At 45.4% G+C, this 68,350-nt stretch overlaps 16 protein-coding genes across 16 annotated transcripts; 13 read left to right on the forward strand and 3 right to left on the reverse strand.

Moving 5' to 3' along the window:
- Positions 1-1,384: 1,384 nt before the first annotated feature.
- On the reverse strand, positions 1,385-4,140 carry F5J12DRAFT_783002 (uncharacterized protein; the record flags this gene model as incomplete). The annotated part of the gene is made up of 9 exons (XM_051742796.1): positions 1,385-1,736; positions 1,790-1,973; positions 2,006-2,319; positions 2,493-2,800; positions 2,951-3,030; positions 3,054-3,117; positions 3,204-3,389; positions 3,442-3,655; positions 3,818-4,140. The coding sequence occupies 9 exons, from the start codon at positions 4,138-4,140 to the stop codon at positions 1,385-1,387; spliced, it is 2,025 nt and encodes a 674-aa protein (XP_051599704.1).
- Positions 4,141-4,464: 324 nt separating this feature from the next.
- Positions 4,465-5,999, forward strand: F5J12DRAFT_783003 (uncharacterized protein; the record flags this gene model as incomplete). The annotated part of the gene is made up of 6 exons (XM_051742797.1): positions 4,465-4,792; positions 5,024-5,239; positions 5,270-5,330; positions 5,387-5,505; positions 5,707-5,720; positions 5,823-5,999. 6 exons carry the CDS (start codon positions 4,465-4,467, stop codon positions 5,997-5,999), a joined length of 915 nt encoding a protein of 304 aa, XP_051599705.1.
- Positions 6,000-11,110: 5,111 nt separating this feature from the next.
- F5J12DRAFT_783004 (uncharacterized protein) lies at positions 11,111-15,069 on the reverse strand (the record flags this gene model as incomplete). The annotated part of the gene is made up of 15 exons (XM_051742798.1): positions 11,111-11,308; positions 11,361-11,420; positions 11,818-11,868; positions 11,926-11,992; positions 12,086-12,351; positions 12,520-12,571; positions 12,630-12,662; positions 12,775-12,812; positions 12,847-12,923; positions 13,030-13,193; positions 13,234-13,498; positions 13,768-14,207; positions 14,631-14,723; positions 14,780-14,860; positions 15,002-15,069. The coding sequence occupies 15 exons, from the start codon at positions 15,067-15,069 to the stop codon at positions 11,111-11,113; spliced, it is 1,953 nt and encodes a 650-aa protein (XP_051599706.1).
- A 6,310-nt stretch (positions 15,070-21,379) lies between these two features.
- Positions 21,380-21,889, forward strand: F5J12DRAFT_892963 (uncharacterized protein; the record flags this gene model as incomplete). The annotated part of the gene is made up of 2 exons (XM_051747616.1): positions 21,380-21,467; positions 21,516-21,889. The coding sequence occupies 2 exons, from the start codon at positions 21,380-21,382 to the stop codon at positions 21,887-21,889; spliced, it is 462 nt and encodes a 153-aa protein (XP_051599707.1).
- A 2,701-nt stretch (positions 21,890-24,590) lies between these two features.
- On the forward strand, positions 24,591-28,575 carry F5J12DRAFT_783006 (uncharacterized protein; the record flags this gene model as incomplete). The annotated part of the gene is made up of 20 exons (XM_051742799.1): positions 24,591-24,683; positions 24,727-24,744; positions 25,104-25,184; positions 25,253-25,324; positions 25,421-25,570; positions 25,833-26,084; positions 26,137-26,355; positions 26,416-26,610; positions 26,751-26,866; positions 27,011-27,059; positions 27,197-27,213; positions 27,314-27,374; positions 27,402-27,424; positions 27,489-27,585; positions 27,634-27,686; positions 27,730-27,811; positions 27,864-27,947; positions 27,972-28,073; positions 28,132-28,440; positions 28,498-28,575. The coding sequence occupies 20 exons, from the start codon at positions 24,591-24,593 to the stop codon at positions 28,573-28,575; spliced, it is 2,151 nt and encodes a 716-aa protein (XP_051599708.1).
- Positions 28,576-29,490: 915 nt separating this feature from the next.
- On the reverse strand, positions 29,491-29,941 carry F5J12DRAFT_892964 (uncharacterized protein; the record flags this gene model as incomplete). The annotated part of the gene is made up of 2 exons (XM_051747617.1): positions 29,491-29,779; positions 29,847-29,941. The coding sequence occupies 2 exons, from the start codon at positions 29,939-29,941 to the stop codon at positions 29,491-29,493; spliced, it is 384 nt and encodes a 127-aa protein (XP_051599709.1).
- Positions 29,942-30,620: 679 nt separating this feature from the next.
- On the forward strand, positions 30,621-32,692 carry F5J12DRAFT_939955 (uncharacterized protein; the record flags this gene model as incomplete). The annotated part of the gene is made up of 9 exons (XM_051749672.1): positions 30,621-30,706; positions 30,825-30,844; positions 31,253-31,442; positions 31,511-31,572; positions 31,627-31,821; positions 31,875-31,937; positions 32,015-32,155; positions 32,324-32,538; positions 32,684-32,692. 9 exons carry the CDS (start codon positions 30,621-30,623, stop codon positions 32,690-32,692), a joined length of 981 nt encoding a protein of 326 aa, XP_051599710.1.
- Positions 32,693-33,830: 1,138 nt separating this feature from the next.
- F5J12DRAFT_892965 (uncharacterized protein) lies at positions 33,831-34,496 on the forward strand (the record flags this gene model as incomplete). Its single annotated transcript, XM_051747618.1, has 4 exons — positions 33,831-33,878; positions 33,930-34,187; positions 34,243-34,371; positions 34,428-34,496. 4 exons carry the CDS (start codon positions 33,831-33,833, stop codon positions 34,494-34,496), a joined length of 504 nt encoding a protein of 167 aa, XP_051599711.1.
- A 5,558-nt stretch (positions 34,497-40,054) lies between these two features.
- Positions 40,055-42,264, forward strand: F5J12DRAFT_783010 (uncharacterized protein; the record flags this gene model as incomplete). The annotated part of the gene is made up of 13 exons (XM_051742800.1): positions 40,055-40,077; positions 40,145-40,331; positions 40,479-40,586; positions 40,641-40,753; positions 40,805-41,058; positions 41,107-41,225; positions 41,335-41,403; positions 41,463-41,500; positions 41,553-41,712; positions 41,742-41,767; positions 41,805-41,900; positions 41,959-41,977; positions 42,034-42,264. The coding sequence occupies 13 exons, from the start codon at positions 40,055-40,057 to the stop codon at positions 42,262-42,264; spliced, it is 1,443 nt and encodes a 480-aa protein (XP_051599712.1).
- A 2,258-nt stretch (positions 42,265-44,522) lies between these two features.
- On the forward strand, positions 44,523-45,676 carry F5J12DRAFT_905733 (uncharacterized protein; the record flags this gene model as incomplete). Its single annotated transcript, XM_051748700.1, has 4 exons — positions 44,523-44,646; positions 44,990-45,168; positions 45,203-45,417; positions 45,562-45,676. 4 exons carry the CDS (start codon positions 44,523-44,525, stop codon positions 45,674-45,676), a joined length of 633 nt encoding a protein of 210 aa, XP_051599713.1.
- A 1,587-nt stretch (positions 45,677-47,263) lies between these two features.
- Positions 47,264-47,467, forward strand: F5J12DRAFT_721224 (uncharacterized protein; the record flags this gene model as incomplete). Its single annotated transcript, XM_051741299.1, has 1 exon — positions 47,264-47,467. One exon carries the CDS (start codon positions 47,264-47,266, stop codon positions 47,465-47,467), a length of 204 nt encoding a protein of 67 aa, XP_051599714.1.
- A 1,643-nt stretch (positions 47,468-49,110) lies between these two features.
- On the forward strand, positions 49,111-49,689 carry F5J12DRAFT_112746 (uncharacterized protein). The gene is made up of 3 exons (XM_051737994.1): positions 49,111-49,226; positions 49,274-49,426; positions 49,483-49,689. Exons 1-3 carry the CDS (start codon positions 49,167-49,169, stop codon positions 49,603-49,605), a joined length of 336 nt encoding a protein of 111 aa, XP_051599715.1. The 5' UTR covers positions 49,111-49,166; the 3' UTR covers positions 49,606-49,689.
- Positions 49,690-50,048: 359 nt separating this feature from the next.
- Positions 50,049-50,410, forward strand: F5J12DRAFT_833165 (uncharacterized protein). The gene is made up of 2 exons (XM_051745802.1): positions 50,049-50,227; positions 50,279-50,410. The coding sequence occupies exons 1-2, from the start codon at positions 50,123-50,125 to the stop codon at positions 50,402-50,404; spliced, it is 231 nt and encodes a 76-aa protein (XP_051599716.1). The 5' UTR covers positions 50,049-50,122; the 3' UTR covers positions 50,405-50,410.
- A 688-nt stretch (positions 50,411-51,098) lies between these two features.
- On the forward strand, positions 51,099-52,183 carry F5J12DRAFT_112624 (uncharacterized protein). Its single transcript, XM_051737992.1, has 6 exons — positions 51,099-51,295; positions 51,354-51,535; positions 51,587-51,619; positions 51,670-51,842; positions 51,906-51,988; positions 52,045-52,183. The coding sequence occupies exons 1-6, from the start codon at positions 51,226-51,228 to the stop codon at positions 52,131-52,133; spliced, it is 630 nt and encodes a 209-aa protein (XP_051599717.1). The 5' UTR covers positions 51,099-51,225; the 3' UTR covers positions 52,134-52,183.
- Positions 52,184-53,664: 1,481 nt separating this feature from the next.
- On the forward strand, positions 53,665-54,313 carry F5J12DRAFT_112699 (uncharacterized protein). The gene is made up of 4 exons (XM_051737993.1): positions 53,665-53,737; positions 53,791-53,858; positions 53,911-54,031; positions 54,094-54,313. Exons 1-4 carry the CDS (start codon positions 53,735-53,737, stop codon positions 54,202-54,204), a joined length of 303 nt encoding a protein of 100 aa, XP_051599718.1. The 5' UTR covers positions 53,665-53,734; the 3' UTR covers positions 54,205-54,313.
- Positions 54,314-62,521: 8,208 nt separating this feature from the next.
- On the forward strand, positions 62,522-63,609 carry F5J12DRAFT_783014 (uncharacterized protein; the record flags this gene model as incomplete). Its single annotated transcript, XM_051742801.1, has 4 exons — positions 62,522-62,713; positions 62,767-63,009; positions 63,065-63,271; positions 63,355-63,609. The coding sequence occupies 4 exons, from the start codon at positions 62,522-62,524 to the stop codon at positions 63,607-63,609; spliced, it is 897 nt and encodes a 298-aa protein (XP_051599719.1).
- Between the last annotated feature and the right edge of the window lie 4,741 nt (positions 63,610-68,350).

A 68,350-nucleotide genomic window follows, 5' to 3' on the forward strand; every position in this document is an offset into this window, starting at 1 on the left:
CATAAATGAATGCTTTTCTGCCCATCCTAATGGGCCTAAATAATTGCTATGTCTGATTGGGGCAAAACCAGAAAAAGCAATCACTTTTTGATATATTGGTTATATCTATCTATTTATGGTGTTCACATTTTTGATATATTTAACATGGGCACTTGAAAAATGAACTAGCTTTGAGCATGGTTCTGTACCTACAACATATCAACAGCTCATTATGTGGGGCAGACACCTTGAGGTGTTGTGCCATGATCTCTTCCTGCTGGCATTCAGGGGTTTCATCATGTTCTAGGCTGTTTACTGCTATTCTGACTATCTAGGCAGCACTGTACTACTGATTGGCAGTCACCACAACATTCCCAAGCTCATCCCTTCAGGGGAGAGCACTGGGGAACTGAAACAATCCTCCAGAGAGTGTGAGAAAAGGTGCAAAAAATTGAGGAGACTTTCAAAACATATCAAAAACATGAAATTGCACACCCCACACAATGTATGGTATCCAATGGATTGTAGTACTGATATTTTGTTCATATGTTAGGACCTCCTTGGACTATATTAGACCCACTTGAGTGTAATACAACTCAGAACTTCAGACTTGGTGTCAGTCTCCTACACCTTGAGTAGTCACATGTATCCATTGAATGACAGGTCCTAGTGTATCAATTTTCGCATTTTTGGGTTTTAATGAGCAATGAATATAATATGTTACATGTATGTATATCCCATCACCAAGGGACACTCAGTACTACTAGCCATTGGATACCATACATTGTGTGGGGTGTGCAATTTCACACATAGTGTAGTCACATTTAGTCACAACACATGGGCAGCCTGTGTGCCAAAACACCAACACTTATATAAACCCTGAGACAGGCCTGCCTAAATAGATTAGCCAGTACATGAGCCCATGCACCTGGTTAGGCCATATGAGATGGTCAGCAGAGGCTGACAATTGGCTGTCAGTGACAGGCCAGTGGAGGTTGAGCCCATGTATGGCTTGTGCATGTGTGTTACATGAGAGCCATGAACCTATTGTCACCTTGTAGTATGGGAGAGCCCAACTGATGAGTGTCACCATGTAGTACAGCTGAGCCTGAGAGGAAATGTTGTCATGAGGAATGGTGCAGCTGTGGTTTGAATTGTCATTGTCAGTTACAAGCAGGCTGGGGAGTAAGTGTCATCATGGACTATGGGAGAGCCCAATAAATGCAGTGTCATCATAGCATACAGCTGAGCCCAAGAGTAGGAATCATTATGGAGAATGGCTGGGCAGAGGTTAGAATTGTCATCATGGGGTACAAGCCAGCTGTGGGATTAGGGTGTAGCCACTGCAATATGAGTAGTCCCAGGTAAGCCCAGAGTTGGGTGTCCCCAGAAGGTATGGATGGGCTCAGCCCCTGAGTTCACCCCTGGCAACACTGTCATGCAAGCCAGCCCAACACCAATGCCATGCTAGCCATCCTGGCAACACTGCCATGTGGGCCAGCCCACCACCAATGCCATGCAGGCCATCCTGGGATGAATGCCATGTGAGCTGGGCCAACACCAATGCAATATGAACAGGCCCAATACCAATGCCATGCAGGCAAGCACAACACCAATGCCATGCTGGCTGTCCTGGCATTGATTCCATGTGGGCAGACCCAATACCAATGCCATTCAAGGCATCCCAGCACCAATGCAATGTGAGCCAGGCCAACACCAACCCAGGACTAATGCCATGGAAGCTGTCCTGGCCAGCACTGATTTAATGTGAACCAGCACAATGCTAATGCCATGGAAGCCATGCTGGCACCAGTGCCACATGCTCTGGCACATCACCACTGCCATGGGGCCATCATGGAAAATGTCCTGGAACCAGCACCAGGCCCATGTGTTCCAGCACATCCCCAATGCCATGGGGCCATCATGCAGGCCATCCCAGCACCATTGGAATGTGTTCCAGCACAACACCAATGCCATGGAAGCTGTCATGGAACCTATGCCATGTATTCCAGCACATCCCCAATACCATGAGGCCTATTGTGCAGGCCATTCTGGCACCATTGTAATGTGTACCAGCACTGGACCAATGCCATGGAGGCTGGCCCAGCACCAGTTCCATGTATTCTGGCATATCCCCAATGCCACAGGTCCATCATGCAGGCCATCCCAGCACCTGTGTAATGAGTGCTGGCACATCCCCAATGCCATGAGGCCATCATGCAGGCCATTCCAGCACCATTGTAATGTGTTCTGGCACAACACCAATGCCATGGCAGCCATTCTGGCACCATTGTGATGTGTTCTGGCACAACACCAATGCTGTGGAAGCCATTCCAGCACCTATGCCATTGTAATGTGTTCTGGCACAACACCAATGCCATTGAAGCCACCCCAGCACCAGTTCCATGTATTCCAGCATATCCCCAATGCCATGAGTCCATCATGCAAGCCATCCCAGTACCATTGTAATGTGTTCCAGCACAACACCAATGCCATGGAAGCAGTCCCAGCACCTATGCCATATGTTCTGGCACATCCCCAATGCCATGAGGCCATCATGCAGGCTGTCACAGCACCATTGTAATGAGTTCCAGCACATCCCCAATGCCATGAGGCCATCAGTCAAGCTGTCCTGGCACCAATGCCATGAACACCATCCAATGCCAATGCCATGGAGGCCTGCCCAGAAATTATACCATGCCATGCCTGACCTGCCTGACCTCCTGGGAGCAGGTCCACAGTGCATGTATGTACTGGTACCAGGTACCATGCCAGAGATGCATGTATTACCACAATGGTGGCTCTGGTAATGACCAGAAGACTAGTCAACTACCCAGTACATTTAAACTGCGAATTCAATGCCTTACAGCCTCCAGCAAGCCAGAACAATACCATGAAAGTCACCATCATGCTTTACAGCAAAAACAATTGAGTTATGCTGGCCAGTCATCATTCAATCATCTAGGTGAACCATGACTCCATTGGCCCTTAGCACTTGTAACACCATGGCCTTGGTGCAGACATCACCATACCAGATTGGTTTTCCAGTATCTGAATCATACAGTAACAACTACCAGTAGCAGTAGCTACTTCTTCCATGGAGATCACATTGTTACAATATAGAATATATTGCTGCATCTAACAAAGTACAAGTACAAAGACAAAAAAACACAAATGGATTGTGAAATGACAAGTACATTGATGTTAGTCGACCTCCATCCTACCTTCCTGTCTGGGCACTGATCTGACTGCTGGTGGTGGTGGAGTAATAGAGATTGCCAGACCTCCAGCAGGTCCATGCACAGCTTCAACATTTGAAGGAGGTACTTCCGAGCTGGCACCTCCCTTGAATGAAGCCAGGGGGGGTTCAGTGGACTCCTGTCTTGAGCTGCTTCAGGATGATTGAACCTCTACAACACCAGTTGCAGTGCCAAGTTCCACCATGACTGGCATGTAAGGTACCAGTGTAGGGTTGGAAGTAGCATGAAATGGGACCAGAGGATGGTTAAGCACATCTGGGGCTGGGAATAGGTGATTACAGATAGCATCTACCACCCAATGGAGAGCAGCAAGCTCAGTACAGGTTACTTCTATCTCCTGCCTCATGTCAGCATTCTCCCACTTGAGGATGGTAACCTCTTCCCAATACTCATCACAATGGCATGGATCATTGGCACTGGTTGTAGTAGTTGGCACTGGAGTGATGGGTGGGTCTGTTGCAATGCTTCTTGCATGAGACTGTGACCAGGATAGCCATGACAGAGTAATAATTTCCACCACTCAATAGAAATATTAGTTCAACTGATTAGCAAAAAACATAGGACTGTGAATAACTTACTGGGGTGGCCAGTCCATGGGCCAGGAGATGAATGATGGCTTGTTACTTTGGATGGACCAGCAGATTGATTTTGGCTTGGTGCCCTTTGACATTTGGCTCATTGACTGGTCAATGGAGCTGGTGCAGCCAGTGTTGAAGTGGTGGGAAGGCTGGCCATGTCTTCTGGGGATCATTCCTGGCAAGGCCTTGAATGGGAGGCTTTTCATTGCATCTTGGACTTGTCTCCCCTTCTCTTGAACAAGCTGCATGAGTATTTGGTACAGTGGCATTGCCAGCATGCCCTGCCAGCTAGCACCACACAGGGACAACTCCTGTCCTAGCATCTCACACACTGCTCAGCTTCTGGCACTACCTTCCAGGACTCAGGAGGGTTGTTGATCTAAGTGCCCATTTCCATTATGTATGCACTTGCACATCCTGCATGATGACTGGTGAAAAAATATTGTGTAATACAATCTTATCACTGGTATTGAAATCATTCCCAAACATCGGTGTAATCCCCACAGTGCCTACAATGTTTTGAACTTTCATATGGCTCCCAGAAATGTTAGATTCAGTTCCAGCAGACCAGATAAATGCTGTAAGTCAATCAGTCCAAGGACCATTACTTCTAATGACTGTGTGCAGTGATCCCATCATGCCATGATATGCAGCAGCTCACATCTCTTGATGAGGATGAGGAAATGTTTACTGAAGATGACCTGCTGGATGTACCATCATCCCTGTTATGTGAGCCACCTTCCAAGCTGTCCCCAGCTCAAACAATATGCACAACCAGAATGGAACCCTCCTTCCAGTCCTTTGGTTTGCCCAGATTACCTTTGATAGAGCCAGCATGGGGGTCATTGGCACTGTCTCCCTCCTCTAGCAGCCCATTGGTTGAGCCTCCTTGGGACTCCATATCAACATGCCTCTCTGACAGCACCCCATTACTTGAGCTGGCATGGGACAAATCACCACCACCTGTTGCCCCAGGTATGCCATTGCATGAGCCACCTTGGGGGTCACCCCCACCATTCCAGTCCCCACCAGTCAGTCCTTTACAAGAACCAGCATTTCAGTCACCTGCTGCCACAAGATCATCAGCTTACATCTACCCAACTCAAGCAGCTGGCCAATCATCATGACCATTCATCCTATTGCATGAGTCCCAATTTCAGTCCTTAACTCCCTCTGTGTCACCAGCCTGTTGCAATCCTATCCCAGTTCCCAGCCCAACAACATTCACATTGCCTTGTGGCAATTTCCCTGGTCCTTGTCAACCTATGGACCTCTCAGACACTCCTGCATCATTCAGCTCCACATTGATACCATTGGCTAGATCCCCATCACCAGTGCCAATCCCATTGTCACATTTGGAGCTTTTAGCAGTCTCCCAGGAGTTCACCATACAGCTGGGAGTTGATACTCCACAAACTGAGTGTAAGTCCAGAAGTTCCTACACAACCATAGCTAAACATGTCTACCAGTTCAAATGTCAAGGCAGATCTCCAGTATCATGGCTAGGAGTGGGGTGTGTCAGCCAGACATCAATGCTGCACATGATGCCAATCTGATCACTGCATATAGGTATTATGCCAATACCCTGGTGGATGCAACTGGGGAGTGGCAATCACATGTTGAGTGGCATGCCATGCTTACCAGATTCTGGCAACAGTTAGCAGATCTTCTGGAGGAAGAGCTGGCAGGTGTAGGCTACCATCTTAAACCAGACCAGCTTTAATTTGTATATTTAACTCATTTCAATGAACATTGTGTTGAATGGAATTGAAGAAGTGCACAAATTGGCCACAATTGGATTATGACAGTGGGTTACAGTACATGGTAGCTATGGGGCTGGTAATTCACTGGTGATTCTTGCACTGTGCACTATATATGGTTGTCACCAGTCTACTGGAAAACAGTAGGTGCCAGCCTCAATTCTACCTTCACCTCCTCACTTAAGGTAACCATTTCTCATAAGCATTTAGGCTGAATAGTTTCTCCAAACTATCCAGCCTAATAGCCTCCCAGACCTAAGGTCTGCCCAGGGACATCTGGTCATGTCCCAGGGCTATGCAGATTTATAGGCCCTGGGACAGATTGGATTTCCCACATAGCCATCCATTCAAATGCAATTACTTGGGATGTCCCAAGACTGCCTTGGGTGACTGGGGTCCCTACTCCTGAAAGTGCAGCTTAATATTAGCATTGAAATAGCTGCAGAAATCCTAGCCCCCTTGCTACTCTGACAGATTTAATCCACAAAGTGTCCTTTGACCTATACATCCCCTCCCATCCCACCATGCATAGTAGTATACAATAGTACTTTTCATGTACATCCTTGCAATGTGATTCTGCTGTATTGGGACATCTCACTAGTTGCCAGGGAGGTGACCCACCTGGGCCTCCACATTTGCCTTGAAAATTGCAATAATAAATTCAATCAATTTGTGTCTATACCTCATGCAATTTGTACTGTATGAAGGAAGAAGTGAATGGTTTTTGAACACTTGTGTGACAGGCCAATATCTCAAAGTCCCCCACATAGAACATGGGGTTGGTCACCTTTGCAACACCATCTGCAGAGGGCAGAATGTCCCAGATGAGCCTCTGAGGTTGTCATGGGGCATTGTGCTGGTCTGCAAAGGTAACTTAGGAGGATGTGCCATCATAGCCCACTGAGGCTGGGATGGGACATCTCACTGACGTTCATAAGGGGACTTGGGATGTCCCACAGCAGCCTCCAAGGCTGCCTTGGGACATCCCACCCTCCCCTTTGCCAACCAGTGGGATGTCCCACAACAGCCTCTAAGGCTACATTGGGACATCCCACTGTTCCCTCTGCCAAGCAGTGGGATGTCCCACAACAGCCTCTAAGGCTATATTGGGACATCCCACCCTCCCCTCTGGCAACCAGAGGGATGTCCCAACACAGCCTCTAAGGTGTTGAAGTAGTAATCTGCACTGATCCTACAAGCACCATAGAGAATCCAATGCAAGGTAGCTTCCATGGTCAGAGCAGCTGCTTGACACTGAGAGGGTCCTGGCTCAATGCCAGCTCTGGTCACATTTTCATCAGGTTATGAGCTGCAGCTGGAACCCATGTATGCTCAGTACAATGGGTCATGCAGCATCCTTGGTAAGTCCAGATCATGTGAGTTACATGGACACAAGGTGGCTGATAGTAAGGCCTCCTGGAAACACAGCAGTAAATCCTGATCCATCACATGACACCAGGTCAAAAGGCAATGAGACCATTTGCATGACCCTAGGGGGTGTACACTGTTTTTACACTCCAAAAGTGGCCAGATAAAGGGACCACATTGGAGATGGTGCATTCTGTGCATTAACTTCATGGAGATATGTTCCCACAGTGCTAGTCTAAGCCCCCAAGCTACTGCCACTAGTACCCAGACCATATGGCTCAGTGGTTGCAGCACCTGGTAAACACCTAGGAGGTCACTGGTTCATCTTAGGACTGGTCACATTTTCCTCATAAGGCTACTTTGGGACATCCCTCCCCCCTTCTTGCAAGCAGTGGGATGTCCCACAACAGCCTCTAAAGCTACATTGGGACATCCCTCTCCTCCTCTGGCAAGTAGTGGGATGTCCCACAATTGCCTCTAAGGCTACATTGGGACATCTCTCCCCCCCTCTGGCAAGCAGTGGGATGTCCCACAACAGCCTCTGAGGCTACATTGGGGCATCCCACCCTCCCCTTTGCCAACCAGTGGGATGTCCCACAACAGCCCCTACACCTACATTGGGACATCCCTCCCCACCATCTGGCCAGCAGTGGGATGTCCCCCAGCTGCCTCTGAGGCTAAGTTGGGATGTCCCACCCCCCTGCCTGGCCAGATGTCCCACACCACTCTCCACATAACACAAGCCCAAAATGCTATCAGACCATTTGCATGATCATAGGAGGCATGCACCCTTGTTGCACTCCAAAAATTTCCAGATTGAAGGACCATGTTGGAAATGGTGTATTCTGTGCATTGCACTCCACATAGTTTTGTTCCCACATCACTGGTCCATGCCCCATGCTACTGATGCTATCACCTAGACAATATACACAGCTGAGCAGTCAGAGCACCTGGTTAACACCTAAGAGGTTGCTTCAATCCCAGCTCTGGTCACATTTCCATCATAAGGCTACATTGGGACATCCCACCCCCCCCCTCCAGCAGCCAGTGGGATGTCCCACAACAGCCTCTCAGGCTATGTTGGGACATCCCATTCCCCTTCCATAAACCAGTGCGATGTCCCACAACAGCCTTTCAGGCTATGTTGGGACATCCCAACCCCCTTTCCAGAAACCAGTGGGATGTCTCACAACAGCCTTTCAGGCTATGTTGGGACATCCCATCTCCCCCTCTGGACACCAGTGAGATGTTATACAAATGCCACAGAGGCAAGTGTTGGACATCCTACCCTGTATCTGACATCCACATTGCCCTCTGCCCACAATTGGGATACATATTGTCACATTGTAACAGGCTCAATCAATGGCACCAATCAGTTCAAGTCAGATCACCATGATTTTTGGAGATTCAGAGTCAGGGCAATAAGACACAGGTCTGCCTTGCAGATGTCCATTTCACATATAACCAAGATTGTGAGCCCATTATTGCATAATTCTTCACACAAGATTCATATCCTTTAAGCCCTGTGTAATTTCTAGAGAACAGTACCAAAAAATATGTGCAGAGATGAAAAGTCAGTCACCAGATGAGCAGTGTGCAGTGAATAACTGCATTTGAGTGGGTGTAGCCATATGCATGAGTAGTTGCTGACATCATCATGTTCACTCAATGCTGTGCTCCAAATGTCCTATACATATCATTGCTTGAAATAGTCATGGCACCCAAAGAATGCTATTCAAATTGTATCCAGCAATCATACTCTGCAGGTCTCAAGTGTTGTATTATTTCTCAATCTCATGTCCTTCTACTATGATTTCATTTGAAGCAAGTCTTGAGATGTGAGGCAAGGGGACACAGGTGGGGGGTAGCACATGATTGGTAAGCAGCCACCAAGTGTAGATAAGACAATACTAGCTGTAGAACTTCAGATCACAACAACACACTGCATAATTGTGTCAAGTCTGGGCCTACTCTGACCAACTCTGATGCTGGATGAGGTCTGGGGAGAGGTTCAGAAGCAAGTCTGACAGAAAGAGCAGAACTCTGACTGGCAGAGTGTTTGGCAAGAACAAAGTCTGCCAAGGTAAGGGTGGAGCAAAGTGAGGGCATCAGGTTTAGCCCATGTGCTACCCCCTTGCATGATCTCAGCCCTCATATTTCAGAGGGGGAGTACAGATGGGCAGTCAGAGGTAACTCTGACAGGCAGAGGACAGAGGCAGAGGGAGTAGGAACTAAGTTGATATTTGTACTGAGGAACAGCAGAGTATGATACATGCTTTTATACTACCATGGAGGTACCATAACTGGAATCAGAACTGACATACAGAGACCCAGAAATTTTCAAGTAAAACTTCCTAGATGACAAATGAAGGGTAGATGGAGGACATATGGACAGGTAACATAGAATATCCAGAAAAGGAAACAGTCCAGGTGCTGGACCATGCACTGCAGAGTACCTGACTGCAAGCTGTCAGGGAGGAGTCCAAAGGTAGTCACATGACCCCTCAGAGAACAGTCCAGTAGGAGAGCAGTACAAGTCTGACAGCAGTCAGAGCAGAGATGACTCATAAATGTTAGGGGGTGGCGGAGTTGGTGCAGAGTGAGTGAATGACTGGCAGAAAGGGGTGCAGAGTGAGTGAGGACTAGGATGAATGCACAATCATGACAAATTGCATAAATTTTTGGTACTGTTCTCTAGATGATACACAGGGCTCCAAGGACATGAACCTTGTGTGAAGAAATATGCAATAATAGGCTTCCAATCTTACTTATATGTGCAATGAACATCTGGAAGCAGAGGGCTCTCTACTGCCCAAAAAGCATTGAATGCCTGCTGGACAATTGATGTATAGGAGACCACTATTGGTTTGCTAAGGTGTACAGATGCCTAGATCACTTGCAATTTTGATGGTATATGTGAAATCAGCCTATGCTTTTTCAGACTTATATAGTGCTAGAACTAGTCTAATTTTTACACCAGGACCTACACCCAATTTCCCTCATTCTGAATCCGCAAAAATTGCAGTGATCCAACTTGAATTGATTGAGATATCAAAGTTATAACATTTAGCTACTACATGTGTGTGATTTTGTTTATTTGGCCTTGCTCTCAGCTTTGAAAATAGCTGTAACACAAGGAGCAACAATGCACAAACACAGTAGCTAGGACTGCAAGAATTGTATATACAGATTGAGGCATCATGTACAGTGCCTAACAGCAATGGACATGTGATGGACATTGGTACCATATGTGATTTGACCCTGGACTGCCCCTAACAAAGAGTTGATAAGTGGCCAGTACTGAAATGTAACAGTAATGGCTGGGGTGACTGACATGAAATTATGGGATGCAGTAGAGGACTCCCAGGAAACCAGGGAGAAAGAGGGAAAATGCCAATTGGATCACCTGATCCTGAGGTATACACTAAACCACCTCAAAACCCTTCAAACACAAAAGTGGGAATATCTCAACAATGAGCAAGCAGAAGTGGGTGAACAAGGGCACCCCATAAATGGGTCAGTGAGAGGGATTTGTGGCTCAAAAAGTGAGAGAAGTGGTGCAGATATGCATGAGGTATGATGAGAGGACCTCAAGGGGTGGGCCTTGCCACAAAAACATGAACATCTCCGTAACTACTGCACCAATCACAACAATCTAGACATCTCCAAGGAGTCATCATCTAGTAGTGCGAGTTTGCAAAAAAGCGAGAGACATGTCAGAGAAACCACCGAGATACAGCCCCAAGATGATAGGGGTAACTCCAGGCAAGCAAACAAGCAGGTGATGACCTCAGGACAATGGCTGGGGTGATCGACACAGGCCTCAGGAAGGTGGTTGGGTACTCATAGATAAACACAGAAAAAAAGGAGCCACCATGATCAGACCATTGGATCCTGAGCTATGCATGAAACTGTCTCACTGCCCTCCACACATGAAAATGGTGATATCTCAATAGCAGCTCTATGGAATTAGACAAAAGAGGCCCCCCAGAGAGGTCTCAGCGAGGGGAATGAGTGGTGTGAAAAGCGATAGGAAAGGCACAGGACTGAGTGGAGAGCTGCAGACTTGTCCCCCAAATCCAATGGTAACATCATTGCTGACACCAGTGACATCAATATACAAGCAGCACATGACAAATATGTTGTAGGGGAAGCAAAAACTACACTAGTAGTAATCTTCATTTATATACTCCTCAGCAAAGTTGTCCTCATATTGTGCAGCATTACCCCTGTTAACCCAATGAGGTTCACCTGACTGGGTTGGAGGGTAGTAGTCATCAGTATATGGACCATTGTAGTAAGGATGGTTGGTTCGAGATGGAATGTGATGGAATCCTTGGTGAGATGGAGGAAATTGATTGTGCTAGAGAGAATGCAAGTTGATGGTGAAACCTCTGCAAAATCAAATTACTCACATGATATGGGATATTAGATGGGCCAGGATCATGATAGTTCATATGGTCACCCTGAGAATCCTACATAATTTTTCCTTAGTCTTGTTACCAAAGGTCAGAGACCTGGATACTCACTTGTCATCTGGGAACAGACTGCTGGGCTAGGCCAGCCTCTTGCATGTGAGGATGGCTTGGAAGATTATCCCAATGTAGATCCTATATGATGCTTCATTAGTCTTGTTATCAGACCATAGGAACCAAACCCTACCCCATATTGCAGAGCCAGTGCAGGAGGCTCGGATGGGCCAGGCTCTCAAGTGTGCACATTGCTTTGAATTGTGGATAGGTCATGATGCTGAATCTTGTGCAATGGGGCATGCATCCTGGTATTGATCATGTGGCACAGTTCAACAGTCAGACTGTAAAGCCTTGTGAATGTCAGCAGATACTGGATATTGAAGTAAAGAGCAGAACTTACCTGGGGACCAATAGTATCATGATTTGATGCCTCCACATGTGGGTTGCTTACCTGAGAGGGAAAAGAGGAGTTGTTGCTGCAGTTCAGGGTTGTGGCTTGTCAAAGGACCTCCATGCCTTGCTGCTGGCGAATCCATTTCCCTGAGGGACTTCTGCCACTCTGGATCATCTGAGATCTGCTGCAAAACAGTACCATTGGTAGCTTTGACAAGTGCAATCTCACCCTTCAAAGGGTCAGCATCCAACTGGATGAATAAAATAGGGAATACCTTTTTTCTAGCACATCATCCAGACTATCTTGTTCTTCCTCATCATCAGTTTGCCCATCATACAAAAGACCCAGTTTTCTCCAAAGGTAAGGTACTACAAGTTGATGAAGAGGGCCAGCCCTAAGTTTCTTGTACTCAAAACCAGGGCCTGGTGGAGATACACCATGGGGCCAGTTGACAATAGTGAGGTGGCTCTTCTGCACAAAACTCGAGAAGCCAGTGCCAGGAAACTTTCTGGGGATTGCCAACTTCAATGCCACATGTGACTGAGCAAAGGATCAAGATAAATGCACACACAGCACAAGAATAACTTACCATGCAGATCTCTCAGTATGGCCAACATCTTCTCCTTCATCATGCTTCCTGAATACTCTGCAGTTGTGGTCTCTCAGAGTCTCCTTTGTATGGCAATGTAGTTCCAGTGCAGAACCCACATCTCCAATGGAACCAGTGCCAGCCACCCTGGCATCTGCACCATTGCCATTCCTGAGACATTTACAACAATCCAATGAGATCAAATGAAACATGCAAGAAATAAACTTACTTGAAAATTGCAGCATACTTATCCATGAGTGACCTGGACATCAATGCCATTTTCATTGATGAAGTTTCTTATCATCTTGGAGCCTCCAAATACGCCAGAAGTTTGACATCCTGCAGGGTCCTGTCCAACATACATTACCACATACCAATCCAGAAAATTGTGTCTTTGCATTGTCTGCTCTAGCTGCAATAGATTTGACAGATTGGTTAGTCAGTACAGCAGAGGAGCTCTCACTCCACTCATAGATGGCTTTTAACTTTTCCCTCCTTGCTGCAAAGGCATCCTTGGAGATGCCTATCATGAGGGTGATGTACTCCTTCATAATCAAATTGTTGATTGAATCTCAATTGGCTGGTCAGGACATTAGAAGCAGTAGATGTGAGAGGGAGGAAAGCCATACCACCATCTGGTTTGGGCTGCATGGCCCAATACCATGAGTGGAAGAGGTTGGCCTCATTAATTTTGGTATGAGAAGCCTTAACACTAAATCCCACAGTGACAAGTATGTTGCATGCAGACTGCCCATGCCATTGGCCAAGTTCTTCCACCATCATCTTGAATGTCCTTCACAAAAGCATGTATTTAATCTAATGCTGCTGTGGACAGATTCCCTGGCTTCTTGAGGTTCAGGAGTTGGGTATCATGGTCACTATGGTTTGCAGCATCAATGTCCTTGGCATCTATAGCCCTACCTTTGCCCTTCTTCTGAAGTCTAGTATAGATCAGGCTACCTTCTTGGCAAGGATGGACAACATCCCCTACAGGATGGGTGGAGTCATCAGACTCATACATGGGTGGTGAGAATGGGGGAAGTGGGGACTGGGCACAAGAAACAGTCTGAGCATTGCAAGTGTGTGCATCATCATCATCTTGGAGTCAACATGTCAACATGAGGCAGGTGTGTATATAGATGGTAACAGAACAGGATCACAACAATTCTTTATCTATATAACAATCAAGGGAATGATGGGCAGCAGGAAATGGTCACAAGTATCCAAAGCACCAAGCTTTGAAACACAAGTGGGCACCAAGCCCACCATTGCATGACCAGAGAGGCACCAAACCCCAAAATCAAAAGAAATGAGAATTATCTGAAAAAAATGTGAGAGAACAAGGGATATGAAATGGAAAAACCTACCACAGGAGTCACCCAAGCTCTCTGTCTCCTCATCATCATTCTCATTCTCATTGTAATCAGAACCCTTGTCATCATCATTGCTACTGGGCAGCCAGTCATCCTCTTTCTTGCTACCAGATGGCTGATCATCCTTGTTCTCATTACTGGAAGGCTGGTCATCCTCATTTTCATTGTTGTTGGGATTCTCCTCCACCTCCATTGCAGAGTCCTCATCACAGATTTGGTCATCCAGGTGCAGGGAAGGGGAAGGGAGCATTGGGGTGTTCACAATGGAAGGACATGGTGTCAAGGAGTATCTTCTATCTCTCAGGCCAAACATGTGCTCTTCCCAGCCTTCGGGAGGCTGGACTGTGTGCCACAGTTTCAGTTTGCCAATCATATCCTTCAGAGTAGATTGCCATGAGCAGAAAATGATGTTAGAGTAATGGATGAGAAATACACTACAAGATGTACCTCTGAGTGTTGCACTCCATCATTAGAGACAACAGCACCTTTTTTTACTCATTTGGAAACTGGGGCATTTTGTGAGGATGGAATCCTTTGGTTGCGAAGAATGCAAGTGTTCAAGTCAGCAACAGAGTCCCTTGAAGGCTCCAGGATATCAGCAGAGTGGGGCATGGTTGTATGGGGGTGTTGAGAAATGGGGGGAGGCAAGGCAAGTATTTAAGGTCAGAGCACATCAAGCCAAGATGAACCACATGGGGAAAAAAATCTATCTAGAACATGTTGTCTCAGTGTGCAAAGTTCTGCATATAGCATCAGCAAGGACATATGAAACCACAAAAAGAGGACACAATGTAAGGGGGACAAAGGAAAAGCATGCAGGAAAGAAGTGGTTGTAATGCATAGTGAGGATGACACACCTATTAAAATGGAAACATATGGGTGGAATTCCAATCAAAATCCAGAATGGCAGTATTCCATCTGCATGGCCCAGAAAGTGGGTTTCCTCAGGACTGAAAAACCACAAAAGTTCATCAGTATCCAGCAATAGAAAAAGGAATGGGCTTACTAGACAGAAAATGAATCATTCAAGCCCCTAAGGGCAGTCACTGATGAGAGCAGGGTTGATGCAGTCTGATAGACACAGTCCCTTTCACATGATCAAAAGCCAAATCAAGCATATAATGTAGACCAAACATTGGAGGTACAATGACCTTTGGGTGAAGTTGTTGCTGAAATGAATCTCTGGTACTGAGCAACGAGGGTCATTGTCATCTGTGCAATTGATCACCAGATCGACACCAAGACTACCCTTGAAGGCTCCAAGCCTTCAGGGGCTGTCAAGGGCACCAAGCCCATGACATTTAGCAGAGAGACACTCCAAGCATTCCACTACTAAGTGGTAGAGCTTGAATGGTAGAAATTTACAAAGGATGGAAAGTGCCAAGTTGTGACTTGCCTCACAGTCAGGCTGCCATATGCAATACGTGGCCTCAGGATTTATACTTCATAGTAATTAATTGGAGACTGCCATGAGAAATACTTGCCAACAGATAATACAATAGCTGTTAGTCTTTACATGGATATGGTAAAAAACATTCTGGTGGGAGTATGCACACAGTCATCTGCTAGATATGGAACCCTTGTTTCATGATCTGGGTGGCCCTGGACAAGAATAATGGAGGGATCAGTCAAGTTAGGTGGCATTAGATGTATTGATACTGGCAGTGTGGAAAATTCCATGTAAATGGAGATTGAGGGGAATAAGGTGGCAGGTGTACACTCTTTGCAGGACAACAATCCTGAAACCCCCAGACTCAATGGGCATAATGCTGCTGTGGGCTATGTGGGTTGCAAGCCAGATGACCCTATGAAGGCTGCAATATGATCAGTCCAGAAATGTCACTTAAGAACATACTCACCTTCAGTACAAGATCTTAGTAACAAAGCACTTGCTAGTGTTTCAGCACCTGCTGCATTCAATTTGAGGTTTCCAATCAGAGTAATTAGAGTGCCTGTGCCAAAATGTGCATTAGTCATCAGGAGTTAGTCAGAAAAACATGTACTAAGGTTGCTAGAGCTTATATCCAATCCAGTACTGGGTGAAGGTATTTCAGACATGGTGGGTCAGGGAATGGGAAGGAAAGGCTGGAGAGTGAATGCACAGAGAATTGTAAGTATGACAGTGGATCTCCAGCAGAAGGCTACCTCAGTTCCCTTTCCCCATTTGTCAGAAGCCATTGTGGGAAAACCAGAAGTTCAACCATGATGAATCATGCACTTAGATGTGACATAACTCTTCATAATACCCTGGAGGAAGTAGCAGAAATTGATGGATAAGATACACTGAAAAGCTAACCATGTACCTGCATTAGAACTTCACATGGTTGATCATGAGGCAACCTGGAGAACATTCATAGTAGAAAGGAAGAACTCGAGATTGACAATCAGAATCACTGCCCTTGAAGGTAACATCACACCAAGTCTCTGATACCATAGAGGAACACACCATGTATTCAGTTGGCAGGGATAGTTATGAACAGATGTGTTGCTAACTTGAATCTTCAGGACTAAAAGGCAAGGGGAGAACTGCACTATCATCTATGCAATCAATCACTGAATCTGTACCAAGGGTAGATGAGTGGGGAGACAAGGGCATCACTATAGAAGGCATATACTGGCCAGGTGGAATGATGGAGTGCAGCCAGAGGTGGTGAGAACAATGGACCTAGTACACATAGTATGTGCTGGTAAATGGGTCAGTAGACTGCAAAGCATAATGGCACATAACTTAAGTTGAAAGCACTGACCTGAAAAACCTTTGTTAACATTGCTGAAAGATGAGGGTCAGTCTTGACTGTCATCACACGACTGATTGTCAGATCCACTGGACACTAAGACTGCCCTTGAAGGCTCCAAGCCTTCAAGGCTGTCAAGGGCACCAAGCCCCTGACATATGGTAGAGGAACACACTGAGTGTTCCCCCAATACCATGTGGACAGCGTACAGAAGATGAGAGTGTTGCTAAGTACTAGCTGCAGGTGGTGCAAATGTTTGTTTCAGCTGTGATGATGTAACAATTGTGCAATTGTGAAATGACATGTTAAAATTCTGTCATTCATTGAAACTTTAGTCACATCAGTAGAAGTGGCCAAATCTATTAACAAAGTAGCAATGGCACACTAGTACTTGTAACTAGGACTTGCTATAAGTAGCTTATCAACATGTCATTACTGTAATGCATGAACATGTCTCCCATGAATATTACAATAGGCAGTCCAGAACATTGAGGAATGAAATATGGAACACAAAACTTATATTTAATCACCTGATTATTTGACAATTTAGAGCCTAGACTCAATGTCTTCCTTGAGCATGCTGTAAGTTAGGTGTCACATTCATTTGTGGTGCAGGTCACATGCACAGCAGTACCTGTAATATTTCTCACCACTACTAGTAAGTGCTACCTACTACCTCGAGTTGCTGATGCCCCTCCATATTAACCAATTCAGTGCAAGGTAAGTTTCCCTCTATCTTTTCCATCTTACTTTTCCAGATGGCCTGGTCACTCTTTCCATGAACATTTGGAGTGTTTGTCCATCAGGTCTCGGGGGGTTGGTGCCTGCGAGTTCTTGATAGGCTTGGGGCCTATCAAGAGTTATCCTCATGGTTTCTGGGGTGTTTCTTCATCAAAATTCAGGCATTAACATAGTCTATATGCATGCAGAGTTAATACACTAATCATTGTCACCTTGTTTTTTGAAAGTAAGTTTTTATTCTCTTTCATTCATACTTTTCTTTCAAACATCCAGTCAACTTATGCTGTACTCAGAGCCAAACATTTGGAGTGTTTGTCTGCCAAGTGCTCTGAGGTTTGGTGCCTCACAAGTTCTCAATGGGCTTGGGGCCTATCAAGGGCAACATTCTCATTTCACTTCAGTTACACTGGCCTTAATGCTGCATGATTCATTTTTTTCTCCCCTCATCATCATCTCCATCAATTTAAGTAAGTACTGACTGACTTCTTTTGTTTCCAGGATGAATGTAGCTAGTGTTCACCCTTATGAATTGTCATTGTGCAACCATCCTGGTGACAGTGCATTCTCACTGTCCCTAACTCAGCTCAAATTGATTATCATTATTTTCAGGGAGATGGGGTGTATTCGATGCACATGTCCTAGTGAAGTGTGACAACCACTGGATCACATCACTGAATGCTGACTATGTTCCCCAACCCTTCATCTTTGATAGAGAAACAATCATGCCCCTGCATGATGGATGGTTTGGCCATATAGACTGTTTCAGCCATATCAGCTGATTTCAACCAAATGACCATGGTAATTACCAGAAAAGCAGTTGCAGAATTTATGGCAACTACCACTTCCCAATATAGACAATGCCCCCTGAGTGACAACCTCTGTTGGTGTTTGAAAAAAATTCAGATTGGAATGTTCCCATGGCAGGTTACCCTGTCACAAATATTGATAATTTGCACCTGTACTGTGGCTATACAGATGAGCAGGTGACCAGTAGATGTGATGGTCACATAATGAGTGACATAAGCAGGGATGACCCTAGATCATGTGATTTTACACAATTGATTATGTGATGGTGATCCTCTGGAGTGTTCTGTTATGTAATATATCACATGATTGTGGGAAAATATGCATGTGACTTAATCAATGTCACATGACAAGGTACAATCATAGATCATCCAACCTATTACATAATGATCACATGTCAGTTTCTCCCCAGAACACTTGGTTATGTAATGGGTCACATGAATGTGAGACAATAGACATGTGACCACTCCTGCAGCATCACATGACAAGGTACAATTATAGATCATGTGACCTGTTATGTAATGATCATGTGGCAATAACTCTCCAAACCATTGGCTTATGTAATAGCTCACATGACTGTACTCATCATGTGATCTCACCTCTAGCACTCTGCATGTGACTCAATCCATATCACATGACCAGCAATCCCCCCCCCCTATTTGCATGCTGGGCATTTGTGGCTGTGCTAAAAATGCAAGTTGTGTCCCCACCCATTCAATTCTTGACATATGGATCTGAATTTTTGTGTGTAGAATAGGCTACCATGTTGCTACACATTGTCAAGGCACAGGCTGTCTGGTCCAGTAGTTGCTGAGATATAATGGAAATGAAAATGCTAACAAAACATCACACCATTCAACTTACACATCCTTCATGCCATATCTGACACTTCAGAACAGTTGGACACATGCATATTAATTGATAGACAAAGTTTGGTGTCACCCCACTCAGATCTGAGAGAGCAAGATGCAAAACAAAGATTCAAGAGTGTGGGAAAATGGGACAAAGTCCCAAAAATAACATATGGAGATTTTGAAAACATATCAAAAATGTGGATTTGCACACATCACAGTGACCCTGCCAACCCCAGACTTTGGGTGAGGAATGCGGCAATATGGCCTACCATGTTGGCACCATGTGCCTGGTGAGATATCCACTTAAACATGTCAGGATTGCGAAAATGTGTGCAATGGGGCAGTGGTGTTGACCTTGCACTGGCATAAATCTCCCATTGTTTCAATGAGTCAAGTGTACCACTTCGCATTTTTGACCATTTGCAGTGAGTATCACATCAGGCACTTGTTACTAATATCTTCCACCATGTCCCAATATCCCTCACCTAAGTTCTGGTAGTGGTAGCTGCACTGTGGGATGTGCTGTGCTATGTTTTGGATATGTTTTCAAAATCTCCACTATTTTATTTTCTCTTGTTTGAAGCTTTCCCATGCTTCTGGGATCAGTATTTGGCTTGCTGTTCACTCAATTCTAAATGGATAGACTTGAAACTTTGGAAATGCATTGAAGGAATCTTCTGCAACCCTCCTGAAGTGTCAGATATGGCATGAAGGATGTGTAAGTTGAATGGTGTGATGTTTTGTTAGCATTTTCATTTCCATTATATCTCAGCAACTACTGGACCAGACAGCCTGTGCCTTGACAATGTGTAGCAACATGGTAGCCTATTCTACACACAAAAATTCAGATCCATATGTCAAGAATTGAATGGGTGGGGACACAACTTGCATTTTTAGCACAGCCACAAATGCCCAGCATGCAAATAGGGGGGGGGGGATTGCTGGTCATGTGATATGGATTGAGTCACATGCAGAGTGCTAGAGGTGAGATCACATGATGAGTACAGTCATGTGAGCTATTACATAAGCCAATGGTTTGGAGAGTTATTGCCACATGATCATTACATAACAGGTCACATGATCTATAATTGTACCTTGTCATGTGATGCTGCAGGAGTGGTCACATGTCTATTGTCTCACATTCATGTGACCCATTACATAACCAAGTGTTCTGGGGAGAAACTGACATGTGATCATTATGTAATAGGTTGGATGATCTATGATTGTACCTTGTCATGTGACATTGATTAAGTCACATGCATATTTTCCCACAATCATGTGATATATTACATAACAGAACACTCCAGAGGATCACCATCACATAATCAATTGTGTAAAATCACATGATCTAGGGTCATCCCTGCTTATGTCACTCATTATGTGACCATCACATCTACTGGTCACCTGCTCATCTGTATAGCCACAGTACAGGTGCAAATTATCAATATTTGTGACAGGGTAACCTGCCATGGGAACATTCCAATCTGAATTTTTTTCAAACACCAACAGAGGTTGTCACTCAGGGGGCATTGTCTATATTGGGAAGTGTTAGTTGCCATAAATTCTGCAACTGCTTCTCTGGTAACTACCACATTGCTTGGTCAAAGTCAGCAGACTCTGGTGACTGTTTTCAATGGCAACAGTTGTTTGCAGAATGCTACACATGGAGTCCATGTGTCCCCCAGAAAGTGGCCTATGGAGACAACCCAACATGGAAGTGGCTGTGGTGGAATGTTACCCAGTCAGCAGAGGATTTTGTGCTGGAAAGAGGGTCTGCCTTCAAAGTTGGCAGGATTCATGCTGACAAGTGGAAGTCAATGGAGACCATTTATAATTGACTAGACAAACATTGGCAAGATTGGCTAAAGAAGCACCCCCACTATGAAGGTCCTCTGAGACCTGATTTTTGGCTGGGGTCATGTCAGTGATGTCTCCTGCATCTGAAGGTATGATTTTTTTCTGGTTCAGATTTTGTTAATTAAAATTTACTCTAGCAACTCCCATTTATGTTTTGAGACACAGTCATATTGGTTGCTTTTTGTCAATGCCTCCTCCTAGATGTCTTTGGCATGCTAGAATATCTGGACACAGACCTCAACCCTGCTATGGGCACTTTCATCAATTCATTTGACTGCTGGATTGGGGCATTCATGACAGACCCCAACATTTGCCAGCACCTTTTTGAAATATGCATGCCTCTCTGGATGGTCTGGAAACCTGATCATGTACTCCCAGACATGCAAGTGTTGAAGACTGTCAAGATTATGTGCCCTCATGATGTAGTCACAGATCCTGAGGTTTGAGGTTGGGCAGATGCTGAAATGGCACAGTGCCTGGCACCACCCTGGTGAATTGTGCCACAGGCACACTTGACAAGGCCTGGTGATTGGGCTCAAGCAATTTGCAGCTCCCTGGCCAGAATCACCACACACCAGCAGTGGTGTGGCCTCAACTCCCACAAGCACAGGTCCCATGGCTTTCAATGCTGCAAGTTCCAGCAGTGCAAGTTCAAGTACAGGAGCTGTTAGGATGGGCAGGGCTCAACAACATAATCAGCCATGTATGTATCCCATTCATTTTGTCTCAGTGTGTTTAACATTTTGCTCAGATCCCCCTGCAGGCTCGAGAGGAGCCAAGCCATCGGTTGTTCTGAATCCTGAACTGTGGGAAGACCTCGGCAATCCAGCTATTCCCCCTGCTATGTCTCCATGGCACGCTGCCCTGAAGGACATGAATAAGGATGCAAAAAGGGTTAGTCCCAATGTGCCCAAGGTAGCTTACTTCTTTCCCAGCCTGAGTCTGTTTGTGAGGGGCGAGTCCTCCAATCGCCAGCAGAGGTACCTAAGGAATTGGCTAGTCTCTCAAGTGGGTTGGATCACTCATCTTTCTGCCTTGGATGCATCTCCTGTTATCCCTCAGTCCTGGTGGGATTTCCTGAACACAATTCCCAAGCAGATTTCATCCACATTTTCTGGTGACTGACTATGTGAATCTGCCACCCTCTTTGGTCCCAAGCTCATCAGCCTCCAACATGACATACCTAGCCATGTACAATTCTGGGATATTTCAATTTCCCTTGCAGACCTCACTACCATTGATCAGATGATGAAAAGCAAGAGTTTATGGGATTTATATGAACACAACTTCTGGTTCAAGTTGGTCACTCTTGACTGTGCAATGATGCCTAGCTTGTGGTTGAATTGGGATTCAGAGCAGTTCAATCATGTCCAGCAGGTATGTACAATTTTACCCCACCAGGAATGCACTGTTTCTGAACTCTATGCAGATTTTCCCTGGTGATTCAGAACTCACCATGTGTGCTGAGCCTTTCCCTCAGCAAAATCAAGGCCTTGGCTCGTCCAACTTTCAATCGAAATGGGAGTACATAGAGAAGCTCCAGGTGTTACTTGCTGTATGGCCAGGATGCCCCTCAGACTTGGCAGAGCCAATTATGCCATTAGTGTCATCATCATGTGTCTGGGCAATGGAAAAGAATAACCCCTTCTTCCCTGCCTTATTCCAACTGCACCATGTGGTTACAGTTCAAATAGTTGGTAACCTCCTTCATCATTCCCTGATACCATTTTTACTCTGTATGTTTCCTGAACAATATTCGTAGCATGCCACAATTACAATCTCATTTTGTTTGTTGCACACTTGCTCCATCTCTTTCCCCATTGCCTTTGCTAGTTGTGTGCAAAGGTCAGTTCACTTTTCTATGCTGGAGGCTAACTATTGGAGACATGCTGGTGGCATCTTGGGGTTGCCTTCCAGCAACCAGGATTCAGTGTCCTGGTCACAGTCCTGTAACTTGGTGTTGCAGGATCATCATCTACCACTAACTTGCCTAGACAGTTTATGTGTCTGACCAAATTTCATAGATGTCTCTTCATTGACCAAAACAGCTTACTAGGCATGGTCCCTCTGTACAAGTTACTGCCCCGATGAACCAGATTCCTGACTTGCTCTATGTGGGTGATCTCATGGTCCTTGTTGACCATCAGACTGCTGAACCTTCATGCTGTGTTCCCAGAACTGTGGGGCTTTACCTTCCTGTTGAGCACTTGCTCACCTTACCTGGCCATTGTGCTTTCACACAACACCCCGGTGATTCCTCTGACCCACACATCTGACACCACTCTGCTTCAAGCGCTGCTTGCCTGTTAGAGCCTTCTGTGCATAGTGAATGTGACCTCTCCCATGATGCCACTTTCAACCACTTAACCAATGGGCTACATATTAGCCAAGACCTGCTTTGGTCACCATCTAGGAATGCCTGAAAAAAAATGAAGCAGTGGCAGCAGTGGTCACACACTGTCATCCCTTCCCTCCTTCAGCTGTACCTTGCACATTGACAACTATCCAACCACCATCATCTCCAAGTAAAAGAGTTCAATACAGATAAGGGTGATAGAGACATTTTATAATCTATTTGGTGTGTTTAAATAGAATTTTTTTTGAGCATTATGTTTGCAAGACATATGCATAGGTAGAATGTAGAATAATCCCACTGGTTGGCAGAGGGGTAGGTGGGATGACCCAATGTAGGCTTAGAGGCTGATGTGGGACATCCCACTGCTTGACAGAGAGGGGGTGGGATGTCCCAATGTAGCCTTGGAGGCTGCTGTGGGACATCCCACTGCTTGCCAGAAGGGGGGAGGGATGTCCCAATGTAGGCTTAGAGGCTGTTGTGGGACATCCCACTGCTTGGCAAAGGGGAGGGTGGGATGTCCCAATTTAGCCTTAGAGGCTGTTGTGGGACATCCCAATGTAGCCTTAGAGGCTGCTGTGGGACATCCCACTGCTTTCCAGAAGGGGGGTGGGATGTCCCAATGTAGCCTTAGAGGGTATTGTGGGACATCCCACTGGGTGACAAAGGGGAGGGTGGGATGCCCCACACCAGTCTCAGAAGGGGGACAGTGGGATGTCCCAACTTAGCCTAAGAGGCTGTTGTGGGATATCCCACTGGCTGCTGGAGAGTGAGCTGGCATTGAGCCAGGACCCTCTCAGTGTCAAGCAGCTGCTCTGACCATGGAGCTACCTTGCATTGGATTCTCTATGGTGCTTGTAGGATTAGTGCAGATTACTACTTCAACACCTTAGAGGCTGTGTTGGGACATCCCTCTGGTTGCCAGAGGGGAGGGTGGGATGTCCCAATATAGCCTTAGAGGCTGTTGTGGGACATCCCACTGGTTGGCAGTGGGGAGGGTGGGATGTCCCAACGTAGGCTTAGAGGCTGTTGTGGGACATCCCACTGGTTGGCAGTGGGGAGGGTAGGATGTCCCAATGTAGGCTTGGAGGCTGTTGTGGGACATCCCACTGGTTGGCAAAGGGGAGGGTGGGACATCCCAACATAGCCTTAGAGGCTGTTGTGGGACATCCCACTGCTTGGCAGAGGGAACAGTGGGATGTCCCAATGTAGCCTTAGAGGCTGTTGTGGGACATCCCACTGGTTGGCAAAGGGGAGGGTGGGATGTCCCAAGGCAGCCTTGGAGGCTGCTGTGGGACATCCCAGGTCCCCTTATGAAAGTCAGTGAGATGTCCCATCCCAGCCTCAGTGGGCTATGATGGCACATCCTCCTAAGTTACCTTTGCAGACCAGCACAATGCCCCATGACAACCTCAGAGGCTCATCTGGGACATTCTGCCCTCTGCAGATGGTGTTGCAAAGGTGACCAACCCCATGTTCTATGTGGGGGACTTTGAGATATTGGCCTGTCACACAAGTGTTCAAAAACCATTCACTTCTTCCTTCATACAGTACAAATTGCATGAGGTATAGACACAAATTGATTGAATTTATTATTGCAATTTTCAAGGCAAATGTGGAGGCCCAGGTGTGTCATCTCCCTGGCAACTAGTGAGATGTCCCAATACAGCAGAATCACATTGCAAAGATGTACATGAAAAGTACTATTGCATACTACTATGCATGGTGGGATGGGAGGGGATGTATAGGTCAAAGGATGCTTTGTGGATTAAATCTGTCAGAGGAGCAAGGGGGCTAGGATTTCTGCAGCTATTTCAATGCTAATATTAAGCTGCACTTTCAGGAGTAGGGACCCCAGTCACCCAAGGCAGTCTTGGGACATCCCAAATAATTGCATTTGAATGGATGGCTATGTGGGAAATCCAATCTGTCCCAGGGCCTAAAAATCTGCATAGCCCTGGGACATGACCAGATGTCCCTGGGCAGACCTTGGTCTGGGAGGCTATTAGGCTGGATGGTTTGGAGAAACTATTCAGCCTAAATGCTTATGAAAAATGGTTACCTGAGGTGCATCTTCTCTCATGGCTCCCTCCCATACCACCTATTCAGCTTTGACCCATCAAAATGCTGAACAGAATCATGCCATTCTCCATCAATGCCCTCACTGTAACAGGAAATTTCAGAAAACTGGTTTCAAGCAGCATGAGGTGAGTTGCAGGAAGTGCAAAGAAGATGAGAGGGAGTGTGCAGCTTTTGAACATTGATATGAAGAGAAACAATGAGGTACATGAATTGGTGCATAGTGCAGGCAAACCCAATGTAATGGTTTCTGGCTTCAATTATTAACTCAGCTGCCCACCACTGAGCTGCAAGAGCATTGGTGCTCAAATCGCAGCCTCAAGTGCCCAAAGCTCACTGTACAGATACAGGATATTTTTTCATTGATGAACCCAGTGAGTCTGATTTTCATTTATGTTGTGGTCCTAGTCTCAGACAAACTGCAGCTGCAGTCGAGGTGACTATGGGACAAGATTACAATGAGATGAGCAACATTCTCCAAGCCTCAGGTATGTATTCACTTTGGCACACATTCTTGTAGTGCTCATAATTCCCTCAGTTGTGTCAATGCCAACTGCCACAAGTTCTAATGTGGCGAAACTTCCTGAATTCATGATCCAATTTCATCCAAGAAGCAATTGACCACCAATTTATCAGTCTTACAAAGAGTTCTGTGTTTGCAGTGAGAAGTCCCCATCCCTGGTTGACAAAACACCTTGGTCCCCATTTTGCATGTTGGGCAACTTCAAGTTTGCAGAAATCACACTTGCTTCACTACTCAACCAGCAACAAGTCAATGCCCTTCTGGATCTCTTTGCTTGTGTCACACAGGGAGCCATCCAAGTCATGCTCAAGAATGATGCCAAACTTTGCAAAGCATGTGATGCAGCTGTGATGGAACTCACCCCAGTATGATTTTCAAATATCCATTCATCGCCATCTGTCCTACCTATCTAAATAGTTCTCCAGGGTCAAAGTTAAGGTACCATACAAAAAGGAAGAATGTACATTCAAAGCACATATTTGCCCACTGTGGGAGTGGGCACTTGATATCTTAGAAAATCCATTCCTTGGTCTGCACTTCACCTGGGACACACAGCGAATTTACAGGCACAACAGCATTGAGTATGAACATTTTTATGATGAGCCCTGGACTGGAGGTTATTGGTGGGATATTCAAGTATGTGCCTGGTCAATATGTCATTCATTACCTGTACATAACATGTTGTATTTGCACTAGTTGAGTCTACCAGATATCAAGAGCACCATGCCATTTGGCCTGATCCTTTATGCTGACAAATCCAACCTATTGTCTTTCAGCACTGCCAAGAGTTACCCCATCATTGTGCACTCATCAGTAAATCACTTTTGCTGGCCAGAGCTGTCCAGAGCTGTCCAGCACTGGACAGATTCCCTAGGACTACCAGCTCACAAAGTGATTTACTGATGCTGTGCAAACTTGCTGGTTGAGATTCAGAATAGCAATGTCATTGGAAGAGGTACTGTTGTTGGCTGGCTGCCTATTGTGAATGACATCCACTGTTTAGATATTTGTATAGGCTAAGAACATTTCAGGTCCCTGAAGATGCCAAAGAAGAGGGAAAGCTAGGCTACACAACCCTCAAGCGTGTCATTTGGCATGAATCTTTTAAAAAGTTACTTCTGGAGATTGAGCAGTACTCAAAGACTGGGTATGTACATACATCTTTGCACAACAACATTACCCATTGGCTCTTTCCAAGTCTTATGATGCTGTCTGCCAATTTTGAAGAGATGTAATATACTTCCTTCTTCTTGCTCAGGACTAATGATACTAATTCAATGGCCTACTACAGATGCATGATGGCACTCACTCATGGTTGTGGTGGCAAATGCCCTTGCCCTGTATGTCTTGTACCATCAGAGCTACTCCATGACCTCTCTAGGACCTTTGAACCTTGTACACACACCCAGGGCATCAATGTGTTATGTGTTCATGCTACAAATCAAGCCAAAGGCTGATGAATTGCTGAAGTGGTTAGGTTTATGACCAATCAAAGTAAGTTTCCACCAACAAATCACCATCAGTGAACTAATATATAATGGGATGCAGAACATGTTCTGGCTGATTGGGTTTCTGATCTCCACCTTGCCTGCAGCTTTGATCGACTGCATTATGGGCATGGTTTTTGGGGCAAGCATGTCTTTGGGGACCTAAAGGTGATTGTAAAGGCGCTCAGGTGACAGATCAAAGCTGATGTCAAGAAGTAGTGAGTCACTGTTTTACAATCAATCACTCTGAACATTGTCACTTCTCATATTTGACAATGACAGTGTTGCAAGTTTTCCTCACTGGCAAAACCTTGCACACTTCAACCAAGTTATTCATGTCACTTTTTCAGATGGTAACAAGCTGGCTGATATCTCCAAGGTACATGTGTCCAATACTGGACAGCTGTCAATGAACTGTTTCCCCTAGCAAACCTTCTATGTGGGGATCAATGTTTTGAAGAAGAGTATAACCCCTGAAGGGTACCAGCTCCTCCTGAGTCATCCAATACCTACAGCTTGATAGCCTTGTTGGCTTAGATGTCCAGACTGAATGTATGGTTAACATGATCAATGACAAAATATTGACATTTGATCAGACACTGAAGGTAGTTATACACTTTGTGCTCATGCCAATTTGTCATAATGTGTCATTTTCAGGACTACACCAAATCCATCATGAAGTCCAACATTGATGGTCTGCGAACTGACTGGAATTTCCTGAAGGTCCACCTCTGGGAGCATGTCATTTGAGATATCCACCCAAAGGGTGCTGCATGCAACTATAGCACTTGGCCCAACAAAAGTATGCATAAGCCAATCCAAGATGCATATGAACACTGTTCAAACAGTAGAGATGTTCCTGCTCAGGTATGACAACCATGTGTGCCAACACTCCTACTCACAGTCACTTTAAAATGCATGTTAGGTCTTGTGGGTAGATCATCAAGTTCTTGCTACAAAGCTTCTCAGATTGCATGTTGATCACCTCAAGAAATCTGTCTCTGGGGAATCAGATCAAGAAGTTGATGCAGTCAGTGAGCATACCTCAGTTGATCATATTAAGCTTGGTGCACATGGTGTCATGACCCAAACCCTGAAAGACTTGGAGGAAAATGGTCAGCCAGATATGGCATTCCATCAGTTCTGTCAAAGGTTCTGCAAGTTCCTTAATGACACCCTTCCAGCATATGGATATCAAGTCAAGTCATGGATCTCCCTCCCCACTGACTTCATGGTATGTATCTACACTCTCATTATGCATTCATCTAGTTGAAACTGTGCTTGTGCTAAGGTTAAAGAATACCATTATCTGCTGGTCAACTACAAGTCAACTGTCACTTGGAACCAGTGCACAGATCATCTCCACTGAAACCCATCATTTATTGGTGTGCCCCACTATGACTGTGCACTTATTCAATAGACTGAGACAGACACCACCTTTGTTTGTCTCATCTGCATGTTTTCCTGTGTCATTCCAGACATAGGAAACATGGAATTTATCTTGGCAGAACCCTTCATGACAAGGATTGGACTGGCCCACACTATTGATCATGATCTCAGACTCAAATGTGTCAAGACAATTCCATGGGCTGCATCCATCTTCATACCATTGTGCCTGATCATCCAAGGGGCTGTTCTAGCACCTGACACCAAACATGATGACAAAATTTTTGTTGTTGAGCAGCTTGATAGTGATATGTTCCTATGGACACAGGTGATGTAGGTTACTTACCATCTCTAGTGGCCTTCCAACCAGAGAATTTTGAGCACATTGCAGATGTCTGTTCTGACCCATCACTGTCTTGTCCTTTGCAAGCTGTCAACCATCCTAGCAAGGAAACTGAAGACTTGCAACATGCTCAGTAGTAGATCAAAGGTACTTGGGTGACAGATTGAAGCCAGCATCAAGAAATAGTAAGTCACAATTAATACCATTGGCAACCACTCTGGAATGGACCACATCAGACACATGCCCAACTCTTTTCCCCCCTGCTGTGGAGCAAAGTGGTAAGTAGTAAGTGCACTGACACAGGGGGTCATTGGGGGAATATGGTGAGGTCTGTTTCACTACTTGTTATGCCCACCACATGAAACTCAATCTACCAGATGCTGGACAGCAGGCTGCCAGAGTGGACAATGGTCTTGTTTTTTTTATGTACAACTACAGAGATATGCTCTGACCAACAAAGTGTTGAAACTACAGGGCAAAGGGATGTATATAGGTCTACAAGGCTGTTGAGGCCTCAAAGGTGAAGAAACCACAATTCAGCTCCTCTTCCCTTCCCTAGTCCTCCCTCTTCCATTTTCCAAGGACCTTCTCAGACACAACTTGTTCAGCAAGGAAACAGTCCAGCACATAGATGATGGCTTGTAGGGTGTTGTGGAAAGTCAGAATCAAATGGAAGTTGACATCTGCATCATGCCTAATCATCTCAGTGATGGGAACATCATTGGCTGGGACATCAGGAGGGGGATAAGTGTCAAGGGAGAGTAATGCAGGGTCTATGGTGGAGGGTGTAGTGACAGCAGCAGGAGCAGCCCATTTGGGGGGTGAAACTGTTGGGAGAAAAATTCTAGTGGCAAGTCAATATCAACAGACTAGTACACAAGCAGAATGGAAGACATACCACCAAGCTGTACAAATTGCTGAACATGTCTGTCACTGCCTCAGCAGTCTTGGGCACATCAATGGGTGTCAAAGCGCCATTGGGAATTTTGAATGCATCAGGGGACATGGGTGGGGCAGGGAAGGGGCAGATTTGAAGTTGCTGAGTATGGAAGAGGAGATTTCGAGTTGAAGTTGCCAAGTATGGAGGGGGAATCAAAAGTCATGCCTCACAAGAGACCAACAGTTGACTGTCAGTGAGGGGAATTCATGAATGAGGCACAAGGTGAATTTCATATGACACAAGAACAGAAGCTACTAATTTAAACAGATACTGGACAAACAGAGACTGTGAGGATGCAAGAGTGCTGAAGATACTACTCAAGGTGGATACACTACTGACATGAGTTTATGGGCATATGGTAAGGCATCAGGAAACAGAATGAGCATTGGTGACACTTTGCACCTGTAGATACAATGGATGCATCGCTGGCCAGTCAAGGTCATGATAGAATGCATTCAAGTCAGATGAGTATTGGGAAGTTGAGCATACCCTTTCACCTTTGTATCCAATTCATCATGCACTTACCTGCTGACTTTTTTCCTTGACAATGTCAGATCTTTGTACAGAATGCAGTATCTGGTCTCATTTTTTTTCATGTTCACATGCACATATACAAAACTCACAATACATGTTGTGAGCAAGATGAAGTCTTTGTGTACTCAACTAGTCCCTCTTTGCAACTTTCCATCCTGCCCATGGTTTGACCCACTATACATGCTTTTTCACACTCTGTCCCCATTCCATCATGTCAAGTAGCATGGTGTGGGTGTCTGTGAAGGTAGCACAAGCCATTGCCACTGTATCTCCTGCTAAGACCATCCATGTGCCAGAGTAAGTGGTACAACCTAAACCATTTCCAACATGCTAAATGTGCAAGACCATTTGATCTTCATTCACTGAGGGGAACCTGCCTAGCCTTCCACTCATGCATGAAGTCATATCCTCATAGTGAGTACCTGCTTCTTGGAAGTATGTGTGGTGTTGATGTTGACCAGACCTTCTTGTCAACCTTCCAGATATAATCTTGGTGCAGCCAGAAGCGATTTGATGGATTACTTTAGAAGAAATCAGGAGTAAGGCTGCCTTCTACTTCTTCATACATCTCTCAGTTCTGTCTTGTCTTCTGACTAAAGCAGTTCCTTACAGCAAACATCATCCTCTTCTTAATTCACACCCATAGACACCCCCAATTATCACCACTTTCCTGGGGCACACAGCATCTGACTCAGTTGCACAATCATGCTGTGCCTCTAGGACTGCACACCCACCAGCAGATGCACAGCCCACACCTCAATGGGCATGACCAGCTTGATTAGATGTCAACAGCTCAACTCAAAATCACTACAATTCTGTGAGACAACCTTATGTGGATAGCAGGTGGTTCAAATGTGTTGCCTCATGGGATTCAGTATTTTGGCAACCCTGAAAATTGTGCTACAACAGATTTGGATCTGAGGAGTCATGCAAGGTTAGAGGAGGTGGAGAGGTTATGGAGAGTGCCATGGAGAACATGGCTGACTGACAAGTTCCAGATGGATGTGAGATGTGGATTCGGAGGAGTCACAAGGTGTTGGCATGAAGTAGAAAGAAGGGTGTAGCTATGGGAGACTTGATTGTATTTTGGGTGGATCATAGGTGTAGGTGGATTCTGAACAATGCACCCACTGATGATGGGGGAGTTTTGGGAGAGGACAATTGTGAGTTGTACTCATTCTCCTCTAGTTTTGCATGCTGATCTGGTGCATTGGCAGGCCTAGATGACAAGTACAGGTACTGGTCTTATGTCAAAACCCATCCTGCCCATGTGGTTCTCTCCCAAGGGTCCTGGCAGGAGGCTGTGGACATACTACATTGGTCCTACACAGATTGGCTGCTCACCCATCCCCAACCAATTCAGCCACCTTTTAGTCAGGAGGAGTGTCAGGAACTGTTGAGACTACCCAATGGTGAGGCTGGGACATTTCCATTCAGTTCTACTTGTCTGATTTTTTTTCAACAGATCTGAGTCAGCAATCCACTCTTTCATACACACACATGGTCGCTCACATTCTTCTACATGCTGGTGAGTTTTTGCACCATACCCCTTACCAGTGTTATGTTCTTACAGGCTAACATTCTTCATCAGCTCATTGGCATCAGGTCAATTTCAGGCCACACAAACTGCTCCCATGAGACATCATTGCCACACACACACCAAGGCAGACCCTGATGCTATGCACAGCAGTCAAGATATTGATCAGTATACTGTGCCTTGGCATCCCATTCTTGTTTGTGGATCAAGTGAGATATAGCAGCCATTTTGATGTGGAGGGGAATGCAAGCACACAGAGTAGTGTACCACTGTTTGTTGTTGGTGCTTGTACCTGTCTTGTGGTGAGGGTTAATCATTATGATGATAGTCATACTCATTCCTAACTTCTTTTCCTTCCCTGCTTTCTGCTTGTGCAGTCTGCATTATCCTCAGTGCCTCTGACATGCTTATCTCATTCCTGGGACTGGATGGTATCGCACACATTGGAGGTCTGGTTGCCATTTCATGTTCTGTTCTGAGCACAGTTACATCTTTCCTGTCTATTTTCCAGTATAAAGCAGAGTTGCTGCAGGGTTCTGCAGCTGTTCATCATGCAGTTGCTGCTGCCCATGAAGGATTCATATTTCTCCCAGTGAGTTTGCAGTTCCCCATTATTGCTCCTATCCCTAACTCATCTCAAACCACTTACAGCACCAAAGCATTCTGCTCTCTCTTCCACTAGTTTTTCTCATGTATTCTGTGGCTGGGTTCATCACCAGCATTGTTGTTTATACTAGAATCTGTAACATTACACAAACAGAATAAAACAGCTGTAATATTATAACCAGAAAGAAAGCAAGAAAAAAGCTCCCAAAAGGTCAGTTTCAGATTCAAGTTAATGTCGAGTCAATTCATGTGACAATGCCATGACCCTGCATCATCACATATAAGTTATTCACTTGTGATTTGTACCACATCAACATTGATCCCTGGAACACATGGTCAATTACATATCAAAAGGGACTAAGGTGAGCAACTTTTATACTGTAGTCACCTACTGCTGATGGCATTGTCAAATCATGCTTTATTATGTCCTCAGACTGGCTCAATAGCTGGTTATGTCCAACCACTGACATCCAACCTGCTGACTGGTCTGCCATGTGGATTCCCTGAGGCTACTACTATGTATGTATTGCTTTTTTTTGTACTATTCAAAATTTCCATATTCATCTAAGAGCACCCAACTGGCAGGTGTCAACCTCCATCAGGATTTGTGGCATCTGTGGCCCTTAATAAGGAGAATAAAGGGAGGCTTGCAAAGGTTTGCAACCATCTGTGTGTGGTCTTACCATTTCCTCTGATCCTTGACATCCATTTCCTTCACTGATATGGCACCCACTGCTGCTTATGATGCCATTAACTCTGATGCCAAGGATGGAGGTCCTGAAGACTTCAACCTTGACAAAAGGACAGACAATACCAACTTGGAAGACCTGGACAGTGACACTGAACAGCACAGGTGACTTACTCATGTTCCTGGACCTCAAGCTGATGTTGCTGAGCTGTGAGTGGTATGTATTTATACATTCTTGTTCATGATGAGTCACTGGGCATTAGTGCTGACACAATGCTAGGCTCTCAGTGTTGTGCAATGAGCATACACCGAATGCCACAAGGAACTGCACCAGACAAGGAAGGCTCTCTTTGAAGCCAATAGCCAGCATTCCAAGGGGTCCAGGAACACATCTAGCAAGTCAAACAGCCTCACAACTCATATTGAGCAAGAAGCAAAGAAATACCTCCTACTGTATCATTTTTTCATCATTCAAAGCCTTTTCCCAGCAACTCTGAATCCCAATACTGATTGACATGATCCAGCATGGTGGAAATCACAGGATGGGAAGCTCAAGGGGCACTCTGACTGAGCTTTATGAGATGATTCCCATGGATTTACATGAGTCAATGGTAACCTACAAGCAATTTGGCTCTGTGGTACATGTAATTCCAACCTTGGTGACCACTAACATATTAATTTGTTTTAAGTTCATACAAGTGCATGGTCAGGAGAGATCCAATCTCCTCAAAGTCATCAAGGACTGTGCTGGCACATTATTTGCTCCATATAACATTTCACTAGATCTCTTTACTGGAAAGCCCACTTGTAAGAAGGACAACAAGGCATGCCTGGTGCTCTTGAAGAAGGATGGAGTCAGAGAATACACCCATTTTGTACCCATTCTTTTTGCAGATCCTAAGCAGATGGTTACTGGAGGCTTCTTGAAGAGTCCCATCCTAGTTAAGGTAAGCATGCATGGTTCAGTGCCACTCTTATTCAAAAATTGATTTCAGCCCATAGGTTATCCATGTCCTGATGTTTGGAAAATCAATCCTTGCAGAAAACAAATGTGGACAGCCCCCAGCCAGGGGTCAGAAGATGGGTGTGCTGAGCATTACTGAGGGCCTGATTGCTGGTGCCTGCATCTTGGTGAGGGTGTCCATGGTCACTGTGCTAGTACATACTGACATCAATATCATACCAAGGTTCAATTCCTATTGTCACATGATCCTGAATTAAGTGCTACTGGTGCAGAAACACAGGTCAACTACTGATCAGAATATGATTTCTACCTCAAGAAGCTTTTCAAAGCATCTCCTTGGGCTGTCAGCACAATGAATTTCTTCAACCAGGAAGTCTTCAGGGAAGGGGTCTCAATTGGCAAATGTCAAATCTGAGGTATTTGCTAACATGGAGCAGCTGTGTACTTGGGAAGATGAATTTTTAGACAACCTTGACAACATTGACCCTGCTGAGAGTCACACCCCACCCATTTCCACACTGCATGACCCCAATGCCCCTGGTGGCTGTGATTCAGATCTATGTGACTCCAATCTGTCATCAGTCTCTTGTGCTCCATCACCTGTTGCTGGCTTGGTCACTCATTTCAATCCCCCTCACTCTCGTCCAGCTAGTGTCACTGCTGCACAAGCTGATCTCAGTGCTCAAACTATTTCTGGTGCTTCTTGTTGATCATCCCCTTCTATCTAAATTGGGCAGCTGACTTCAAACAGTGGTGTTGAGGTGTCAGCAGTGACCATTGCTGTTGGTCAGATGAACATGTCTGGCCCAGCTGAGGCTGAAACATCTTGATCCCAATGAGCAATTCCAGTCATGAGTCACTGGCACAGCTCAGCCACTCAAAAGGCAATTCCAGCCATTCCTGAGGTGTTTCCCAAGGGTCTTACAACTGATATTTGTGCTACTGAACCAGGTCTGGAACCCACCCACCATGGTCACCATGCTACCACTACAAGGTCCTCAAAACTGAAGAAGACAAAGGTTTGAATTAATAGCAGTACCAGGTGTCACTTATGTGCTGGGTTTCTATATGTTCTATGGTCTTTGATTTAGCTTGCATCCCATTATATTAGATGCAATTCATGTTTCAAGGTCACATAGATCTACTTGTAATATGTTCATTCGCTGCAATCATACATCATCACCATCATCCTCTGGAATTACCTGATCTGATTATCTTCTAAGTCATTCAAACTCTGCTGGCTATATTATAAGTGACTCACCCCTCTTCTCATGCCTTGTTGTCTCCCACATTGTTGTCCTGGTTCATTGCATTGTCATACAGTGTTGTCACTGTTATCCACCTCATCATGCTTGTTTGTCATTGTCTGTCACCTGGGGAGTGGGTTTGAGGGTCAAGGTACATTTCCCCCATGACACTATTATTACTTCTGACATTAACTTTTTTCAAGGTTCCAGACAACTCAGTGACAGCATTGTGTGTCAATGCCAGCTCCATTGTCCTATTGCTCAATGCACTATGAATGCCTCTTGTGCAACACTTATTCTATCTTCCTCATCCCATTCACCCCATATCACCACTCCCATTGGTTCACTAATCTCATAAGTATTTTAATTACACTGTAAGCTATGATCTGATGGTTGTTGACAGCATATGCATTTGCTTTCATCCTTGTGTCATCATTGCAATGACCCCCATACTTACATTGAGCTGCTGTCCTTTCCTCCCCTTACTGCTCTTGGTCACTCATTGTCTGCTTTGCATGTCCACTTGCACCACTGGCATTATTAGGTAGAACTCTCCAATTATTACTACCACTTGTCTATACATCAATAAGTAGTGATTTCCGAATGGAATTTCAACCATTGTCATGAGTGTACCAAGGCAAAATGAAATAACAATGGATCATCAAAATATTAATAAATAATAATGGTTAGTATACATTGTGATGAGTTCCACTGGTATTGCTATGGGCTCTTCGCCATTGTCATGCCATTATAAGTAATTATTAGGCCACAGCAATATAATACCATGATTAGGTAAAATAATGAGTTATCAAAGTCATAATCATGAGATGACACATGATTTCAACTGCATGTTCATGGAAAGTGGGTGGCATTACAAGTCATTAAAGGCAGCATGGGAAATCTGCTCCTATTAAGGTATGCTAATGACTTGTAATGGATCTAGGAAATTTGCAACAAAGTGTGACAATGCCTTGTGCATAACAAACTTAATGCATAGCTTTTTGGTAGACCCACTATGATGCATTATGAGGTATTCTACTGTAGATCTGTCACTGGGAATTCACCATCTAACCAAACAGTCAACAGCATCAGACTGAATCCTTACAATGTGCAAGTTGTGAAAGCCACAGAGGAACTGTCTGTAAACAGTTTTGTACTCATCAGGAAAATAGCACTTTACTATTTTCAACTGTTTGTGACTAATGTGACTTTTTGGGAAGGAATCTACTATCATTACCCATGTCCTGCAGGCATGGCTGCACTGTTCTTGCTTATTGTTGTCTCGTTCAAATCACCTAATTCATAGCTTTCAGTAGATACCACATACATTCAAATTGATGGAGGTTCCAAAGAGATATTGTGATTTTTCTCTCAGACAGTGTGCATCACACCAATGGCTCAATATCTCTGAATTTTCAGATATTTTCTAGTCCTCTTGGCCTAGATATATCATCACTTAGTTGTCTCAATAGATTCTGTTCTCTTTTCATTCTTCAAAATGCTGTATATGGTCAAAAAAAAGTACAGATAGTAGGTTCCTTCCCAAAAAGTCACAAATAGTCACAATAGTCACAAAAAAGTGAAAAAAAAGTCACAAAAAAAGTCAAAAATAGTAAAGTACATTTATTCCAGAAAACTCACAGGTGGTGGTGCATGTGAACTGCAAATTTTGAGTCAGCCACTCAGCCACAATGGCTTGCCCTTGGCAGTGGGGATGGCCATTCAGAGTGACTGACTGCTTGTGATCACACCAGCATCATTGATCATGCAGGATGGTGTCAGGACACTGTCACACACCAAAGGTGTTTGGTGAGGTGGACATGGATACAGCTGATGAATGGAGATGAAGACCATAGCCCTCATGTGAAGAAGGACAGCCAGAAATGTCAGCAGTCATCCCTCACACAAGAACAAGTCATCAGTGCCAGAGAAAAAGAAAGGGAGCAGGTTAAGCACTGGCTAAAATTCTTAAGGCACCCATGTACAGCATTCCAGTTGTTGGCATATCTCTGCCATTTCTGCAGATACCAAGACCATTCCCACACTTGCTTGTAGTGCTCAGCCATGTGATCTTACCTTCCAGAATTGGAAAGGATTTGCACACTCCACACATTTCTACAGCACTCCCTCCAAAAGATGCTCATTTCACTAACTTCTTCTGATATGGCTGCCTCTACATCAATCATTTCACTTGTCCCCTTTGCTAGGGGACCATGGCTACATATATCTACCAGGAGTTCCTACCAGCTTCTGTCCTGAAGCATCCTGGTACATCCCACCCTCATCTGTGCCCTCTCAGCCCATCCAGCTTGGACAGCACATTCTTTTTGTCAGTATGACCTCTAGGAGGACATTCTTTGGTTGCACCTCAGGTCTGTCATTCGCTTGGAAAGGTCTTATGTGGTCATTTCAGTCTCTCTGGTCCAAGAAGCATATGGATTCCTTCCTCCCTGCTCCCTGCAATGTCTTCATACCAGGTCTTGTCCATCATTCTTCCAAGATTGCAACAGCTACAGTATAATCTACTGTTCTCCACTCTCCCTGATTGCATCCATGATGAGTATGATGCACATCTTGCCTCCTTGTTGCAAGATACAGCAGAAGACACTCCCCCTTCATCCTCTCTTCCAACAGAGCCTCATTCATGAAGTTTCTATTTGCTTCACTGAGAGGATGGTTTGGGGGGGAAAGTTGCGATCCCCTATGCTCCTGTCACCCCACAGACCCCCAAAGCTTGACACCTGTTGACATCTGACTCACCCTGTCCACTTTTGGATGTACTATATCAGGCATCAGGATCAGTGCTGCCTCTCTGTCATCCCACTTTGGCCTAGAAGCGATCTCTTCAAGATGTGACATGCACAGCCTCCCCCTAATGCAATTCCAGTGTGCTTTCCCAGTTCCTGACATTACTTGACTCATACTTTGACATTCTGACTGTCTTTGACTCACCTATTGCCAATACTTACCAATCTTTTGACTTTGCTTACTGATTCTTTGCTTTTTGGCTTGCTAATCCTTACCAATGCTTACCAATGCTTTCCAAGATGATTACCCATTGCTTACATTCCTTTCTCATCAGTTACCAATCACTTACCAAGTGTTTGCACCTTGTTTTCCAAGGGCAACACCCCTGTACTGTATATAAATCACTGTACTTAGATAGCAAAAAAAGAAGACATAGAGAGCCCCTCTTGCTCACATTTTATTATCACTCAGTAATTCATTCAGCAGCTTTGATAGTTGAGACTTTATTAAGGGTCTAACTATCATCTACTTCACTTATCCTTGTCTATCATCAATATACTTTGCTCCAAGCCCTCCCTGAGCTCAGTGCAGCTTATGACATTGAATTAAGTCATCATCCATCCTTCTGTAGGCTGACAGCAGTCTACCCTATTGCATTCTCTTGCATTCCTGCTTCTTCTTCATCAGGAGCACCCCCAACCCTCAGCACTCATCTTTGAGTGTTGTAGCTTGCAAAAACCCTCCCAAAGCACAGGTTCTACCATCTAGGTACCACATAGGCACACCACCACTTGCTCTTTTTGTCTTTTGTGTTGGTTTTGGTTGGTTTTCACCACTGAACCACACTTTGACTCACAACACAGAAGCAAAATGTTCAATGGTGGTTAGCAGTTAGTGGAAAATGGACTTACATTCCAAACAGGATCCAAGTGGAGGGTCATGCAACCTTGACATTGATGTCACTTAGACCCCCCAGCCTTGGCAGACCACAGTCATGGTTCATAGCATAGTATAATATTAGTACAGTATGTGTACTGCCTGCTGTACTTATTGAATATGATGACCCAGCGGCTTGAGGTGCTTGAATTCCTGTGTGGAGATTGTGATTGCTCAGCACTCAGTGTTCAGCACTACTCAGTGTCCAGCATGTCCAATGTTCATTTAGTCATCATTCCTGCCTGGCATTGGACTGCAGGGTTGCATGGGTGTCATTGATTGACTTGGAACAAGTGATGTCATGTCTACAGTGTTGATTCCACTGCTCAGGCACTCAGACCTCCATTTACAACATTTTCATGAGAGCATTGCAGCAGACCCTACAACTCTAAGTCTGTTTTTGTGGTGACCATCAACTTGCTACAGTACAGATGGGGCCATCTGGCTGGAAGAAATAGCAGGAAAGTAGACTGCTACTTCATGCACAGTGTATATACAATATGTGTTCATCAGTTCTGCATGTACCTGCATGCCAGTGTGAATTGCCTAAATGCGTACTTACAAAACACCTCACCTGGGACCCTGCCACTGTAATACCATAATTCCTAGTGGGCCATCATGAGTACATGGGATCCAGGCCTTAATGAGCTTCAACATGTCCTGTCAACTGGTTTGCTAATTTCACTGGTTCAAAAATGCAAATGGGGCCAGCCTGGATGCAAAGGTGCATACTCATATCCCACCACAAAGTCACTTTACAGGACTTTACAATTGCTTTCCAGCACTTTGCAGCTCAAACCAGTCTGCAGCCTCGAGGCCTATTGGGTCCAGGGCACTGACATAATCACTTAGGGCAGGTTAGTGGGGTGCATGGCAGCAGGAGCCCTTACCTGCCTTTGCCCTCCATCTTCAACACTCAATGCTCTTTGATCACTGCCATTGGTGAGTACTTGTCAGTGAAGCCTATCCCAATGTTTTGCCCAGTTGACAGATCACTATCACTCGAAAGGTCAATTCAGTTCCATTGGATGGGTCTGGTGAGCAGCCTGTTGGTCATTCCCTTCACTGGGCAGTTTGGCACTGGACATAACATCTATGCAGCCATTCTTGAGCTGATCATTGGTCCCCTTCAAGACTTTCAAGACCAGGAGGTTCAACTTGGCCTGAAGACTGTCCTTGCACTTACCAATCAGTTGGTGAGCTGCATTGTCAACTCCTTCCCTTCCTCTTCCACTCATAAGTTTTGAAACATAGATCTCATGCATTGAGTATATCTATTCTTGTGATGCACCATCCACCATGATGCTAAACTGGCAAGTAAACTATGCCAACCTATTTGTCAGCTGGGCGCTGCCCTACATCAACTGGCTTTCTACATCATCACACTCCTCAACCTCCCAATGAGTCTTCCACCATGTTCCAAAACCATGTGGGAACTTGAACTGTGGCTGGTGAGTAATTTTTTCTCTGCTGTTCATTCACATGGCCACATTAACTGTAATTAGCTTCTTGCTCCTGCAGTGAGACAATGTACACTTGGCAAGCTTGCTACTGAGAACTTTGGCACATGTGGTGGTGGAGCAGGTGCCCAGTTGCTCACTGTGGGCTTTAATGCCAGGTTAGTCACCTGCTTTGTATGGTCCATTTCATCCCTCACAAGCCCCACTAGTGCATGGATGTATTCATTGCTTAACATGTTTTCATGGCACCAAGCTGGCACAGGATGGTCGCATGAAATACAAATGATTTTCCATCACCTTGCTTCCATCTCTCAGATGCCCCTCCAACCATACTTTGTTTTTGATGGGCTGGACTGCCCTCAGCTCAAGAGGGGAAAAGACATCATGCACCCATGCTATCCACCCCTCCTTGTGCAGCAGCTTTCAAGAGCTATTGATGGCATTTGGTTTCAGCTGGCACATGGTGAGTCATCAACTGTACATGCCACCAGGTGCTAACAAAGCTCACAAGGCTCTGGGGGAGGCAGAGACAGAACCTTGCCTGCCTCCAGTCATGCAGCCCTTGTCGATGTCATGGTGACACTGTACAACAATGCACTGCTGTTTGGTGCTGACTTGCATCATTCACAGGTAGGTCAGTTCAAACATGGACATGTGGTCATTTAGCTTACCACAAATAGTGGCATCCCACCATCTGGCAAGTATGAAGACATGCAACTCTATTCATCTGACACCTTAGCAAAATTGCACTGGCCTCAAGTGGGGTGACCTCCTCCTTGTTATGCTGATGAGTAGTGTAGATAGTGAGGTAAGTGCCATATTCAGCCCCCTGAATTGGGCAGCATCCTCATTCAATTCATTAGACAGGTTGCCAGTGGTGCAGCACAGACATTGCCCATTGATTGGTAAATTATGGCTTTGGAAAGACCCTCTTCCAAGCCTGCTATCACATTTCAGTTCATGGAGTTTACAGAGTTCGTCGCCAGGTGGTGCGAACAACATCTGTGAGGTACTACAAATGGATCCTCAACACCTCCTTGGACATAGGCACCATGAGCTTGCCTGTATCATTGTGGAGGAATGCATTGAGTTCCCTGACCCCACTGATCTTAGCAATGTATCTGTTACCTCTTACCTCATGATCAGAGGGTTGCCATCCCCCCATTGCCATTGTGAGGTCTTGTCAGCCTGATCTTGCATCACTGGCAGAGTTCTGTTCACAGTGCCTTGGCTGGTCACCAGATACCATCTGGTCCAGATTGATGGGATGCTCATGCTGGCACAGCCATGCATGCACTTCTGCAGGTGAGTCTTGCAATTGTGCTGAATACACCCACCCCACCTCATCATCCACCATCCACAGCTGCCAGGGAATGTTGATAGTGAGTGGCTGCAACACAACCTTTGGGTCCTGAGCCATTCTGACAAGTCATACAAGCTCTCTGTGCCAAGTTTGCCACTTGAAACACCAGTGGACACAGATCCATCACCTGCATATGAGATAGAGATGCCAGCAGTCATGTTAGAATACTCAAGACCCAATTTGGTGGAGTCAACAGTTAACCTTCCTCATGAAACTGGAGTTATTGACCTGGTAGGTGGTGCAGATGCACCACATCTCAAAGCTGGAGTCACTGGTCTCATGGATGAGGACTATTCATTTGCCTAGCACACATTTCTATAGTGTTGTATCAGTTTGTGAGTGGCACAATCACCATGTCTGTGTGAGTCTACCTTGCTTACTTCCCTGCCTGTTGTGCTTTGCTCCATGCTACTGCCAGTCTGCCCACCCAAGTGAATGTGACATATCAGATTCTGTCCTCCAGATTCAACTTGCTGACTGCCTGCCTTCACATCACTCCTGCTGCCTTGGTTTGTGTTGTTGCCCAGATCATTATGAACTCAGTCACGCTCACTGCAATCTCCTAGGTAATTCTGTAGGTTCAACTCATTATACATACTGACTTTTACCCAAAGAGAGGTGTATTCATTGGCTTCATGCATCTGAAAGGAAAAAAGAAAAAGAAATCATAGTTCATTCCTGAGGCTGGGTACTACAAATTTTGGGAGGGATCTGATGGACCAGAGATTAGCGTTCAGGTGGGCATTGTTTTCAGTGAGTGCACTGTTTCTAACTGATAATGTCAGTTTATTGCCCCATCATCCTCCAATTCTCACAGTTTGCTGGAAACCCTGGAAACCCTTGAATGCAAGTAATCTGTCTTCTCAGTTTGCATGTGTCCTGCTGTCTCCCCACTCTGGTATCCTCCATCTCATTTATTCACCCCTCCTGCATACTATATCTGGAGACTGCCCATGATATGCCTACCTCATTCCCTATGACTGCCAATTCTGCAATGGTCACAGATCAAAATATGCACTAGGTTCAGTTGGTGAGATAAAATTTTGAAGGTATGGTTGAGTGTCAACTTAACCTTGCTTGTGAATGGTCACTGCAGGATCCAAAGGTTAATATCAATGTTTGCACCAGTGTCCATCTGTGTAGGGCAGCAGAGTGTAGGAGGAAAGCATATACCATTTGGCAGGAACCCTTCTTCCATGCCATGGCTGGTTGAGAAGGTCTTATCAAGCTTGCTGTCAAAATGGTGGAGACAGGCTGATGTCTGCTATGATGGTACAGTGCTGCAATTCATTGGGTGACCTCATCCAGCTTATGTACAGAGAAGATGGGATGCATGATGCATTTATCATGCACCAGAGGATCGACACATTCAGGCTCAGTGACAGGGAGTTGGAGCTGAAGATTCTGCATTCATCGAATCCTTCTTCACCATCCTGGATGATGAGGGGAGCATCAAGATGAAAATGGAGCAGGGTTTTGGGACTGACAGTGTCAATTTAAAGGCAGTGATCTGTGTTCCAGGTGTTGACTTGACTTACCTTGGTCACTATGAACCCAGTCATAGCTCGCTGAGATCTCCTAGGTAACTGTCCTTACCTCATTTGCCTTCTGCACCTGACCAACTTTCTGCGCCTCATATGGATCGACCTGCCATACATACTTTTGCCCAAAGGGGCACCCCATCATCTCCCTACTCTCTGGTTCACTGGAAAGGATGACTTCAGCCTGGAGGCAAGGGGATTTGTGGAGAACTCATACATATGCAGTCTGACCCCCACAGGGGGGTACTTTTTCCATGCCACAGCCAGGTCAAGAAGGTCTCATCGATACCACCATCAAGACAGTGGAGGCAAACTATACCCAATGACATCTTGTCACATCATATCCCCCTTCCCTGGCTTTCTCTGCACCCCCCCACCCATGCCTGTTGATGTCAAATATCTGTCAGCCAAAATCATATCCACATTGTCTTTGCCAGGGTACTCCTCAATGGAGCATGTATAGACCTCTGTCAGCCAAAATCATATCCACATTGTCTTCACTGGAGTACTCCTTGATGAAGCACATATGCACCTCTGTCAGCAAAAATCATGTCTGCATTGTCTTTGTCAGGGTACTTCTTGATGGAGCACATGTGCACCCCCCCTATTGTTGAAGATGGAGATGTTCACATTTGCATCACCTGCTGTTTGGTAAACACCTTTTGGTTCTTCACATTCATTTTGTGTTGATCTCATGGACAATGACAGTGGCTTGTTCATGTCTTCCACATCAACCACTGCAAGCCTAGTGACCTTGAACCAGCCTACACTGTTGATGCAGTCCACCAGCTTCATGGAGAGGTCAGCAGGGAAGTGCAGGAAAATGCTTCACTGACCTTCCACATGCATGTATGAGCCACACATGCTACCTGCCACATATTGGAAGAGTTCCACCTCAACCATGAAGCATGTTGAGTGGGTGTTGGACAAGATTGAGGTGCAAAGTTCAACCATACTCTGGTTAACCCTGGAGGGATGTGCAGTACTGTTGCTGCCCAGTCCATTGGTGAACCAGCTACTCAAATGACTCTCAACACCTTCCACTATGCCAGTGTGTCCAGCAAAAATGCTACACTCAGTGTCCCCTGTCTGAAAGAAATCATCAACATTGCTACCAATATCAAAATGCTTTCAGCCTTCTGCATCAGTAAATCACTTTTGCTGGCCAGAGCTGTCCAGAGCTGTCCAGCACTGGACAGATTCCCTAGGACTGCCAGCACACAAAGTGGTTTACTGATGTGTGTACTTGGAATCCTACATGGCCCAGGACAAGAAGACTCCATGTTCATCGAAATCTTTCTTTGCTATCAGTTGAACCAGTTACTCAAAGTGACTCTTAATGCCTTCCACCATGCTGGTGTATACAACAGAAATGCTAAGCTTGGTATCCCCCATCTGAAAGAAATCATCAACATTGCTATGAATATCAAAACACTTTCACTTTCTGTGGATTTGGTATGACCATGACCCTATGTCCACCATTATTGAAGAAGACTTCATGTTCATCAAATCTTTCTTCACCATTCCAGACAAGGAAATCGAGTCAAAGCTCCACCTTCAGTCACCATGGCACCTTTGGCTGGTGCTCAACCATGCCAGAAAGATTGATTGGAGTCTTGCTGTGGTCACTGGCCACATCACTGGGAGCTTCAAGATGGACCTCTTCATTGTCTGGAGCAAAGATAACTTGGAGAAATGGGCAGGGTACAGTCGAAGAAGACATCTTCCTCTGCCAATTCAAGAACACAACATTGAACTTGGTCAGCCTGCGCAGTGTCCCTACCTCATATTTTTGTTGGAGTATGATGAGGGGAGCATCAAGACGAGAGGAGCAGGTTTTGGAGACTGACAGTGTCAACTTGAAGGCAGTGATCTGCCTTCCAGATGTCAACTTTACTCAAACATACTTGAACAGCCAGTGCATTGAAGCTTCCAACATGCTTGGGATTGCAGTTGCACATGCAGCAATCATGAAGAAAGTGCAAGGAGTCATTGAATTTGGTGGTTCATACTTGAACTACTGCCACTTTTCATTGTTCTGCAACCTCATGACCCATTGTAGAACACCCATGGAAATCGCTCCTCATGGTATCAACCACACTGACATTGGCACCCTGGCATCACTCATTGGAGGAGAAACAGTGGGGATTTTGATGGAAGCTGCTGGGTGTCACTGACTTGATGGGGAAAGGGGTATTCATAACTATGTGTATGATGTATTACTAGCATTATATTAATTACTGTTCCAGTTTTGTTGTTGCACTCCTGTGCACATTGGTTGTTGAGGGCTTCACACTGAATATGATGTCACCAAATTGATTCTGAAAAAAATAGTAGCTAGTTGACAGTGCAGCTACACTATGAACTGACTTCGTTTGCAACTCCCACACACCAGCTGGTTGCATTCAGGCCACTTGTGGAGGGAATGAACATCCTGTACATGCCAAGGTCAGACAGAAGGTGTCAATGACAAAGAGTGTTGCCTTACCTAGCTCCCCTGACAAGAGAAAGAGGAGGGAAAAGGCGTCTTCTCCAAAAGAACAGCCCAGCCTACACACCATTCATCAGATCAAAGAGGCTGGCAAACAAACTCACCTTCGAGCAGCCAAGACAAGGGCAATGTATGCCAGGCATGTCCGCCAGGCACAGTCATGGCTACAGAGCCACTTTCCAGTGGAGGGGATGCAACTGTCTCCAAGTCCAAGTCATGTTGGCAGTGGGGACCTGAGCTCGGAAGTGTATGGTGATCCAGACTTTAAGAACACATTCGAGTGCATGCCAAATCAGTGCTCAGACAAGGCCCTGGCCCTTTACCCTTCGTGGAAGGGTTTCCAGGAGAACTGCAGTCAGAGTACAATCAACAGCGTTCAAGCAGCATTTAAATTGATGTGGGATGAGGCATATGTCTCGCATGACTCTACCTTTGCCAGTGACTAAAACAGATGCTCCTGATAGTGATGGTGGGACATTCTGTGAGGCCTGGCATTACAATAGTGAATGCCAGTGGTGGGAGGGGAATCCAGTGTGCTTGGCAGAGGTGGATGATGTTGTAGCATCTATCTGGCATAAGGTCAATTCTCAAGGATCTGAGCACACACACTCTGGTGCCATGAAGAAGGAGTACCTGGACATGATCCTCGCCTGGTCCAATTCTTGCTGTCCCCTCGACTCCCCATTGCAGTACATCCATTCAGTGATGACACACTCAGAACCCTCAGTGCCACTGTTAGTCAAGTGGGTGACAGATGTGAAGACAAAACTAACCACCACATGGCACATTGAACAGCTGGCCTGTGCTGCTGTTGCATTCATGCTGTGGACCAGGTAGCTAGCATGTGGCTTTACCTCCAAAGTCGATGATGACAATTTACAATAGGAAATATGAACTGGTCAGGCTGAAGTGTGGGGACATAAAACTTGACAGGACTGCTGTAGATAATGTGTTCCTGAAGTACCTTCGAGGTGAGGAAGGATCACTCACCATCAATGACCTTGGTGTGTACTTTGAGGTGCACCTGAGGAATTGAAAGGGGTGGCAGAGAAAGTTGGACAAAGGGATGAGGGAAATTGACTTACAAAGTACATTCAATCCCATCTTCATGATGTGGCACTACCTCACATCTGATGTCCATTTTTGATGGCATGTATCCATAGGTAATCACTACAAGGTTTATCCACACCCAGATACAGGCAAAGCATGTGATGTCTTCATGCACCTGGTTTTCTGGATGAGATGGACCAAGATTGTCCATCTTGGTTGACCAATGGCTGACAATGACTTCCTCTTTCTTCCTGCCATCAGTGTGAATGGGGTGCTGCAGCCAGGTGAACCACTCTCCCATGATATGGTTCAGAAGTGGATTGATGAGGGAGTGGCAGGTGCTGGGATTCCTGGAACGTTCTCCACACATTGCTACCATCAGGGAGGAGTGCAGTACAGGTTCATGTATGCCCCAGTGGGGCAGTGATGAACCCTCATGCATATCCAATGGTGGGGGGGGTGGGCCAAAGGTGAACATGTGAGTCTTGTGTTCTTTCCTATCTGGGTGTGTTGGAGTGAACCAGCACTTCTTGCTTTGTCCTTGACACCACACACACAGCATGATATGATATGCTGATGTGTTACCTGCTTGATGAACTTCATTGCTATGAAACCAACCACAGTGATGCCCTGGGCCTGATCTCATGGGAAGCTGAGGACTTGCTTGCTGGTGAAGCTGCACTCATCCAGCCAGCATCTACAGAAGCACTCCACATGGCCCATGCAGCACTAACAGCATGACATCATGGCACTGCACTCAATGGTGAAAAAAATGTCTCATTCACAAGCAGCAATGTCAGCAGATGTAAGGGAGATTCACCAAAAACTGGGCAACATGAGCAACATAGTCACAGCACTGGCCTTGACATCTGCTGCCTCTGGTGTGTACTCATATTCTGCACCAATGGTGCCATGTCAGGGCACTGGCGATGCTGTGACAGATGGTGAGTCCATTCCATTCCTCACCATCACCACATGAAGGCCAAACTAAAATCCACAACAGCCCACCAATGTCAGCACCATCAATGCTCATCCATGCAGTATTGGAGCACAATCTTGCCACCTCCAACAGTTCAGTCCATTCTGGCCACCCAGCCACATGATTCACAACCATTGCTGCTCATATTGCTGCACCTCATCCAACTATCCCTGGATGTCTCTGCCATGATGCAGTCCCTCACTTCACACAGTGGACCTGAGAGGACCAACAGCCACTTGAGTTCCTCTGCCACTCCCCTGGGACTGCTCATCCCAGATGTTCCTGTCTTACAGGCAGACAGGACACACACTCCAAGGTCAGACTCCTGGAAGGACATTGTGTGCCACTGGACAAAGGGCAAGCCATGGCTCAACCTGCACACTCTGCTCAAGGACTGGCCCCATCACTACTACAATGGTAAGTGCCAGTGCCTCAACACTAAGCACTACCAGTGCAAGGTCATGGCCACTGAATTTCTGAATGAGTACATACTACTTTAATCTGTCCTACTCCAGTGTCTCTGACAGTTGTATCTGGCTCTCCAGGTTCCAAGGGAATGAGGATGTGTTCCTCTGAGCTTACAGAAGTGCTGCTGAGGCTCCTCAATGCCATCATAGCTGCTTGCAAATGGCATCATGGGGATGGGGAGCACCACTGCCAGGCAGAGCAGCAATGAGCTATCCTTCTTTTTTAATATAAAAAATATCATTCACTGTTGCATCGTCTCTTACACTTCTTACTCAACATACTGTGGTGTAGTGGTAGATACTCTACCTACACATTCTCCATAATACACATTCTCTACACAAAGCTCAAAAGTTCATCAATCAAGAGATGGCAATTGCCATTTACTAACATAAATTGCATGGGCCGGCAGCCCTTCCCTCCAATATATACCATTGATTGCGATCGAAAGCAGACGACGACGACGGTTGCCTCGTGCGGCAATTACGAAGTTGCCAAATGGGTCGGACCGTCGCGGAGGACGTGCCGACGCGGCCAGCTTGCCGAGGGGGGTGACAGCATGACGTCACCGGGGCTCTGTGCAAGCCTGACCGACCGTTCGGGGAAAGTTCCCACGCCCGTCGGATGAGGCAAGTGGGCCTCACCGCCACTGCGAATTTCTCGAACTAGTGTTAATTTCCTGATGCACCTCCTCGGTGTGATGGGAGAAGGAATTCGAGGAGCCCTGGCTCCCGGCCTCAAGGTCTGTATCAAGCTCCTATTCTGATTATAAGTAACAGGGTTCGGTAGCACGTCACCACAGGAACTCTCAAAGTGGACCAAGCATTCGTAACGTGCTGCCTCGATGCCTTCACCGATCAACCTCACCTATACGGAGGTTCACCAGAATTGAAAGAACATTACCATTATCTACAGCTGATCGCGAAGCATTGTTCTGACAGAGTGAGTGTCATCACTTAAAACGCTTTAGTCAATGTCATTCTTATATCCAATGGCAGGTCGCTGCTGTGCGTTCAGTCGACCTCGGGAGTATCTGGTCTTTGCTCTGTAAAATGGTATCGGGAACCACCCACCACGACGATGTCTCCTCGTTTGCGATTTTCGCTGTATCGTTTCCATAGCAGGCTCTCTCATTCGTCTGGGACGTGACATAGTTATACGTACGCTCCCGCATCTAGCATTCGTCTTACATCGGCTGCTGCTGATAACCAGGCGCAGTGCGTCTCCAACTAGGAGCTAAGCTGAGTAAACTCGTCGCAGCAACACTTCCGTCTTGGATTTCACCGTCTCAGCCGCTCGGCATTGCCGAAAGCCGTGCTCTTAGTCCAGCTCTCACCCACTCACTATCAAAACTGTCCCGCATGTGCATACGACACAGCACACCGCGATTGCCGCCGAAACACAAAAAGCTGAGTCTCTGGCGAAGTCTTTCGCAAAGCATGTAGGACATGTCCTCTTGGCATACAGTCGACTCTATGAACGACTCGTTGTGTATCCTGACACCAAAGATACGACGAGAACTCGAGCCTGGGCAATTCTCATTATGTGAAATGCTCAGTGAGTACAATCGATATGCTCTGATGGCCCCTGCACTTGATTCCGACGGTAAGACTCCCATGAAGTCGCTCTGGAGGGAATATGAGTATGTGGGGAAGGGGTAATGTGATATGTATCTGTGGCCTTAGGACTGTCTTCGCCTCCCAGAGAGTAACAAAACCGTCCACCAATGGAAGGAGCACCGAGGCAGGTGCTCTAAAAGTTATTCTATTGATGTTTAGCTGGAAAACTGCGTAGTGGCATATGAATGACTATGGCATGGGGATTGATAGTGGTCCCATTAGATTATCATGCAAATTTTATACCGGAGGGTCCGCCACTTCCATGGCTATCAGTTGGAGTCACCCACAGCGTGAAGGATAGGATCTCGACTGGGTGGAGGTAAGGCGGGGGGATCAGGCGGTAGCCAGAACGCAGCACTCACTGGTGATGCATTTTAGAAACGGAGCTTGGGTCCTGTAATTGTGAGAGGGTGACAATAGAGTTGGAATGCTCAACGATGGTCATTGTCGACACCACCAACGGTTGTAGTCGTAGCAAGTCGGTGCGTAGTTTAGATCTTGACCCCGTCATTGTGCGGGCGTCTTGGTCAGGTCAATGATTGTTTATACTCCTCGTGCTAATACTCGGGTGGGTTAACAAAGAGACATGCTACTTGTGGATTTCCCAACTGCACGACCGAGTATTGTGGAAGAAGGTTTTTGGAAACCAAATCCTGGAGGGAGGAGCTGGGGAAACCCAACTGTGCTACAGTGTCTGGTGTGGAGGACGGGGCGAGCATGGAAACACAAAGCCGCTGAGAAGATCGGTAGTACATTTCACCAGCATAACTATTGCACCTACCGAGCTGGCTTGGTACCGCGGAGAGTATGGGGCGAGCTCCCATGGCGTTGCTATGAGCAATCGAAGATAACAAGGCAGGATTGATGGTCGAGTCTTTCCTGCGCCAATGGATCACCGGGACTCGGTCAGACGACGAGAAGAAATGGGACGGCCCAACAGGAACTTGGTGGTCGTAGTTTACACATGTGTCAGGCTGTGCACTAGAGATAGGCACGTTGAGCGTTCAACGCCACTCGAATCCGCAGTACCTTGCCCTTCGTACTTCACCATCGTCCACAACAGTCGTAGCACGCTTACCGCTCAAGACATCCTAACACCTGTTTTCTCATCTTCACATCGCGATGGCGCCGAGTTCTGTTCGTTCCTGGTGGCGTTCGCTGCGGCGTTCTCAACTTCCGAGTGACAATGCTGGTGTGTTACTAGTTGCCATTCCCACTGAGGCTACTCCTTCATGTTGCCCCACATTCAGTCGACCCTACACAAGCTTTAAATTATCGCTTAGATCCTACTGAGGCCAAAAGGCAGATTGATCGCATCCCTCGTTTTCGCATTCTCGTCATGGGCAGAGCAAATGCGGGTAAAACAACTGTTTTACAGCGGGTCTGTAACACTACGGATCAGCCTGAGATCTTTGATGGAACTGGAGAGAAGGTATGTGGGTGTGTTATGTGTTTTGTATCTGTCAACATGTCATTCCGCTAGGTTGATACTAGGGCGGTGCAGGGTTCATTGGGGGTAAGGCCACCATGTGAAATTACATGGTGCTCACTTTCGAACTTATGCAGCGTGGCTACCATAACATTGAAGATGAGCTAGTGTTTAAAAGTAACCCGCGCTATGTGTTCCATGATTCATGTGGATTTGAGGCGGGGAGCGAGGCAGAGTTTGATAAGATGAAGAAGTTTGTTACAGATCAAGCAAAGTCCACCAAACTGGAGAACAGACTGCATGCAATTTGGTAGGGACATGTCTGACGAGTGCCACTGAGAGTCTACTGATCTGGTCTTTGTGATTGATTTAGGTATTGCATTCCTTTGAATGAAAGCCATAGGATGGTCATGGCTGCTGAAAGGAAGTTCTTTAATGAGTGTGATTCAGGACATGGTATGTGTACACAAATATCACATCACACTTCATACAAAGATTGAGGATTTGTGCAGTTCCTGTGATTGTGCTACTAACAAAGGCAGACACCTTAAATCTTGATGCAGGTGCAGCAGCTTATGAGAAGGGGGTTAACTGTAGATGATGCAATGAAAGAGGCACCAGGGGTAGAAAAACAGCTGCAAAAGGGACTGCCTTGAAAAGATCAAGGGGTGGCTGAATGAACTGAAGTTTCCACCTCAAAGCTACCTGATACTCACTGGTAAGTAGGTCATGATTAGGGGAACTGGATTGGCATGTGTCTCTCCAGGTATGGAACAGGAGAGTGCAGATTGTGAAGAGCTATTGAAATGCACAGCAAATGCTTTGACTGAGGAAGGGCTGCAAGGACTGCTTATATCATCACAGCAATCAAACTTGGGGCTCTGCATGGAATTTGCCATAATGAAGTGAGTGGTAAAAATCAAGTTCTACAGGGTGCTAACTACAGAAAGGACACTGAAGAGAAGCATGAATGAGGGGGCTGAATCATTTTGACTTGGGGGAGTTAGCATATGCCCTTGGATCATGGTTCCCATTTGTAAGCAACCAGTGTTTTGGGTGAATGAGAGGCTAATTAGGTTATAGGAGGTGTGTGAAATTCTGCAAGTACCAGTATAACTGATGCTGAAGATGATGGTTACCATTGTGTTTGACTGTGATTGGCAGAGTGTAAGTTGACTCATTGAAGATGGTGGTGGGTGCATGCTGACATGTTCACTCCCACCCTGTTGGACTGGGGTTCATAGGAAGTGAGTGGAGTCATGACAGATGGTGGTGGATGCATGCTGACATGTTCACTCCCACCCTGTTGGACTGGGGTTCATAGGGAGTGAGTGGAGTCATGACAGATGGTGGTGGATGCATGCTGACATGTTCACTCCCACCCTGTTGGACTGGGGTTCATAGGGAGTGAGTGGAGTCATGACAGATGGTGGTGGATGCATGCTGACATGTTCACTCCCACCCTGTTGGACTGGGGTTCATAGGGAGTGAGTGGAGTCATGACAGATGGTGGTGGATGCATGCTGACATGTTCACTCCCACCCTGTTGGACTGGGGTTCATAGGGAGTGAGTGGAGTCATGACAGATGGTGGTGGATGCATGCTGACATGTTCACTCCCACCCTGTTGGACTGGGGTTCATAGGAAGTGAGTGGAGTCATGACAGATGGTGGTGGATGCATGCTGACATGTTCACTCCCACCCTGTTGGACTGGGGTTCATAGCCTGTGAGTGGAGTCATGACAGATGGTGGTGGATGCATGCTGACATGTTCACTCCCACCCTGTTGGACTGGGGTTCATAGGAAGTGAGTGGAGTCATGGCAGATGGTGGTGGATGCATGCTGACATGTTCACTCCCACCCTGTTGGACTGGGGTTCATAGCTTGTGAGTGGAGTCATGGTGGATGGTGGTGGATGCATGCTGACTACATTTGCCACTGCTTTGCTTGACTTGCATGCATAGTTTGTGAGTAGACAGATGAAATGTGGTGGCCCTGTATGGTTGCTGAATGTGATTTTCTCTCCTACCCCACTGCATTTGCATTCATAGGATGTGAGTGATGTTGTCTCAGTGTCTGCTAGAGGATGATATATATTCATGATCCTCACTATTTCACTTTTGGCCTATGGGTCTTAGAGAGTGAGTGCCATGGAAATTGTCCATTTAGCATGCTTTTAATAAGGTCTTCTCATCAAATAGATGGTGAGCCTGATCAGTGCATGAATCTCTACAATATTGGTGAGACATTGTGTTAGGATGTCAGTACAATCTTCCCTTGGAGTATGCCCTTTGTTTATTTCTTCTCTTACATCTCTCTCAGCATGTTAGTTGTCATATCTCTTCTAAAATCCTGACAAATTTTAACCCATTTCCAGAATGTATGGTTTGTTCCACATCCCACACTCATTCATTGCCCATATGTTTTACAGTTGGTTTGTCACTCTTTTTCCTACTTTAACATTGGTTCCTGTTTTACTCTTGATGTATTTTCAGGTGGTATGTTCCAATTCCTTTCCTCCCCTTAGCTGTCTATGATGTGTTGAATTGGTTGGTCATAGCAATCCATCAAACATGACAGCTATTTCATCTCCATCCCTACATTGTCTGTGTCAAGTCAGCCTTCCCTGAAGGCACTTGCAGAACATGGCATTGGTATATATCTCTTTTGATGCTGCTTGAATCTGAAGCTCATAATTACAGGTTGTATAATTGTCTTTGAATGCTTATTTTTCCAGTTGCAGGTCAAGGATGGGGCTAATGCCAGAAAGGATTTGCAGCAGGATCTGACAGAGATTGTCAGAAAATATCAGAAATCAGGTGTCCAAAATGCTGTTATTGCACACATTGCAGCAGCCTTCCAGCAGCATGGTGAAAGTGTGGATGATTTATGCCCCATGCTTGTCGGTATAGCACAGGAAAACCAGATGTGTAAGACATTCTTTACCACAATGATGGAAGTCCTATTTATACTGTCTACAGCAAAGAAATTCCTGAAATGAAAAAAGACAATTTCAGCTCTTATGCATTTCACTGTTCTTGGTAAGTCCCTTGGTTTCCACCTGCTAACCAGTATGATGATTTGATTTGCAGTATCTCAATGCCTACCAGTGTCTTTTTTGAAATCCCCTATTGCTTTGGAGAATTCTGTGAAATTTGGAATCTGCTTGTTATTATGTACATTCATGTCCCCTTGTGTAGTCCTATGCAACCTTCAAATTTGAGACCTGGTTTCCTGCCATCAGAAGTTGGGAATTCATGCTGCCTTTGTATAACCCCATATACATTGCTGGAATCTGGCAATTTATATGACAATCTCCAAGGTCCCATATACATCCAAACTACCACCAAAATGTCACATTTCTCACAAATGTGTCCAGTGGTATTAATGACTGAATCTCAAAACATCCATGTGCATACTGCTGCAAGTGGATATTTTCACCATTTATGGAGTTATTTTTCTGAGATATTTTCAGCAAAGCCACTGTTGATAAAGCCAGAAGGCCAATAAAGTCTATATATGGTCACAAATAAGAGTAGCATGTTGGGGTATGGGACTATGGCTTATCATCAATTTGTATGGCATGTTCAATATTGTTATCTCAGTTTACATGTGTGAAGTGTACTATATGGCATTTACATTCTTGTAAGACACACAGATAAAACTCTTTACATACTTCTTCACTGCTGTGTGGATGACTCACTGCCAAGTCTTATCTTAGTTAATGAAGCACATCATCTAAGATGTACATACCTTGACTTTATGCATCTCATTGTCACTCCATTGCAAGTGCTCCTCAAGGTTGTATCCACCCCTTTCCAGATGGCCTACCTCACTGGGTGGTTTCCAAATTTTAGTGGTAAGCTCAATAGACTTGAGGCTGGTGAGTGAGGATCCCCAACATCAACACTGGCAAAACTGACTGTCTTTGGTGCCAAGGCAATTTGGGTGTATCCTGATTGGGCAACTGTGACTGAGGTGATTTGGATGTATCCTAAGTTGGCATCTGACTGGACTGGGGTGACTGCACCCTACACAGCTCCTTTCTATTCTCTAAAGAGGTCTGACAGCTCATGGGCCTCATTTCTTGCTCTACTACCATGATGACATGCCAGACCTGCTGATACACTATCTTGGCCTGTGAGGCTAACAGGGGTAAAGCCTCCACTGGGTGGGGGACAAGTGGAGGAACAGATTGAGACCTTGCACATTGTGACCTGACAAGAGGCATGGGGATTTGGTTTGACTCAGTTACTGGGAGGAATTGAGGAATTTACAAGGGCATTTACAAGGGTGGCCGGGTTATTGTTACCTGCATTATTGTTTCTGATGAATTAATTATGATGGCATTCTCATTGTTTGAAGTTAGTTGCCTGGTTGCGAATGCCATGCTTCTCTGTATTTTTCTTATTGGTTTGTCCCTAATATAATCAATTGTACCTTAGTCTAATGACAGACATCCAATTGGGACCATGCACCAGGAATGAACAATTTCTTCAATCCTACTGATTCTATTCACCCCTGCTACTGGTACATTATCTTAGACAGAACACAACATAGGAAGGTAGAGAAACAGACCTGGGTTGAATTGCAGGAGTTGTTATTATGTGGGGGGACAACTTGGGAAAGCTGTCAAGGAAGCACTAAGCAGAGATGTAATTGAGACCAAGGATACCCTACCCTTCTCATGCACCTCTGCATGGTTCCAAAAGCTAAACAAATGGCAACTGCAGTTATGCACTCGATATTGTCACAGAATTTCTCATCCATTGGTCCCCGGAAGTCTGCTAAGTGGCACTGCACTATACTGAACTGCTGTGTATGTTTGTCAAAAATCAGGCATTCCAATTTCATTGTGCACCAGAGTTACCAGAAGTGCCTCAGATTATCATGTCACATTGGACCAGCTGGGAGGAGTGCAAAGATGCAGATGGGGTAAATGATGTTAATGATGAACCAGGGGAATGCATGTAGGGATGGAGACAGTTGTGGGAATGCTTTGCACAATGAGTAGGTTCCACCATGTGTGTGGTGAAAATTGGCTATGACAGGAGATGTTATATGGTAAGATTGTTATTGTCAGTGCAGAGCATCACAGAAAATGCATGAGGCAATAGTCATCACCAGCATCACACCTTGACCAAGATAATCAAGTCAAACCTAAATATGAAATGAGAATCAAACATTCATAATGAAAACCATACACACTGATTATCACCATCACCACCCAATGTTTGTATACATGATGTTTACATATGGTCTGCATATGTAAAATAGGAGACATTGTTACTTTGCTACTTCCTCTATTGGGAGTTCAATACCAAGGGTTGCACCCCACATGAGTACTACACCATATACACAGAACAAGCAAACTAACACACTGCAAAAACCTAACATCAGAGATGGAATGAAGGAAGCCAAGTCTACCAGGTAGGTGAAGAAGAGCAGGGTGCAAAATGCCATGAAGCTGGAGGACAACACAAACCAAATGCCAACTTTTGCATGAGGTACACCTGGTCTGGCACCTTGTATGTGGATGTTTCTTGCATGTATGCCTAATCCAGTCATGAATGCAGGTTGTAGAATCACAGAATTTTACTCACAATGAGCAGGGCAGCAGTCTGAACTTATGAACTGGCTTTCTTCTTGAGCAGGAAGCATGCTGAATCATTGACAGTCAATTCAGTGTTTGCTGCAGGGGTTATCAATTCACACTGGTTGTAGGAGTAGGGACTGAATCTACCACAAGCCCCCCCCTTTGCACTATATATGGAAGGGCCCTAACTCCTGGCTTGACACCAGCCTTATTTGTAATGGTGTGGACCAACTTGATGACCACTTCAATGAGTGCACTTTTGTTTTCACTTGAGGGAAGAGCTGTATTAATGGGAAGCATTGTAGGAATGAGGTAAATGCACCTGTTGTCAGGCACCATAAAGGGCAACAAATAACCAATGCATTTTGACAAGTGAGGGACCACCACAAGGACACAGGAAAAAATGAATGGGAGGTCTGCTATTGTAGATGTTAGACAATACAGATTGGAGCCACATTCAGATTAAGGTTGGACTCACTCATGTGCATCTTGATGACATTGGGTTACTAACTTCATGACCTTCTCAATTGGTCATCAAGCCATTTGGAAACTTACATTCAGATTGGAAAACAATAAAAAAACATCACGAGGATGGCTGCTAAACATGTAGGCAGCATTAGTACATGACCTACCTGTGTGGTGACAGGTATGCAACATCATGGAATTGTGTGCTGGGTTACAGGGATTTGTGCAGACATTTTCAGGAGTGAAAATGCAGACAACAACTCTTACAGACCTGTTTCAATAAAATAACAGTAGCCCAAAGGTATGATCTTTCAGTCTTTCTTTATTTTACATTTGTCACCATGTTTTCATCTACACTTGTATTCAGAGCATATTCAAAATTCTATGCTGCTCATAACAATTCTTTACAAGCCATTACAGATTAGCTACTATACATATCTATCTACTTATGTGTATTGGGTGGAACATCATGACTTGCAGAGAGTGACACTGATTGAAGTTAGTCCATAGTAGCAGTCAATATTGGCCACTTACTTGTGGAAAGAAGGAAAAGGTGTTTGTAAGAAAAGTTGTTGTTGATATACTGAATGCAACTCATGGTCACATGGTAGCCACAACAAAATCACACAATGCATGTATGTGACTGTGAGTTGCATTCAGTATATCAACAACAACTTTTCTTGCAAACATCTTTTCCCTCTTTCCACCCCCAACAGGTAAGTCACTTGTCAGCTCTTCATACTTAGCAATCTATTAACAGTCTTCACTCACAGTCCACCACTAAAGATAGTGTAGCAGTAGACACCTGTAATATTAGAATTAGATGACTATTGATAGTAGTTCTTTGAGAAGATGGTACAATGTGACAATAAATGCAAACATTAAATTTGAAAAGGTTACTATTGACAGTAGTGCAAACATTCATACTGTAGCTATCATAGATTTATTGTAAGCACAAACAATCTACAGTTCCTCCAGTTAACCATGCATATACAGGTCCCCATGATTGTTACCATCGTTGTGTGCTGATGCATATCTTGCTGCTGCTGCTGCAATTATGTTGGTTCTTTTCTTTCTTTTTTTTTTCACTGAGTAAGTTGCACATTTTTGCAACTGCAATTAATAACTAATGCATGTCATATGCCAAACAACTCAGCACCCCAGTTCCAACAGAGGAATGCCAAGAGCACTTCATTTCCTTGTTATTCTTTTCTAGTTAGATCTTGTACTGCTCTTGCTTATACAGTGGCTCAAAAAACTGACCGCATGTTTGGACATTTTTCACTAAAGTCAATAATGCCCCATACCACCTAACCTAGGCCCTAACCTATAAGTGTATGAAACAAAGCCCTTACACTTGGCTCTCTATTGGTGCAGGGGTCAAGGGTTTTGGATAAGGTTTGATCAAATGGCAGCCATTTCAAAATGATGACTCATGTAGTCAGTTTTTTGACTTTAGGTTTCAATTACATATATTAGACCTTGGCATACTGTAATATTAGTACATATATCTGGTAATGGTTCTATTATGTCACCTTTATGTAACTGAGTGTCAGGCATTATAAATAAACCCGACCATCACCATGAAACCCATCTCTGCTTCTCAAAGAAAGAGCAACATATCTCTCTCCACTCTTGATCTTTCCTCCAGGAAAATTGCTTCCAAAACTGGCTTAGGGTAGTCTACAGTATGCCAGGTCCTTCAGAAACTACACCCAGAGGGGACTAGGCTTTGTGGTGGCCATCCATTAAAGCTTACCCCTACCAACAAAAGGGTTATTGTTCAGCAAATCATTATTGGCAAGCCAAAAAATGCTGTCCATGCCATTCAATTCATCAATTCTATTATTGATACTCCTCTCTACCACAGACTGTGTGAAATACCCTCAAGGAATCCTCTGAAGGCTGTGGTGAAGAAAAAGAAGCCCTTGCTTTCTAATGTACACAAGAAGAGAAGGCTAACCTTTGCTCTCAAGTACCAGAATTGGACTGTGGAGGACAGGAAGAGAGTTATATGGTCAGATGAGACCTAAATACATAGGACTGGGTCAGATGGGTAAGAGTATGTGTGGAAAAAGAAGGGTGAAGGGCTAATTGCTAGAGAGGTCAAGGGTACATGGTTAAGTGTGGAAGTGGTTCACTGATGGTATTGGGCTGCAGAAGGTGGAATGGAGCAGGGGTTTTGAGTGAGGTGGAAGGTGGATGGATGCTGAACAGTATGTGGCCATTCTGGAGCAGGGGCTGCTGCAAATCTTGGAAGATTCTGGAATTCCAGAAGGTGACATTATCTTTCAACAAGATAATGGCCCCAAGCACACCTCTAGGAGAGCCAAAAGTTGGCTGGAAGAACAGGAAATCAACCTTCTGGACTGGCCTGCACAATATCCAGACCATTAATCCCATTGAACATACTTGGAATCACCTCAAGAGATGCCCCTCAGGTTATGAGAGTGCTCCTACAGGCATTCACTGACTGTGGGAAAGAGTGGTGGAGGAGTGGGGGAAGATTGATGAGGAGCAGTGTCAAAAATGAATAGAAAGCATGCCTAGAAGGATTGAAGCAGTTATTAGGGCCAAAGGAGTTCATACAAAGTACTAGATATGTAAATTGATATAAAGTCAAAAAACTGACTGCATGAGTCATCATTTTAAAATGGCTGCCATTTGATCAAGCCTTATCTGAAACCCTTGACCCTCTGCACCAATAGAGAGCCAAGAGTAAGGGCTTTGTTTCATACACTTGTAGGGTAGGGCCTAGGTTAGGTGGTATGGGGCATTATTGACTTTAGTGGAAAATGTCCAAACATGCAGTCAGTTTTTTGAGCTACTGTACTGAGGCAGTGCCTGTCCTCAGTTTCTGGCCTCTGTTTTCTACATTCCTCACTTAACCCTTAGTTTCCTTGCATTGCTATTTGTTACATTTCACCCCTTTTTTCACCTTGCTGTTACCTCATTTCCCTTTTGTTGGACTTCTTTTCTTTTTCTGGCTGTCTTCTCTCTGATCCAACAGCCCTTTATATCCACCACTAGCATTAGTTCCTTGTGCCTTGCTTAGGACATGCAACATTGTAGGAATAAGTCCAAGTAGCTGTATGACACAAGCTAGATGGCTTAGATAACAACAATAAAATGAAGGGAATGAATTGCTCATCCCAAGGGATTCTGAACTGCCAAAGCTAGAAGGTGGGTCCCAGTGCCTTGTAGCAGTAGTGGCTTGTGATGTGTGTGGCATGCTCTGCAGAGTCATACTGGTGATGTGAGTGGTGTGAGTGGTATATATAGTTTGTGCATGGTGGGTTGCAGGATGTGCAGTGTGGACAAAGTAAGAAGAAACTCATGGTGACCTTCCAGTGTCCAAAGGGTGCCATTCTGTACCTAAGTACAGGACTTTATAGTCTGGGAAAACCTGGAACTGAAGTAAGACAGGGTACAAGTAAAGGAAAGCTGTGCAACAGCACATACACAAGAGACAGGCCAGAACAGGGGCCAAGGGTATACTACTAACATAAAGGGAACAGAGACCATGGTAAAAGAAAAGAGTCTGAAAGAAAGGAAGTGACCAGAGCACAGTGGCTGCAGGTATAGCATTGCACGATGTGAGACACTACCTCTGGGTAGCATGCAATTAGGGGGGAAGCTGTAGGGCAATCCCTAGGCTTGACCCAAGGGGTGCTGAGTAGGAAGGAGACATAGAATATGGTGGTAGGGTCAATTGAGGAGTTGAATATGGGGCATGGAATTTAATTCTGCAGAGAGGTAGGCGAATCAGGAACGAGTAGACTTGTATACGAAATTCCAAGTTATGACCTTGGCACGAAGAAGTAATTCCAAGACTTGTGAGACACAGAAGCGAGACACAGAAACACAGAAGACACAGTAGATATAGAGTACATGGCAGACACTTTTGAACACTTAGATATGTGAATGACTTGGATAGTGACTCCAAAAGATGGGTGGTATATTTCCAACATCATGGTGGAATTATATAGTACAAGGGAAGCAGGTACAAGTTGGAGTAAGGTGGGGCAGAAAAACTAAAAGACCAGAAAATAAAGGAAAGGATGTCAGTGAAGTACAGATGCATGTGAAATAGTCTGGTGGGTAGTAGACAAGAGTAAGAACAGAACAACAGTAAGGGGTATCTTCCAACAGAATGAGAGTATGTGTACAAGTGGGAGGTGGAGCTGAGTAGCACAGGGGGGGCATAAGCATAGCATTACTGGCATGAAGTCCAGCTTGCAGCAATTTAGGGTGACAGGGGAAACCAGAGTTTATTAGAGGTAAATGGCATGGATGACCAGTGATGTGACTGAGCAGTGGCACAGCTGCTGAATTCCAGGGTGACTCTGCACAAATGCAGAATTTCTGGAACAGTGTCTTGATGACTGAGTGACATGCTGAAGGGTGGTAGAAACTCCAAAGGCAACAGGGGTTGGGAGGAAACTCGAGGATGCAAGTGGGAAAAATTCCAAAATGGGTTTGTTGTAGAGGCCTGTAGGAATTTAGTGACAGATTCCTGTTCCAGCCTCAGGGAGTATATGGCTCCCTACAATGAGAGGGAGTGAGGGAATGGGAAGGTAGCACATGAACAGTGGCATGTTTGAGAGGCCTGGGAATGTAATGATAGTCATGGAATGGTTGATGATAGGGGTTTACATGTCCAAGGAATGCAGATTCCTCATACCTGCAGGGGACTTAGATGCTGACCATCCCTGGTCAGTGGATTCCACATAGAAGCAAAGGAAATGTGGTGCCAAGGAATGCAAGAAGACCATTGAATGCCACATATAGGTGTCTGGACCAATGACATAAGCTACCTCATGGCCACAAAGTAAATATTTGTTAGTGCATGGCTCAAACCTTCACATCATTCTGATTCTTTCCCCCTCATCAATCATCTCTCTTACTCATACCATGTCTGCTAACCATGCCCCTCATCTCTTGCAACTTGTACTTGCTCCTGACCCCAGATCCTGTGGAAGCTGAAAGGGCTTCATTAAGAGAGCAGCTTGCAGCTGCATCAGCAGGGCTTGTGGCAGAGGCAAAATGTGTGCCCAATGACTGGGAGGACATGTGGGAGGAGAAGGTGACATGGCTGAGGTGCTGGGAGGAAAAGACAGTAAGTGGTTCATTTGGTGACTTGGCTGTGTGACATCAACAAGCTGGCCACAGGCAATATTGATGCCCCTGGTCAAGCAGGGGAAGGTGCTTGGGGTTTCTGTATGGGTCAGTGCAGAAGATGCTCCTGTGCTGGCAGAGGCTGATGATCTTTATGAACAGTGGACTGCAGAAGAAGCTGAAGCACATGCAAAGGTGGAGCAGGACATTCAGATGGGGGAAGAGACAGTGGTGGAGCTCAGTGATGATGGTGCAGTGAAGATGTCACATGTGGAAGTTCCACAGCCAGCTCACAGGGTAAGTCACCATGGGCACATTGTTCAGTCTCATTGACACTGCAACCACACAGCAGTCTCAGAAGACCATTGCTGAAAGCAACAAAGAGCCTACCTGGCTGAAGATCTGTATCCCAGCCACAGGTATGATCACCCACAAGGAGCCATGCATGCAGTGTGCCCTGAAGAGGATCTCTTGTACTGGAATGTTGGGCAAGACCTGTGATGTGTGTGCAAAGATCAAGCAGGGCTGTGAAAAGTCAAGCAAGGCAGCAGGCAAGAAGGTGCAGGCAGGCACATCAGTTGGTAAGTAGTGGTTGTGTCTCAATGCATCTGAGGCTAACCTGCTACAGCATGATCTATGAAGGCCCCTAAGGCCAGTCCATCAAAGTGGGGTCATGATGATGGCAACAATGACATCATGGAGGTGGTCAAGAGCAGGGCCCACAGAAAGGGTAAGGCACCAGTGTGTGGTGGATTGGATGACAAGATTGCTGTGGCCTTGTCTCAAGCACTGATGATGGTGAGGGCCAAGGCCATGGCTTTGCACACAGCCACCATGCATCTGCAGGTCTGCATCGACCAGCTCATGGAGGCCCTTGAAGAGCTTGGCATGGAGTAGATGACCACATAGTTTGTAGATTTGTTCTTGTGCCTTATGCACAGGAATATACCAAGTCTTGTCTTGTCCCATATAGTTGTGATGTAAGGCATTGCAGGAGACTTGTGTCCACTTGGCAAAGAACTAGCCCTAGATCAGCAAAAGTATTGTAGAGTGCATGGGGTACCACCTGACTTGTCTTCTTCGTGCAACTTTTGACTTCTCTCAGCAGTGAGTCCTCATAGTATGGTGCTGATGGTTGGATGTAATGATGTCTTGAAGAGCGAATGAGGGGACAGTTTATTGGGTAACTGGGATGATTTTGGGGTATCAAGTGTAAGGAGACAGAAGAAGAATTGAAAGGAAAATGGATCGAGGGGTGTGTGCTGACTGTGTGTTCAAAGAGGAAATGTGCAGGCTAGTTGCAAGTATCTGCAGGATATGGCAGCTGAGGATGGCATCAGCAAGACTAGTGAGAGAAGTGACAGGTGAGACATTGTTTTAGATATATACTTATCAGGTGTTTTGTTATTTTTCTAGACAGTTTTGGACTGTTTTATTAGTGGTTTTTATGTTGTTTGAGTGTGAACTAGCTATCAGTAGAATCACCAGGCGAAACACAGGGTGGAACAGAGGTCTCCAGACAAATCCCAAGGGTAAAACAGATGAGGGGAAACGAACTATGTTTGGTATCAGATGGGGAAAGTGGTATGCTGGTCATCCCTGTGGGGGACTGTGAATGCTGACTGTCCCCAGTCAGTGTGGGAGGTGGAACAAAGGTAGTGGGAGAAGCTGCAGGGAGGCAGTTGAAACCATGGCAGGGGGTAGGGGTAGCATAGGAGAGGAGGGCATGGAGGCAAGTAGGAAGGAAAGAAGGGGAGGGCATGATGGACAGGCTGTGGGTGCTGGAACAGGTGGATAGTCAGCTGTCTGAGGCATAGGCCTTGGCTTCATCATCAGTTGGTTCATCCTCAGCTTCTGTGAGAAGGTGGTCTAGTGCCTTGTCATCCAAACCAGTAATATGAGTCACAGTGGCACAGCTGTGTGACCATGGGTAGTATGGGAGTAAGTGGAATGCAGCAAAGCAGAGCTTGGAGATGGAGCCATCTAACTCAGCCAGCAGGTACAAGCCCCCAGTGGTCCAGCAAAGGATGACCATGGGGCCAGTGTACTGCAGCTTCATTTTCCTGTTCAGTTCTTTCTCTACTCAGGAATTGTGAATGAGCACAAGGGTGCCAGGTGCGAACTTATAGTCTTTAATGCAATGTTGGAAGGCAGCTTTGAACTGTTTGGCCAACTGGAAGTGCACATGGAGGACATTGTTGTGGACCTGGTCCAGGTTGTCCTGATGCTTCTGTAACTGGTGCATGCACCTGGCAATCAGTTTGGTGGTGGTCAGTGGTGTCACATCATCATGGGATAAGGGTAGAAGGAAGGTAGCCTCAGCAAGGTCAAAGGGGAATTGCAGCTCAACACCATGTACCATAGAGTAGGGGGACAGACCAGTGGACTTCTATATAGTGACCCACTTGGCCCAGAGGACAAAGTGCATGACAGTGTGCCAGCAGCAGTCATTGTTCTCACAGCTCTTCATGATAGCCTTGCATACATCATAGTGGTGATGCTCTACAATACCATTAGCCTGAGAGTTGTAAGCTTTGGATGGGTGGTGTTGTCAAGATTTTGCAAATGGGTGGGTGCTTTGACATCATAGATTGGGTGGGTACTCAGCACTAAAGGGTGTGCATCATAAACTGCAAAAAAAATAAACCTACTCAGGCCATCATGCAGATGCGCAGATTGTCAGACATCACATGGATGGGCAGGGGTTCAGACATCATGCAAATGGGCAGTGTCTCATAAATGATCAACATTCACAATTCAACCAACTCCACAGTCAAAAACATGTAAACTATTCAAGTGGCATGCCCAACACCCTGCACAATGCCCACCACCTAGCATAGAAATGGTCAATTTTTTGACCCTGACCATTGACAACATTGGGATATTTCCAAATATTTTTGATGCAGTAGTTTACCTGCTCCTTGATATGGCCAAATTAGTCTGTTCATTAGCTTGAAGGGCAATCATGCCGAACTCACCAGCCATGATTCCACCCTCTGCCAGAGCAGTTGGCTCCCTTTCCTGCAGGAACTGATCCAGCAAGCTTTCACATGAATCTATAGTGAAAGAACATTTGTTGTTGAGCTTGGAGAGAAATCATGTTCACTCACTGGGTGCAATATCCATGTTTGACCCTGCCATATCCACCCTTCCACTTGAGACAATTGGTAGAGGGGTTGGCTCTCACAACTCACACAGTTGTACTAAGTGTCTCCTCCAGATTTTTGGACTGCTTCACACAGGAGCTAGATTGCCTTGGCTCAATTGGTCTTACATTAGCTGTGGATGCTTTAGGTTGCTGGATCCAACAATGAAGACAACCTCACCTTGACAATGGAAATGAACTTGGCAGGACTGTTCAGCAGACATATTCAATGATGGATGGGTTCACTGATAGGTTGATGATCAATCAAGATTTAAACTTGTAGGAACAATGGTGAGAATATCATTCACACTGTGGGAAGCAAGGTTGGACAATGGTGGACAGAGCCAAATTTTGGGTAACAGCAATACATGGGAGATGAGCAGCAATATCTCCCTACATAGGTAGCTACCAGTCACTTCCACATGGCCAATACATAGACCTGTCCCACTCAGCTCTCCACTCAATTGTCCTGCTCAACTGTCCCACTTAACTATCCCTCTCTCTGATATCAAAGATGCCTCTCCCAACCACCATGGTGTCATAAGCTACTGTACATGCCATACACTTGTATTCTAATGTGTCACACTAGGCTAAGCCCTCTATAGACTGTGCATGAGTTCCAAAAAAGGTTTCCACTCTGACTGTTTGAGGGATTCAACAACTACTTCTGCTTCTGATTGCTGCCTGTTTGCTTGTGTGATCTCTTTGCATCAGGAGACGGAACATCTGCATCTGGCCTTGCAGGGGCCTTTCTGACATAAGGTGACTTCCAGGCACTCCCAGGGATGCCCTGTTTCACATTCATGGATGCTGCATTGGTGGTCACAGATCCATTATGGTTGGACTTGGATGAGTACTTGGCCCCAGGTTGACATCAATTCATGTCTGGCTCACTCAATTCTGACAGAGCCTGCTTAATATACAGCAAAAACTTGTTAGCCATAACAGCTGATTCAACATGACCAAACTTGCCTGGTGTGTGCGCTTCAGGGCAGATTTCAGCTTTCCACCTTTTTTTCTGCTCATTGACCCCTCCTCAGTTGGGTGGTCAGTGAAAGGAGTGCTCTCCAATCCATCTTCATCTGCATATTCTGAGTGGTCCTGTAGTTCAGTTGTGTACTTGTTCCCTGAGTGCAGATCAGGGTTTGCTGTGAATACAAGTTACAGTGGGAAGCTCACTATTCAGGGATGTTGCCATTTTCTTTGAATTGGATAGGGTGGGCAAATAAGTGTCTTCATCAGCTTCATCATCAGAATCATGGCTGTTGCTTTCCCACCCATTATAGTCATTTAGTGCTTTATTTCAGTGGATGATGCACTGGGTTCTTTGCATGGGCTGGAGGTGCAGAGAGCTGCTCACTATGGGAACCATCAGCTGGTGGGGGATTTGAGCAGGAATGAGAAGGGAATGGTGTCTTGGCATGGTTTTGCCTCCCACCAGATACCTGAAGACCAGAATTGCATTAGTGCTGATCTGTCATGCATGAAAATCACACATGGCACACCTTTTTAGCAGAGGGACCATCTGTTCCAACATCACTCACCTCAGCCTCACTGTGATCATCCAAACTGTCATCTGTGCCATTGTCTGACTATCATCCACACTATCATCCACCACTCCCTCTTCCTGCACCTTACCCTTGCCCTTGACATTTTTCCTTCTGGGATTCTTTTTGCATTTGGGGGCAGGTGTCTTTTGGTATTTCTGCTGCCTCACAACCTGGAGGGGTACCAAAGTTCTATCCACCAGTGGCTGCAGCTTGCCAGATAGGTCAATCCATTTCTGAATCCAAACACATCATTTGGATGGGATTCCTGTCACTTGTACCAAAGGGACAGCAGCTGGGTAGCTGTTGTCATCCACATGTGACTTGGGTCACAGTTGAAGGTAAATCCTTCAGGAAGATGGTGGGCTGCTATCATTTCCACTTGATGATGACCAAAATTCTTGAACAGCACTGCTGATGAGGGATTTCTGCATGCTAATCCTGATAGCACTCATCAGAGATTGAGGACACTAAATACTCTGGCCACTCACAGTAGTGAGCAGTCACAAATCCATGAATCATTTTTTGTAGTTGGTCCTGGCTAAGGCCTGCAATTTCTCCTATCCAAATCTCTCCATTGGCATTTTTCACCAATTTCACAGAGTCAACCTTGCCAGTCCTCATTGCTTCAGCTACTGTCTTTTTTGGAGCATGTTCAGGACTTGACTTGCCATCATGCTTGAGCGGTGTTCCTGGTTCCTCAAATGTTTCCCCAAGGTACTCTCACCAGCCTCCTTCCAGTGTGCAGACATCATTAAAGGGGATTCCATCTGTGATTTCATTATTGAAGTCCATACTGTCATTGCATGAGTCTTACCTAGGCCTAGAGGAGAATATGGTGCACTCACATGCATGCCTGTATAGTTCCCTCCTCATTTTTCCACCCAGCCATATACACTATGTGCATTCCACAATACCTCCACATCTCCATCACAAAGTTTCAGGC

This window comes from Pisolithus orientalis (assembly GCF_024613125.1).
Source record: "Pisolithus orientalis strain OTSU chromosome Unknown F5J12scaffold_15, whole genome shotgun sequence".
NCBI classification, from domain to species: domain Eukaryota; kingdom Fungi; phylum Basidiomycota; class Agaricomycetes; order Boletales; family Pisolithaceae; genus Pisolithus; species Pisolithus orientalis.

Excerpts from the sequence above, each read along its gene's own strand:
- F5J12DRAFT_112746 (XM_051737994.1), top strand. The coding sequence starts at position 49,167 with ATGCACCTCCTCGGTGTGATGGGAGAAGGAATTCGAGGAGCCCTGGCT. Across the intron at positions 49,227-49,273 it reads CCCTGGCTCCCGGCCTCAAG|CACGTCACCACAGGAACTCT; the intron begins GTCTGTATCAAG and ends AGGGTTCGGTAG. Across the intron at positions 49,427-49,482 it reads CGAAGCATTGTTCTGACAGA|GTCGCTGCTGTGCGTTCAGT; the intron begins GTGAGTGTCATC and ends ATCCAATGGCAG.
- F5J12DRAFT_833165 (XM_051745802.1), top strand. The coding sequence starts at position 50,123 with ATGAGTATGTGGGGAAGGGGTAATGTGATATGTATCTGTGGCCTTAGG. Across the intron at positions 50,228-50,278 it reads CCAATGGAAGGAGCACCGAG|TGGCATATGAATGACTATGG; the intron begins GCAGGTGCTCTA and ends AAAACTGCGTAG.
- F5J12DRAFT_112624 (XM_051737992.1), top strand. The coding sequence starts at position 51,226 with ATGGCGCCGAGTTCTGTTCGTTCCTGGTGGCGTTCGCTGCGGCGTTCT. Across the intron at positions 51,296-51,353 it reads ACTTCCGAGTGACAATGCTG|TCGACCCTACACAAGCTTTA; the intron begins GTGTGTTACTAG and ends CCCCACATTCAG. Across the intron at positions 51,989-52,044 it reads TGAGTGTGATTCAGGACATG|TTCCTGTGATTGTGCTACTA; the intron begins GTATGTGTACAC and ends GGATTTGTGCAG.
- F5J12DRAFT_112699 (XM_051737993.1), top strand. Across the intron at positions 53,859-53,910 it reads TCTTACATCTCTCTCAGCAT|AATGTATGGTTTGTTCCACA; the intron begins GTTAGTTGTCAT and ends ACCCATTTCCAG. Across the intron at positions 54,032-54,093 it reads TCTTGATGTATTTTCAGGTG|CAATCCATCAAACATGACAG; the intron begins GTATGTTCCAAT and ends GGTTGGTCATAG.